General features: G+C 44.4%; 1 protein-coding gene across 1 annotated transcript; it reads left to right on the forward strand.

Annotated features, from left to right (window-relative positions):
* Positions 1–6,361: 6,361 nt before the first annotated feature.
* RP1L1 (RP1 like 1) lies at positions 6,362–35,497 on the forward strand. Its single transcript, XM_064448583.1, has 4 exons — positions 6,362–7,000; positions 26,344–26,509; positions 28,500–33,302; positions 34,380–35,497. The coding sequence occupies exons 1-4, from the start codon at positions 6,362–6,364 to the stop codon at positions 35,495–35,497; spliced, it is 6,726 nt and encodes a 2,241-aa protein (XP_064304653.1).
* Positions 35,498–72,089: the final 36,592 nt, after the last annotated feature.

The raw sequence follows: 72,089 nt of genomic DNA on the forward strand, positions 1-72,089 counted from the left end.
AGAGCTCTGCAAAGAACTGTTATGTTGTTGTTTTGAGTAAGAAAACTTCCAGATCACAGGCACCGACACCAATGTAAGAGCTTGGGTAAGTGCGTACTCTAAGAGGGGACTTGAGAGGAGGTAACAGTGCCTTTTTTTCTGCTTAGGACCCTGACTGCCCTTACCTGTAAGGAAGAGGATGTGTGCACAGTACAGGTGTAATAGAGGAGGAGATATCCATATGGTAGATTCCCAACTGAATCCCAGAAGAGAAGGAAAAGAAATAAATTATCTTAGATGTAACAAATCCAAAACCTTAGACAGATGTGCCCATGTTCCTCTGTGAGAATGGTAGAAGACAATGGCATAAGCTGTAGGTGCCGTCAAATCCAGGTTGGTTTTAGCACGGAAGACAGAGGCTTGCATTTCCAGCACGCCTTCTAGCTCACCGATCCAGCAGTGTGGTTCAAACGATGGTTTCAATGGCTGTGATTATTAATGCACTGTTCCCACCAAGATGTGGTTTTGCTTGTATGTAACATGAGATCCTGGGTGAAGATGGGCACTGTGTTTTACGGTCATTCAGCCGTAGAACAGAATGGCAGCGTCGGCTATCAGAAACCTTTTTTCCAGAAAATTAAAATCTTCAAGCCCTACACAGAGTTCGACAATCCTTTTCAAATAATTTTAAGTAACAAATACATTGAGAGAAAATATAAAATCTACCTGTTTTGTTTGCAGGGAGTTCTTATATAATCACAGGCAAATGGAGACGCTGCCTTCCAGTTCAATGCTTTTCTCTTTTATGAATCAAATGTGTCAACTTTTGTCATTCTCCGTACAATACTTTGGCTTGGACAGACCATAGTACTCGTTGTTAATAAGATCACTTTGGCATTTAAAAAATATTTTTCATTCTCAAAAAGAGCACAGAGCAAACTGAAATGATCCTTTTCAGAGAAACGTTGTTAGATCTTACAAAATGATGATTCATCTTTCTTGCCAGAAACTCCCACCTTTTCTGGGAAAAATTTCAAGTGTAATAATCTTGTTCATGATTTCCCTAGAACACACACCTGGATTTTTCCACCAGCCCCATTCCAAGTGTTAATGGTCACCTCTACATTTTTTCTTCTATCTGGAAGAAATCACTTTGTAAAAACGGATGATACAATTACTTGTATGAGGAAAGAAGCTTCCAGTAAATGTCTGCACATTAATTTATCAACAAAAGCCATACAAAAATTGACACTAGGCATATTCAAGCTAGAGAAAAAGCACAGATGTTTAGCACTAAGTGGGATTAACTGTCAGAACTGTTGCTGCTGGACAGGATAGACTCTTGATAATTTAAAGTGTTTAAGTCTGGATGCTCCTCATAAAGGCCTTCTCATCTCTCAGGTAATGGTTATAGACTGGGTGCTAAATCCTTTGAGTCAAATTCTCTGACAGCTCCCCTGCCTCAGTTCAGGCACTTGCTAGGGTGGTACCTGGATTATTCTTCTTCTATGTCCCCAGCAGAGAGAAGGCTGCAAAGAACCCTCAGAGATAACAAACTTAGAGTGAGGGACAGAAGGTGAAGGTTGATGTGATGTGCTGCAGATGTATTGGATTTTAGCTAAGATGTACTGGATTTTGGACTGCATTTTGAGTACTGTGTTCAGTTCTGGGCCCCCCAGTGCAAGAAGGGCAGGGAACTGCTGGAGCAAGGCCAGGGGAGAGCTGCCAAGGGGATCAGGGGCTGGAGCATCTCCCTCGTGAGGAAAGGCTGAGAGACCTGGGTCTGTTCAGCCTGGAGAAGAGAAGGCTGAGGGGGGATCTCATCAGTGCCTATAAATATCTGAAGGGCGGGTGTCAGGGGGATGGGGCCGGGCTCTTTTCAGTGGTGCCCAACGCCAGGCCAAGGGGCCACGGGCACAAGCTGGAACACGGGAAGCTCCACCTGAACATGAGGACAAACCCCTTCCCTGTGCGGGTGCCAGAGCAGGGGCACAGGCTGCCCAGAGAGGCTGTGGGGTCCCTTCCCTGGAGACATTCACCCCCCGCCTGGACGCGGCCCTGTGCCCCTGCTCTGGGGGTGCCTGCTCCAGCAGGGGGTGGGACGGGATGAGCTCCAGAGGTCCCTTCCAGCCCCCACCAGTCTGGGATTCTGTGATTCTAAGGGATCACATAAAGGATGCCCAACCATATGGTCACATAGCTTCCTCTGGGTGAAGTTGGACGGGAGGTTTGATAGGGTTTAGATGTGCATGACTTGCCTGCCTGCTATGATTTAGTCTTTTTGAGACATCATTTTGAACTGTGGTGGGAAATTGAAAAACAGTGGTCAGGCTGCCTGGCAGAGTCCTGATTGAGTAGAATGGCCCCCATGAGGGGTTCTATCTTTCCCATGGATAGACTCCCACAAGTTTTCCAGTAGAGCTGCTGACATCTTACAGTAAATGCAAGCCTACAGAGAGATGACCTTGTTCTTCTCAATCAAGGATCCCACAGGAATGGTCTCTGCACCGTGAAAGATGTGCTGCCAACAGATGGGAAAGTGATGCTGTATAAGGAGGACTGTGTAATGGCTCGAACACTTAACTTACATCTGGAAGATTCATGTTGAGGATCAGAGATGTAAAACTTGATGAACTTATTCTTGCAGGATCCCCAAATCCCTGCCCTTCCAGTAAAAGCCCTTTATGAGTCTGATCTCTGCAAGTCATTTCTTTCTACAAAAGAAGGTGCTTAGTGCTGTAAGTGACATTAGTGCACAGGTGCAATGGGTACTAAGTAATGAATAAATATTGTTAGAAGACAAGAATTCCAGTCCATACAAAAGTGAGGTTTCCCGCTGATTTTGTACCTGAGTCTAGCTGATCAATTTTTCTCTTTTGTGTTTTTTTCTTTGCAAAAAGGGAGTGTAAGTGAAAGCAGGAAGGCTCTCATAGGTGAACTATGAAAAAACAAGTAATTTCCCATCTTTTATCATTGACAGGTTGCTTGTCTGTCCTTATTTCATGCCCAAATCTCAGTGACCGAGCTGTTGAGCATTCATCTGAGAATCTGACTTTGTCCTTTGCCATGAACTTGAAAATATTTGGGTTAGGAGTCACCAGACTTTCCTGTTAAGGTATTTCGCTGAAAAATTGTTATGAATGTCAGCCATCTATGTCCTGAGTAAGTGACTATCAACCAGCTGAGAAGTAACAAACATACACAGAAAGCCTTAAAAGCTACCATCATCTTTACTCGAGCTCCATTGATTCCCCTAGAGTTACCCAACAGATAAATCTGATTCCAAATATAGTTGGTGAGTGGGTGGGTGGATGAGTTGGTGACTGGGGTGGCTCAAGAAAGTTAGCCAGATCTCCGCAGGCCTTTATGCAAGTGGAAGATATTACCTCTTTGGCCCTGAGTGCATTCTCACTGATACTGGTATGATTTGAGAGGAGTGTCACTGAGTCAGATTTATACCTGAGTTACGTGGGCACAAGCAAGAGGAGGATTGGGCAAACTGTGCTTAAAGCCCCAGTGGATTTGAGAGCCTTCTCCAGCAGCTTAGGTAGCTTTTCTTTCTATCCTTAGCAACACAGTCCTGATTAACCCTCCAAGCTGTGGTCAGTCATTTTGAGGACAGTTTGATTGACAGCATGCAACCTGCCAACGCTTTTCCCTGCATTGTCCAGTACATTAGAACCTGGAGGTGGTTGGTTGTGTTGGTTTTTTTTTAAAATTTATTATTATTTTGTTGATTTTTTTTAAATCTCTTGGATATTCTATGAGAAAAAGTCATCCTGAGCAAGAGGCATGAAGTATTTCAATGTAAGTACAAACAGATGCATTAAGACTCCTCCTTTATGTATCTGTAAAAATGTGTATTTGGGCAATATGACCATTTTTGTTGATTTGCCAGATATTCAGTGGAATCCCCTTCCCATTCTGAAACTTCAAATGGACAATACAAAACTTTTCCCTGTGGGAATTTCATGCAAGGTTTTTGAGGAATGTTGTTTCTTCACCAAATATAGTGCTTCATAAGAGCAGGTCTGACAGACCATCTAGGCTTGGGTGGGCAACCAACTCTATCACCCAAAACTTAAGGGACAATATTCCTTTATGTTGGTGATCCATTAAGAGTCTTGTGAAATTATTCCCAAAGAAAATCAGTATTGGGAAAGCATGTTATGATTTGTCCTATATTTTATACTTCTTTCGGTATAATTTAACAGCTTGAAAAAAGTAGAATAAATCCTTGGGAAGCAGTTAGATTTCTGGGATTGCAGCCAGCATATTGTGGACCACCACGGGTCCAGGGACTACAATTTGTCTGGATAATGGGTTTGTTTGGAAATTATGCTGCTGGTGTCTGAAAGCTCTAATGTGGCACTCATGGAGAAAAAGTTAGTTTCTGGAAGTTGTCAAAAAATAGAGAAATTAGGTGGGGTTTTTTTTTGTTTGTTTTTATTTTGGTTTGTTTTTGTGGAAGATAGGGTGATGGATTGAGCTTTAACTGGGAAATAAATAAGTGAATAATTGGTGAAATATGTACTTGGAAAGAATAAATCATACTGAAATCTTTGTCAGTGTACATGGATATATAAAAGCAGAGATTTTTCAAAATAATAAACTTTCAAATGTGCCTAATGTCTTTTCTCAGCTAGCCTAGGTTAAACTTCCATTTATTGCAGGAGTGAATTTGCTGTATTACAAAGTATATGTCACTTAAAAGTAGCATAGTAAGAACACAATGGTTTTAATCTAAAATGTGGAGAAAATAAGCATTTACAGCATTTTGAATGCTGCACCTCTGCAATCAGTGACAAAATTCCCATTAATTACAGTGGTCACCACACTGGTTCTCCAAAGAATAATTTGTGAATAGCGTGACTATTTTCTTGAAACTAGAACTTTATTCAGCTGCTGCAAAAAGTGTAACCAGGAGCATACTGAAGGAAACCTGCCATTAGAAATACATTCATTGTTTTCTAAGTCGTTTGTGAACATTAAAAAATTTCTCTCTTGTGAGAGATTTTTTTTTAAGTTGCCACAGAAAACTGCTATCAACTGAAAACATAATGTAGAAAGTAAATTGGAGGTAGGTGCTTTTAGCCAGAACCACCTTCTGCATGCTACAGGACAAGCTACTGTATTTCTTACTAACAATTCAAATGGTTTGCTGCCTATATGTGAGCAGTAACTTCTGATCAGAAGATGACATCTCTAAACGCCATTTTGAGAGACTCCATTTGAGTTACCAACTCAAGGTGAACTGGGAATCACTGTTCATATGCATGAAATAGACATTTGACATACTCATTACAGCCAATATTTTAGCAGCTGTAAATAGCGGGGTTTGGGTTTTTTCCATGTCAAAAATAAAGCAATGTCTTTTTTGGTATAGTAGTTTCGTTCCATGTGGGGTCTGAAGAGTGATTGACCTCTAAGACAATGCATTTGATAAGGGTAAGCAAGAAAGAGCACGGTCCAGTCTCTTTTCCATCTGTCTCCATCATGGTAAAGACATTAAAAGCACTTGGGTTCCAAAAGGCGGGTTTCAACCTCCAGACTTAAGCACTAAAGTCAGGTTAGCTTTTAAAAGTGAAGGACACCAGGTGCTCTGACACGAATTGGCCAGCTCATTCTCCTCACATCTGTGCTTACCAGGCGGAATTCAAATTTTTCCACTGTTTAGCAGAACTGACTTTCATAGTTCTGTTTGACATCTTGCGATATTTCTTACCATATTTGTTTCCATAACTGCCATAGATTTTCATCCAGCCACATGCAGCTGTTCTGAAACCAGGCGACTCTGCCCCTCTGTCCACTCAGGAGTGGTTGTGTGCTGCAAGGTGCAATCGCTACATGAACAAATTCAGTTTTGTTTTGGTTTTTGTTATGCTCCGGTTCACGGGGTTAAAGGGTTACATGAGAATTTCAGCCCTCTGCTTGTAAAAATAAAACCAAAGTAATCACTGGCTTTGATAGTTTCAGAGAAAACCTCAAAAAATATAAGCAGGGAAGACACAAAACTCAAAAGGACAGCAATACACAAATATCAGTTTTTGCGGGTTTTGCTTGGGGTCTGACTCATGCTTTTTTGTGCCTCAGGAGCGACTAACTGACTGAATTCCCATTGGCATCTGCAGGACAAGGATGGTTTAAATGTGAGGAGCTGGGTTATGGCTACTCTTCCTGCTGTGTTTCCTCCTATCTACCTGAGCCAGTGAGTTCATAACTCCATGTTGGTACAATCTGCTCTTGATCAAGTGTAGATAGTAAAACCGTTGTGAGAAAAAAGCAAACTTTGCTGCCATCCTACTCAGGCACCGATTCTGCGTGACTCAGACAAACCCTGCTCTGTTTTTGCTTCTCTTGTAGTTACCTTTAAGGAAGAGGGATGACTCAGGTGCCTGCTGACTACCTGTCAACCACCAACTCCTACAACTATGAGCAGCCCTTTCTCTCCGTGGCTCGGACAAGCACTGTCACCCAGGTACCCCCAGCCAAAAAAATAACCTTCTTCAAGAGTGGAGATCCTCAGTTTGCAGGAGTCAAGATGGCCATCAACCAGCGAAGCTTCAAGAGCTTCAATGCACTCATGGATGACCTCTCTCATAGGGTCCCACTGCCATTTGGGGTACGGACCATCACCACCCCACGAGGAATACATTGTATCAGTGAGCTGGACCAGCTGGAGGATGGAGGATGCTACCTTTGCTCTGACAAGAAATATGTCAAGCCTATTAGCATTACTTCTGGGGGACACAGGCCAGGCCCTCCACGAACTGGTCGTCCCTCCAGTACCTTGAGAAGAGCAGCTCAGGAGGGCAAGCTTGAAGATTATTCCACACCCTTCACTCAGCATGGCCCCAGAATACCCAAGAAAATCACTCTAGTTAAGAATGGAGAAAGTGGGTTTCGGCGCTCAATTATCTTGAACCGCAGAAATGCTAGGAGTTTCAAAACCCTCCTGGATGAGATTTCAGAGATCCTGCAATTCCCAGTGAGGAAGCTCTACACTGTTGATGGGAAGAAGGCAAGTATCTCTGGTACCTGTTGCTGGTCAGTTATTCTAACAGGTGTTACCACATCAACATTTACATTCCCTGTGATGCAAATCCTTTAGTTCATGGGGCCAATAGTTTACCCACATTACCTTAGTTCTTTGGGCCTGTGTAGTTACTGTCACATTAGTTACTTCCCCATTAATTACATGAAGGGTTGATGCAGAAACTTCTGGTAATGGACTTTCCCACCCTCTCCTGGGAGGTGTGTCCTTAAGATGGGAGGAGGCTTAACTTTTCTGTGTCTAATAACCAGGAATTCAACAAAATAAGACAGCCCTTAGGTAGCACCTTGTGGTTGCATAGTTCCTAACAGAAGACAGTACTCCTCATGATGTGGGATCCTCAGCATTGTCATAATATAACTAATAAATGCATAAATACTTAGGATATATGTGGGATCAGGAGTTGCATTTGTGCTGATGATTTGGTGAATGTGCCAATTGGGGTGGACCTTTATAATAAATTCAGGGCAATGCACTACTTTTTTCTTCTGTTCCCAGAGGAGTTCCCTGGCAAACCTGAGATTCTCCTGACTTCTTCTCCACCTCTTTGTAACATAGACTAACTTTTACTTCCATTTCTTCCGAAGAGGTCTCACATCAGCCTGTCTTGTCCCTGGCAACGCAGCCAGGTGGAGCAGTTACCCTGCTCCTTGCCACATTTTCCACCTTCACAGTGCCATGCACCAGCTCCCAGTGGTAATGTTACAACCATTTGTGGTGTCACTTTCTGAACTAGATGACTGACATGACTTGGGGTCCACTATCCAGGAGGGGGAGGGGAATGGAGGAATATTTTAATCCAGATCATTTTGACCTGACACAGGGACAGGAATATGCAGCCATGAAGGAGAGAGGGAGGGGATAATGGTGCCTTAAGCTAGCTTTCCTGGTGGAGGCAACATGTCATACCACAGTGCTTTCTGCTATGCCCACCACTCTGGAAAGAGCTTCCTGTTCTCAGCTGGAACATACAAGGAAAATGCCCTTCCCAAACGTCTTACTGCTACAGTTTCCCCAACCCTACTCACCTAGAAGCTAGAAGAGTGTCAGCCTGACTGCAGTGGGAAATGAGGCGAAACCCCAGGGAAAGGATGGTGCCGCTCCACATATGCCAGACAAGTGAAACTGCAATCTTGAAGAGAAACTGAGGGTCCTGCAGAAAACGGTGATTTATGAAAAAAGACCCAGGAGCAAGAGAGGAAACTTAGCTGTGGACAACCCCAACATGGCTTAGGATGAGCAAAATAGACAATTCATCTCTTCAAACTTTATGTCCTAAAGGGTCAGTTGTCTAAATCCAAGATGAGAAAGCTGGCCACCCTACTGCGGGACTCATGTTTTCTAACTGTGTCTACAGTCTGTGTTTCTCCTAATGGGAGAGCAGAACAAAATGGCCCACATGGAGGCAACTGCATGGTAGGCAAGACAGATCCCATGCCCTAGGGTATTTCAGCAGTCAATGGAAAGAAATAGGCTCTTCAGACATCAACTGTCCAAGTAACTCTCTAAATGACTGAGGATACGTGGAGCTGGATTCATTTCAGATTCAGTTACCTGAATGGCAGTGTTTAAATGTTTCTGTAAGTGAGGTAAATGGCTAAGCTCCCATGTTGCTGTTGAGACTAAGCTGACAGACCATTGTGCTTGGAGCTGGCCAAAGATAGGTGTCTAGAGGCCTTTAGAATTAGTTAGGTTCTTTTTTTCTAGCTTCCACCAATTTATTTGCAAGGTTAAGTTTGCTGCTACAACTATAGTACTAAATTTAAAAGTCTTAGAGTGCAATCTCATCCCTCTCTTCTCTGTTCTGCTAAATTCTTAACATTTTCCCTGGTTTGGTCTTGTCCCAGAGTAACAGTCTCCCAGCAGTTTAGAGTTAGGGTCTGGGACCATTCACTGTTTGGATGTGGCCAGCCTGTGTTTGAGCAGCCAGGCTGCTTCAGTTGACCTCCATTCTGAAGCACAGGGTCTGGCACTGTTTGCTTTACTACTACAAATGTAGCCAACTCAAATGACAAAAAAAAAAAAACCCCAAACCCACCCCTGCTGCCTGTGGTGCAGATGTGTTATAATCTATGGATAAGTATTTTATTTTGTCGCTGATTTCTCCAGTTTTCAAGACTTGGACTCCTGCTCAGTCCACATGGAGATAATAATCTTGCGTAGTGGTAGTAACTTCCTCTTCATTTCTTCCATTTTTGAGATTTTTCACCCATTTCTCTAAAGAAAAGATTTGCCTCCGACTTCTTAGTGCAGTCTTAATGTTCTCCTTGTGATTTTTAAATGAGTTTCCCACAATTTTCCCTCTAGTCATGATAAAGCCTTTTCTTCCTAGCCATTATATCCACCAATATTTTTGCTGGGATATACAATAAATACACATTCAGAAAGCACAGTATCTTCTCTATTATTCAACCTCCATCTTTTAATCTAAAGACATGCAGTTATCTTTTACATTCTCAGCTCTGCAGCAGTGATCATCCTGCCTAAAGGTCCCTATTCTTCCAGAGGTCGATCTCATCCCAATGCGCCAAGACATGGCTAGAATGACATGGGTACTAACTGACCAGAAGTGGTCACTGTGGAGTATCTGAAGCTGACAGCACCTATTAAATTTTGCATGCTAACAACTTTGCTGACAGTTTAAGTGACAAGCTATGTAGGTCTCTTCAGGAGACAGTGTCAACATCTTTATCACTTGTTTTGCATCCCCACCCCCAATTCAGCCTTTGTTTCTGGAAATGGTTCAGCCCAAGCTGCACATGAACATCACTTCAAAAGATATTGATGCTCTTTGTTGCAGCTAGATTATCTTCTTTGGCATGCAACAGAGTTTAAGATAATTCTTTATGTAGTGATAACGATATTTTCCACAATAAATCCCAGGGGTTCCTTCTCTTTTTTTCTCTCCATGTTTTCCATCTGTAGAAATGTGTGTGTGGACCAAACACCATCATGTAATCTCTCCACGGTCCCACGGGATTTATTTTTTTGGATGTGAAAATTTTCATTACCATCTTGTCAATAGGCAGTTCATCTTCTGCACCTTATTAATTTAATTTGCACTCCTTTTATTCATGTGTAGGATCTCGCACTGATAGGTGACTATGGGTCCAAGCTGATCAATGTTATCAGCTTACACATACCTAGGAAATATGTGATTATTAATAGCCTTTCTAGGGAATCTTTTAAAGTGATTTTTTGGCCATTCTTAATTTCAATCATTTACCTCTTGCCTTTTAACCGTTCATTACTGCTCGTTCCATGGTCATTCCTGTTAGGAATTCCTGGAGCTGTTACTCTAGTCTCAGGTGCAAAGCATTTAAACCACAGAAAGAGTCACTATGTCTTGGATTTTCCAATCTTTTCCTTTCATAAGGATTCTCTAAACCATTTCCCGCCTTATGGCTAAGTCTTCTTGTCATACCTCATCTTCAGGTTCTCTGTTCCCTGGACACAATTGATTGTGTGCCAGTTTTCACCAGATACTTTGAGGAAAATGGTGAAAATGGTGAATTTGTCTCACAGTTTGGGGGATTTCCTGAAATAACTTACTTCCACTGGTGCTGAAGATTAATTTTGACTGTACAACTTGCCTTTATACTGACATTTGCATTTTCTGTTAGAGACAATGAAAACATTGCCTCCATTTTCCATGACTCTTCAAAAGTGTCTGGATGTTTCATATATCTTGTTGCTTATTTCTCATATTATTCTCTTTGAATAATAATTCAAATTGTCTTTTAATAGTTCTGTTAACTTCTTTTATCACATATCTATACCTAGCCTTATTACAGAGGCCACTATTTCTTGGAAAGGAGGCTGGGAGTGGGAGGAACAGTAACTTTTGACATTCATTACCAAGATTTGAGAGATTAGCTGAATAACAGTAAGTTTCATTCCTAAGTAATCTGGACTACTGATTCATTGACTTTGTATTTGTCTAATTTAGAATTACATAATTCACAGCATTTAAAAGCAAGATCACAATGTCTCTTTTGCTGGCAGTTTTCCCTTTATCTCTTGAAAACTGAACACAAAAAATGGAAAAATCTCCTCTCCTACAAGTGAATTGATCTCTTCCATCAATGAAAGTGCTATTCATAGACCTGACAGTGTTACCTCTTCAATCTGTTTTTGTTTTCTTCTACTACTGTAGCTCTAGATCTAAACTCAAATATTTAACTTAAATCATCTCTGCACCATAATGTATGTTTGGCATATATTGTCCCAGTGCCTCTGTTTTAATTTCCTTACCATTTTGTTGAGTAAATCCAGAACGCTTCAACATTACAAGTCTTTGGTTTCCTATTATACCTTTATGTGGGTATAAACTTAGACACACATGGAACAGGGTTGTTTTCTTGTGATCCTTTCATGCAGTATTGATCTGAACAAGCAGAGAAAAGTGTTTTCTTCCTTTTGTAGTCCACCTAGTCCACAAATGTTTCCAGTAAACCTCTAAGTTTAATTGAATCATAACTCACAGGGAAATAAACTTTTTGGACTGCAAATTTCACTGGTTTTGCACATCAGAACGTTTTCTTCTCCAGATAAAACTTGTATTATTTATTTTTATAGCTCTTACTTTGTCTCATTCTTTTTTCAGATTGGCTTTAGCCTAAGGTTTTACCTGAAAAGGAAAAAATGTTAGTGATTTCATGAAGCTGATGAACTGAACATTTTACCTCTTTTTCATAGAACAAGGTCACGGGCAGCTATGCAGAATCCTAACACAGACAAAGTTCATAGTAAGGCCAAAGGTGGTGGTGTAGCATCAAGATCCATTGGAGGCCAGAAGAGCTCTTGCTTTTGTGATCACATGTATTTTACTGTTATTTTGCCTTTTCTTGCTCCCATTTGTCTGCTTATTTACCTCTCACATATCTTCAAAATTATACTTTATCAACTTCCTGGGAAAGGTCGGTCTATTTGCTGGTTGTTTCTTCTGCGGCCTGGGTTATGGGGCCTTCATTGCTCTTAGGTCAGAAAGTCTTTCAGTGCTATGAATTGAAAATTAGCCTGTAATAATTATGCAAAGCTCAGGTCAGTAAAAACAGTGATTGAATAATCCCGACTCCAACGTAAGTGTAAATCCAGAGTGGTTCTATTGGAATTTACACATCTGAATTTTCATTCTAACCCCTGACGCCTTGAATGAGGCGAAACCAGTATTTTTACTCTTAAGCATCAAGCAGACTGCCTACTAGGAAGGAAAAGCTAGTCCCACAGAAGTGAATAGATGTTGAACTATTTGGGCACTGATTTCAGCACCGTCAAGGGCCCCTTTTCTCAAACTAACCATGATTTTTGTTGTCAGTTTCTAAAACAAAGTAGTAATTTGATGACTATGGGACTAGGGAGGAATTTAATTTGATTTTAGCTTAGAAAAATCAGTTAAATTTTCAGCAAGTAAAAAGTGTAAATCACATAGTACTTTTCAGGTCAAGGCACTAGTTACTGGTTTCCAGGTGATTAACTGGAAATAGTGCCCAAACAGAGAAATTTGTTATTTAGATTAACATTGATATGTCATTAACTTGCCAGCGAAACTTTGTTTGTGCACTAAAAGATGGACTTTTAGACCATCTTCATCTAAATCTGATCAACTTATTAGGCACTTAGGATGGGGTCGTTTTGCCTGTCGGCCTCTCTTTATTGACTATAGAAGAACATCGGAAGACTGACTCAGACTAGTCACCTAAAATTAGGAGGAATGAACCCAGGCCCAAGGTTTCATACACTTGTTTTAAAGTACTACAGATATTTAAATATTAGCAAACATAAGACATGGGACTCTACATCTGAAGATCACTTGGCTGATAGTTGAAAATTGCAGCTTTCCTAGTTTTTACTAGGGACATCAGTTCTACATTAAAGAAGAAACAGGTGTGCTACTGAGAGCAGATATCACCATAAAAAAAAGGTAGAGTAAAATCTGTAGGTTTTCTTCTCCATCAGATGAATTTTTATCTTTGTTTTGGGATGTTCTTATACAACCCAGTGGATTTTCTTTCTTCATGGTCTAAACCACAGAAGGATGCACCTATGTGCAGATCCCCACCACCTGTCTCTGGAGAGGAAAGAATGCCTCTAGGGGCAAAGAGAGAGACAGAGATCATAGAAAGGCCAGAAAAACCTCACAGGCAATTAAACTATAAGAAGTGACGTGTAGGATTATGTGACAGCAACTGCACAGCAACAGAGGATTTCCCTTACAAATGGCAATTATCCAGGGTCTACCAGCTGAGCAGTCATTAAGACTTCTTTAAGTCACAGGAACGCAGCAACATGACTGTGTGTCTAGTCACAGATGTCCTGATTTCTGCACTGAGTCTTGAGTCACTAGGGCTTCCTTTTACTGACTACCTTAAATTAAAAACAAAAACATATTCTTCCTTAGAATCCAATACTCCTTGTATGGTGTTTGAAACCACATTGTGTTATGGCAAATAGTATACATAGTTTATGGCTACTGGTGGCAATTACCATGAGCTTCTCAAATGGGATTTATCAACCGTCAGAAGAGTTTTCCAAGGGATGTGGCTAGTTTTATGTTTGTTGGAGTCAGGCCAAGACTTAGATGTTTTTTTGCTTAGGCGCACTCAAGACTGACCGTAAATTGTTACATTTAATGAGTAAATCCGATCCAGTCTGTTATGTATAAAGGCAGAGTAGGTGACCAGAAAGACTCTCTTTTGCCTTAGATTCTACAAGTGAGAACGTTGCAGAATGAACACCCTATGCAACAAAATTTCCTTGAGGGATCAGAGAATTACTGTGCGAGTTAATCAGGGGAGCAATCATGAGTTAAGGAATGCTTCCTCAGGCACCACTAACTGGAAACTGTAAGGGATTAGTTATTAGAAACTCCTTGGGGTAAAGACCCTCATTTTTCTTCTGTGTTTATGTAGAGTTTGGAAAGAGACACTCTAGATGCTGTGGCAAGACTAACCATTCTGGGTCAAATCAAGCTATCTTTGGCAGTGGCTGATTGTAGCAGCCTTGGAGAAAGACAGAAAGGCACATATTAAGTGATGCTTTCCCCAGTGTACCTTCCCAGTCTCCAGCAACCTGTAGGCTAAGATCTTCCTCAGCCAGAAGTAGCACCATGAGGTACAGCTATTCTGGCAGACGGAACAGTATCAGGGCACATGCTCTGGCCCCAGCACCAAATGGCACTGCCTATAAATACTGTAGCCTCCAAAATAGGGTCTATTTCCTACAGCCTTTAAAATTGGGTGTCCCCATTCAACCTACTTCTTAGGCAAGGTCCCTGCCATGTGTTAACTCCCAGATCTGCCCAGGAATTGCTTTGGAGAGTGCCAGCAGATCCAGGATTATTTAAATGCACCGAAGGCCATTCTAACATTTTAACAATATAAAGGCAACTCTGTTCCAGTACCCTGGATCCAGAATTGTTTCATTCAGTAGTAAAGACAGAACTTTTATTTTTAGCTGTTATTAGTAAAGGTATTGGCCTAACTATTATTGCTAAATCATTCTTGATAATGACTGCATTTACAGCGACCTTAGGGTGCAAGGCCAGGAAACAGGTTTGTCTGACACATTTCCTCACTCAGATTTACACATCCATATAGCCATTTCTAGGACATCTGTACACTGCCCGTAGGCATCCTCTAGGCCACTCATGTTTGGGCTGTCTACCAAGTTCATCTGTCTTAATGACAGGCGTCATCAAGACCCTTGATGGAACTGTAAGAGGGAAATGAGATACATGGAGGCAAATGAGCTGGTTTAAAATGTGGTGAATATATAAACAATAAGAGGAGAAAGGTTATAATTTCCCTCCTTTGGATAGTTAATTTTTCTGGATCCATGTTGACATATTCACTGTGACACTTGGTTTCGTGCTGTGTTCAGGTATGAATAATTGCAACCAATTTCAGCCCCTCATCTGGTGCAAACCGTTGTTATCAAGTGAGCTGTACCACTTTCTACCCACCATGTGTGTGACTCACAGTCTAAAAACAAACCACAGGTTTCAGGTTCAATATTCTCTGATTCCATGCCAAAACCACAATGACTCCAATGAGATTTACACATGCGATCTGTAGACCTCAGCAAAACTTTCCATGAACCTGATCCATAAGAAGACTCATATCCAGGTGTGTTTGATGAGACTTTGAGATGCCCTGAAATCATTTGGCCCAGTGCCTTACGAGATGTAGTTAAATGGACCCCGTTTGCTAGCCACTTTCTTATCTAACATATACCAAATCTAATACTTTCTTATCTAACATATACCAAATGCAAATGATTCCCTTAGCCTGAGGAGATTTTGTTCTTTCAATAATAGTGTAGCGAAGTGTAATTACTTTCTAATTCTTTTGAATTTCATCCAGGGAAAAGACATTTCTAATCATATTATTGAGTATATGCAGTAATATTTGTGAACATGATGCTCCTGTTTATTCATTTACCTAGAGCAGAAAGAATAGCAGAATTCCACCCTCTCCTGGAAAAAATGTGAATTTTCTTTAAGTACTTTAAGTAGAAATCACTGTTTCTGCAAAGAATTATTGGAGGAGAGGCAGTGTTTTTTTATAGGGAAATTTGAATTTTCTAAACTCAGATTTTGGATTTTTTTACCAATAATAGGAGAGGAAAAGTTAGCATGTTTTGCATTTCCATCAATTTGCTGCTTCTTTTGGATCCTGATCAGAGAATTCAAAGGACTCTGCTGCAACTCTAAGCAAGGTCTGGTTCTCTTTTGACTCGTCTTCTCTGAGATAAATTCAGTTCACATCAGGGGAGCTACTTCTATTCTGTAGAAGTAAAGAGCTTGCCAGATTTCACGTTTGTACTACAGACTTTGCAAGTTGAGGGTGAAACCCTGGACTCAGTAACAAGAAAACTCCTATTCAAACCCCTAGGTTTCAGCTAGACGTGTTTCTCTTTATTTCCTGAGCTTCTGGAGTCCATAGGTTGTATCTATAGTGCTCAAAGAAGGGCAACGCACAAGTGTTTAAGCTAGGAGACACTTGGGATGGTAAGACCATGGAACAACGCTATATGGATCTATAAGCTTGATCTAGAAATAGTAGGGTTTATATACTCAGTCCCAGCTCCTACAGCTAGTTGGAACACATCTATGTTGTGCTTCTGTCCTTTCCCCCACAACTTCCAGCTGGAGTAACTTTTCATCCATGGTGTAGATATTGCCCATATAAAAAGAGTAAATTTTGAGAACTTCTGGTCATGGGGAAAAGCCTGAAGTCATGAACCATATCCTTCCCACTGACTCAGTCACCACCAGGCGAATCGCAAGAGCCAAGCATTTAGCATTTTTCAGGGCTCGTCAATTTTTAAGCTAATCCTGCCCTCAGAGAGGATAAGGGCAGGTGCTTGGGGTGGGGTCGATGCTGGTCTGACTCATGATTTTCAAATGCTGATATTGGATGGGCCAGATCTAATGTGCCCAGTGCCAAAGGAGCAGGTGGTAGACTCTGATTTTAGTGAGGAATTGCAGCGTGTCAGAAGGTGGAAAATATCTGCAGCAAAACCTTTCTAAGAAATGCCTTCCTCTCTTCTATGTTGAAATTTGTACCCTTACCAGCAATTTTCTGTTTCTTTGGCTGATTTGCAACTAGAACAGTCTCAGACCTCATTTTGACTGACAGGATCATGGGTGGGTAGGGAAAAGGCCATCCAAAGCTTGCAAATGAAGTCAGTGTGATGTGCAGACCTGCCCAACTCAATCCAGCGCTCGGTTGAAGTCCTCAGGAAGACACCCATAGTCTTCATCAGGAACCAGCTCATCCTCCACAGATGCAGTATCTGTGGCAGCCCTCATGATTCTAGCAGCCTGTCTTCCAAATTGCACCGAGCTGTAAATCAGTTTTCTTCCCCTTTTTGTCCTGTTCACTTGTTTCTCAAAAACTTTTCTGCTTTTTTAATACTTTTTTTTTCAGTCTTTCTTCTTCCTTCCCCTTTTTCCATGCAAGGTTTCTCTTCTGCTGCTACCCAAACAATTTCCAGTGGCCACTGAACTTCTGATTGCAGGATTTGTTCTGATCTGCTGAAAGGCATGTTCATCTATCACATCTATCTAGACTATTTCCAGGGCCAAACCCAGAAGATTTTCTTTATGCATGTGCAAAGTGTCACACACAGGGAAAAGGCATCTGTGAGTACTCCAGGAAAAGCTGCCAGCAGTGCAATAGCTAAACATGATCTTTGCCTGTGGTTGACTGAGAAAGCGGTGCAGTGCATTATTCCTCTATCTTTCACATATTTTACTTGGCTGTTTTGAGTGCTTCATGGCGTGATTTCCAGATCACAATCCCCAAAGCTATCATTTTTCATGCAGCTTTACACAGTGGTCAAAACAGAAAAATAGACAGCTCATGTCTGAGAAGTTCTAGAAGATGCTAATATTTTAGAAGCGTTGGTATGACAAATCATCTTATATTGGTGTATTTCAGCATTTGAAGCAATGGACTGGGCCATATTCCCATAATATAAGCATCAGATAAAGGTAGCAGCATGTAATTTCTGTTTAGTGAGTTACCTGCTATTGCAGGAACCTAGGACACTGGCATCTGTCCTGCTTTCTGCATGTGGATTTTGACACCTGAGGTTTGATGTGGTATGTAGGGACCATGTGAGTTTTGGTGTGCTGTGGGAGAGGAAGGCATGCTGCGTACTTGCTTCTGGACTAATCGTTTGGGTGCTACAGTTTGCAGATGATTAGGTCCATTTCTATGCAGTAGTTCCCTACTTTAAGTTCTTGTTCTGCATTCCTTCTGATGTGGCAGGGAGAGCCCTCTGGCTGCTCATCAAATACACACCCATGCCACGTCCACCAGCCTCTCCGCAGATGGGAAAAGGGGTGTTCCACTGTGGTAGGCCATGGGCGAGGTTGCCCATGATGATGTTAGAGAAAGTGAGGTCAAGTAATGCACTTTCCTATACCTTCCACCGTCTTTTCTTCCACTAATTTGCTAATATGTATGTGGGCAGGGAGTGGCAACACCCCGTGATTCACCTCCTGACCAACAGATTAGCATAGCTTTAAAAACCACTCCCCAGAAGAACCACTCTTTAATTCCTCCAGTGCAAAGTCTGGAGGAGGGAAGAGAAAATGGGTTCTTTGCATGAACAAAATACAAAATTCATTATTGTTAAACCAAGATCATTATTATTAAACCCCAGTTCAAAGCCTGGATCCCCCTGGACTGAATGAAGTACAACTACAAAACAAAAGGGCTGGTCGCACTCCAATAAGCCTGAACGAAAGACGAAAGGGAGCAGATGAAAGAGCACAAGGAAACAAGGCAATGAGTCAGCATGATAGGCAATGAACTCAGCCCGTTAGCCTTTTCTTGAACATGCCTGTTACAAGCTTTTCCTGTTTCTCCCTTGCATCTCTGCCCTCCTTTGGAAGGTGGATTAGCTTATGGACTTGTGATCTCAATCACGCCTTGCGTTATTTCCCTATTCTGTCTTTCTCTCCCTGACTCTTTCAAATGCCTTTGGTTGGCCTGTAGCCAGCAGAGGGAAAACAAAGGGTATTTCCTACATTTTACCTTCATCAGAAACTGGTATTTATATTCAGCTTCTGAGGTGAGTAAGGTTTACAAAGGTTCCTTCTTCTCTGGGAAGAGCCAGAGGATATCATGCTCTCCACAACAACCAGCAGAGTTCAGTATGATAGGGGTGTTATGGTTGTCTGTCTTCTGTTCAGGTATTGATGACATTTTATTATTAATTGTGTTGCAGTAGCACCTAGAGGTCCTTGCTGAGATCACAGCCCCTTTGTGGTGGGTACTGTACAGTAACATTCATGGAGACAATCCATCCTCCAATGGTTAGCACCCAAACTGAAAAGAAAAGAAAGACATAGCTCAGAAGAGAGGATGTTCTTTCATTTCCACCTCACACATGGTGGCCTCCCCAGTGGGCCTTAGAGTAACGCCTATGAAATATTCTTACTGGAAAGAACATTTAGCTTTTTTTGAACCAACACATACATGACACATCCCACCATGACAGGGAGTTCCTGTGGTATGAGACGATGAAGTAAGCAAGTAAGCAAAAGTCTTACCGCTTTGAAAAATCACAGCTTCATTGTCAGAAGTACAAAGACTTCAAGGAAACCTAAAGACACAGCTGACATTTCCTTGGAAGAGTCTGTGCAAAGGTTCAAAGCACAGCAAATTGCATTTTTTTTTTTTCACAAGGCAGCACCTGATCTTTTAGACACCACAGTGGTTTGTGGGCCAGAAGTTGATTGATAGGAGCAAAAATATGTCAACAGAGGCAAGTATTGGCAACAAGTTTTCTGCTTTCTGGTCCAGAACTTCACTTACAGCCTCCATAATTCTCTTGGTTTCTGACCCAGAGTCCGTACAGGTCAACAAAGTTCTTTCCATTGTTACAGTGGGATTTGGATCAGGTCTTACAGTAAGATGGAGAAACTTAATTTCGTTTTCAAAGATTATGCAATAAAACTTTTAACAGGTGTCTATTTCAGCCCACTAAGTGCAAACTGCTAGAGGTTGTTCCCTGTACATTTTGCCTAGTGGATTTTGTCTCTGAATTTCAAGCACCTTAGCTGTGAGCAACCCTTCCCCTAAGCTCATATGATAGGGTCATTATACTGAGGGAACTCAAAGAAGGGCTTGAATAGGGCCTGAGTGATCCAAAGGAACTCTTTCCTAACTCATCAAAGATCTTTATCATAAACCGTTCATTTTCCTCCATTTTATTCTTAACTGTTCACTTATCATAGATTAAAATATCCTCGAAGTTATGTTTTGAGGTTCAGCTTGCAAATGAAAACAACTTTCTAACAGTCTCTATATGAATATGCTAGACGTTTCCTCCTCAGCTTTCAGGTGATAGTCTGGTGGGGCACAGTCTTGTACCCTGTCTACCATCCTCATGCACATATTACATACCCTAGAACATCTCAAATTGCTCTAGGCATGTATATTTAGACAACTGCATTGAGAGGACTGACTTTCTCTCTAGTTGGTGAAAGAGGAGGCATGTCCAATGAGGGATTTAGCACCTGTATCAGGTGGCTTTCCTGGGGTGAAGTAACCTGTCCCACAGAAATATTGTCCTCCACCAGTTTGCAAGAGGTCTAGATTGTAAAAGATGATTTACAATCAAGTGAGGTGAGTTAAAGGAGAAATAATAGGGTAGGATATTCCCCTCTCCACCAGGACTCCTTCAAGGGATCCCTGGATTTTAAGTATTCACAATCAGTTGCCTTTGGTTTTTGTGGCTAAATTGGACTGGGATATGATACTGTTTTCTTGTAATATGGTATCCTGGCATGGGTACTCAAGAATCTTGCTGTGGCAGCCAGAGGGAAGTGGGGAATCTGTTTACCAGAAGGATTTCCTTACAGGCTACTGCTCGGAAAAGATAATGGCGTCTCTGAGCAAACAAAGAAAACTTTAATGTCGGAAAAAATCTGCGCTGACCAACCAGTAGCCACCATTTTATTTCACTGGCTCATTTTATGATCTACCCCCTGCCTTAAAAGAAACCACCAAATATCTAAGGTTTTATTGCTATTTTAGAACAAAATGTATCCCACCCTACAGGCATTTATTTTTCTCCACTGGTTGTGACAGCTCAGGCAGATAAGAAAATCTACCTTCTACTCTTTGAGTTGCACCATGCTTTTCCTCAGGCTGCTCTCTATGAAAATTACAACCACCACTCCTAAAATAAATCATGGAATCACATTATTGCTGAGGTTGCAAGAGGCCTCTGAAGATCATTTCATCCAACCCCCGCCTTTTCAAAGCACAGTCGACTAGAGCAGGTAGCTCAGGTGTCCAGCTGGGTTTTGACTATCTCCAGGGTTAGAGACTCCACAACTTGCCTGCACATCCTGTTCCAGTGTTTGACCACCCGCACAATTAAAAAGGTTTTTTCTTATGTTTAAATAGAATTTCCTGTATAAATAAATAGATAAATAATCCAACACAATAAAGGTCAGACAACAATGAAGTCCTGCGTTTTCACTGACTGCAAGGAATTGAAAGGGCCTATTTTATATTTAATATATACATTTGTATTATATATAAAATAGATATTATATAATATACTGTTCATATATAATATATGTAATAAATTTATACTTAAAATAAGAATAATAAAGTATATATCATATAATATAAATACATATTGCATTTATAATAATTATAAATAAATAAATTATACATATATAAATATTAACATATTTTTTAAAATTTAATTTTTACTGTAGTGATAGACTCCTTGCTTCAGGCCAGACCTATAATGTTTGGCCAAACATGCTCTATTACTGATTGTACTTACATAGGATTATGAGATATGTGATATTGAACAGCTGAAGTTAATGACAACTGTATTCCTAAAATAGCAATTAATAGCAGCAAATCATTGAAATAATATGGCCTTCAAGAAGGAGCACAGGCCTTAGACTCTGAGACTGATATTCAATATTCTGCTCAGACGATGCAGCCTGATAACTCTTGAGTAGTCATGGTGGCTGGAGTTAATCTGCCTTAGTTTAGATGTTGTCGTGGTTCAGCCCCAGTCAGCAACTAAGCACCACGCAGCCACTCACTCACTCCCCCCACCCCTTGGGATGGGGGGGAGAATCGGAAAAGCAAAAGCAAAAGCAAAAAACTTGTGGGTTGAGATAAGTTTAATAATTAAGTTTAATAATTTAAATAAAACAATAATAATAATAATGGTAATTATAATAATTATTGATAATAATAATGATAATATAATGAAAAGAAAAATAACGAGAGGCAAAAATGAAATCTGGGGGAAGAAAGAAAAAAAAAACAAAACCCAACCAAAACCAAACACAAGCGATGCAACCACTCACCAACTGACGCCACTCGGCCAACTCCCCCCAGTTAGTGTACTGGGCATGACGTGATGTGATATGGGTTATCCCTTTGGCCAGTTTGAATCTGCTCTCTTAGCTGTGCCCCCTCCCCTCCCGGCTTCTTGTGTACCCAGCAGAGCATGACAGGCTAGAAAAATCCTTGACTACTATAAGCACTACCCAGTGACAACCAAAACATTGGTGTGTTATCAACATTATCCACATACTAAGTCCAAAACACAGCACTGTACCAGCTACAGTGAAGAAAACTAACTCTATCCCAGCTAAAACCATGACAGATATCTACATCTCTCCTAATCATTCCAAGGTACTCTTATAAGAGCAAGGTAGAAAGAGGCACCTCCAGAGCATTATTTGTCTCACAGTAGGAGAAATGTCCAACCCAGAGTACAGAAATTGCCCTTTCTACATGGACTCTACAGCCTTGGCTGACTAGCTCAGTCCTACACACCTAACTTTTAGATGTCCAAAATCTGAAGCAAAACCTAGTTATTATCTTCCTGTACTTTGTTTTCAACATTTACAGAAGGGTGCCTGTTACTTGTTTGTCTCAACTTATCCAAGGGAGGTGATGACAGTATGTTCCCTTATAGAAGTCACTTATAAAATTTCTTCACCAAAATGGTTGTCAGGCATTGGAAGAGGCTGCCCAGGGAGGTGGTTGAGTCCCCATCCCTGGAGGTATTTAAAAGACATGTAGACGTGGCACTTGGGGACATGGTTTAGTGGTGGACTTGGCAGTGTTAGGTTTATGGTTGGACTCAATGATCTTAAAGGTCTTTTCCAACCTAAATGATTCTGTGATTCTATAAAAGCACTGTACAAATCCTAGGTCGCAGAACAAATAATTGTACAGTAAGATAACTGCTGAGAGACTAGGACTGTGCTTGGGGAGGCCTTGAAGGCCTTGAACAACATCCCCTATGCTGGAATCCACAGTGTCCTCTCTGCAAGAACATTCCCACCTCTTACCCATCCTGAACAGCACTTCAACATCAGATTATTTTCTCATCATTTAATCAGATCTAATATTTAATCTCTTTCTCTGGGGCTCCCGTGCTTCTGAAATATGAAGAGTTACTGTGTCTGTTTTTCACCACGGTGCTATTGCCACATCTTGCAGTCTGAGCTCCAAAGCCACTTCACCAATTTTCTGTTTGATGTCCTGTTTCCTCCTTCAGCATGAAAATCAATGGCAGAAAGTACGTGGAAAATACAGTTTCACAAGTCATAATAACTCTTTGGTCTTTGTTACATCCAAGTGGAAGAGCAGAATCACTTTTCTTGCAGGACAGCAAAAGAAAGCTCCCTGGTTTTGCCTTGTTTCCTAGTTGTAAGCAATGTGATGCAGACTCCAGAAAAGCCAGAGGAAATTCTGCCGCTGGTTGAAATTGGGTCAATATTTCACTCGGCACATTCAGGAGCAAGAGTAGATATTGACATGCCTGCAGGTTCGGGATGTGATCCCTTCACATTAGAAGTAATTTTTATATATTCCTTAAAAAGAAGCAAATCTGAGAAGCAATGCATGGACCTCATCCTGGGGCAGGCTGAGCGAGCTGAGAGGGGACATAATGTTTAGAGATAATTTAGCACTTGTGAAAAATGCCATATTGATTGCCCCGAAGACAGTTGTCCTCTGTATAGCCCAGACAGTGACATGTTGTTGAGAGGATGGGATTCATGCAGCAGTGTGGGAAAGGTCTGTGCTGAGCAAACTGAGATGAACTGTTTTCCCAGCTCCACAGTCCTGTACTGCCCTGACGGAATGGATATTGCATTAAACAAAATCAATGTGAGAAAAATTATTTATCTAACTCTCAGGAAACTTTCCGTTGCCTTTACAACTACCAGAATGTTTTTAAAAATGAAGCAGTACAAAGTTCTTATTTCTCAAATTTAAATGAATTTCTACAATTATTATTTCAAAGAGATTAAGCTTACAAGGTATTAGGAAGAAAGGCTATGCTGTATGTATAAACACTGCTAAAGCGCTGATGATGCCAGAAATACTACATGACAGACCCTTTATTTTAAGTCACATTACAAGTGTATTCCATATGAAAGGATTTGGCTGGTGCAGTATATATAAATTAAATAACTCAGCTGGCTCAGCTCCATTGATTCCTGAAGCTGTGTCACTGGCACCATCTATTTTCTGCACACACAACACAGCGGTGATGAGTGTGATTGAAGTATCTATATGCAGACACAGTACCATGTGAGGAAATGTCCTGGGCAAAAAATAGCTTTCGCTGAAAATATGTCCTTTACAAATAGGAATAGTTCCTAAACTTTGCGGGGTTTTAAAGGCAGATTGTTTTACATTAGGGTCAGAAGAGATTTCATGTCTATCTTCCCCACTTTCTCTCGCTTTTTCCTTTCTCTTCCTCCTTTTTTACACTCATCTTTTTTCTACTTGTATGAGGACACAGAAAAAGTTCTCACTAAAGGAATAAAGAAAAGAAAAAAGAACAGGAAAGTAAAGAAGGAAAAGAAATACACAGGCAGCAAAATGCTACTCAAAATATTGTCATTTATTAAATTATAGGCTTTCTATACACTTTTTGAGTGAGCTAGAAAGATGATTCCTTTAGAAATACATGGGCCAGAGTGGATTTATTGACAAATGGCAAGCAGTAGACATATATAGACTGAAATCTGTGGGCTATTTTCTGTTTCCGTTTCATGGTACTCATCACATAGACTCAGCAGTTCTGTTGCTTTACACACAGTGGTGTTTCATATAAGGTTTAGAGAGCAGAGCCTCTCTTACTGTGGGTTTTATAGCAACAAACTCTATGGGTCTCAGGTCTCAAGTGTTGTTATAGTGCAAACAGTAAATAAAAATAATGGAAAGACAATGGGATTTTAGTATATTCCCACTAAAAAGTTGATGCCATATGCTTTACCATAAGGAAAATTACCAGAAGTGTTTAACTGGGTCTTGAGTGTGATTTTATCTGTCTCTGTCTTGTTATTTCATCCACCACACATTCACTCTCCTCTTATTTGCAGAAGATCCAGCGCTATTTTCTTAGTACCTCTCGAATCCCTAATCTCAGAAAACCCCAGAGGCATTGCACAAACTAAGGGCTTGGGCTCTGAAGGGGGCCTGATTCTTCATTCCGTTGCTGTAGGAATGTCTAGAGAGTGAGGGCCTTTCTTCACGGTCTGTTATGTCAGGCACGTGTGACAACTGCAGAGCTGTCATCACAGCTCCTCTGAGATTTGCTCTCTTCCATACTCAGTTGCCAATTAAAGGGCTGATGATTAAATGACACAGTGAGGTCAAGGTGCATCTAACAGGCAAGATAGTGCTCAGCCCACCATGGGTGCTAGCCAACATCTTGGTAGCCTACTGCATGGTCACTTATTGATGAGTCCCCATAGGGTCTAGAGATGTTCCCTTGATGTCTGAGGAGGAAGGAACTGTATTGTGGAGACCCCTGACAGCACAAAGCTGGCAGATATTGGCCACCCTAAGGCTCTCTCAGACAGCAAGACAACCCTCTCATCCTTTTAGAAGCCAACAACTGGTTTACCTGGGAGCTTAACTTCGGTCTTACAAATAAGGGATTGCAGAAGCAAGATAGAAGAGAGAGCCAGGCTTTGTCTAGACAGTGCTCATCACAAGACTGATTCCTGCTCCTTTAGATCCTAGATAAATGTTGTATTTGGAGAAAAGTGACTTTCTACCATGCCTAGCCCTGCTCCCTATTACTAGCTGCAGCTGACATGAAGGGCTTGGTGTGTAATCCAGAAACAAGTCATGCGGTGAAGATGAAGAGGCAGTGTGTAAGCCTGGGTTCTCGTGGAGGAATGGAGAGTCTTTCACAGACACTTCCCACACTGAGGGGCAATGTCCTACATTGTCCAGTATTGCGGCAATTCTTGAAGTAATGTTTGAGACAGTACTTGAGGTAATATCAGGGGAAGTCATAGTTTTTGTCCTTTCCTGAGCAGAGGAAGGAAGAAAAGTTATGGTCTATCTGGAATAAAGCATTTGCCAGGTATTAATTGCTGCCCCATACAGGAATTAGAAGAATTACAAGGTAAAATTCTCTGTAAGGGGAACTGAAAAGCCTCCAGTTCCAACCCCTTCCTCACTACCACGTTGATTATGCCTGAATCTTTCCCAGAAGATGTAAAACCTTGCAATAAATGAGATATTTCTCCCTTTGGCAATCTCTACCACCCCTTCCCTACCTTAGGCAATCTGATTAAAACATGGCAGAGCTTCTCTTTCAATGGAAGAACACTGCAACAGAGCCTGCCAACAGGCTTCTGTAGGCCCTGAGGTTCTCCAGAACCACCTTTATTTTATTTTAGATGACAACTAAATGTCAGTTGATTCTAGGCCTGGAAGAACCTAGCTCTGCTCTATCAACTCATGGTGATCCACTTGCTCTTCTCTTTCTAGATTGACAGCATGCAGGCTCTGCTTCACTGCCCCAGCATGCTGGTGTGTGTCGGCCGGGAGCCATTTAAACCTATATCGATGGAGAATTTGAGGAAACACTCGGTGGAGAAGCTGCCCGACCTGACTCCCCGTTCCAATGGCAACAGTGTCAATGAAAACAATGAAAGTAAGAAAAACTCTGGGTCATATTGCAGTCATCCCCAGGCCTGTGTCCCACAACATGGAGCTTACAGGCACCTATTGTACTGCCCCACTGAGTAGATTTCATGTGCAAAAGGTGCTTCCCTCTCTCTGCTTCCCAGGCCTTTCCATCCTCCCCTTCTTTTTCTCTGGTTTCCTTCTAGGATTTCCTCCCTACACCCTTCAGTCTTTCTTTTACATGGTCCCTGTGTCTGGCTGACTTCCCTTTCTCTTTCATATCTCTGTGTCTCCTTTTCCTTCCAGAACTCCCTCCTTTCCTGTGTCTGCCTCAGAGACTCCCCAAACCCTTGAGATTTCCCATGAATCCTCTATCCCCTTGTCCATCTGTCATATAATGCCTGCACTTCTGCGTTTGCCTGCATCAGAGGATGCGCTGTTTTTGTCAGCAGGAGACTCGGTTTCTCCCGCAGGTTACAGCTGCAGTGTAGCCCTTTGGGAAAAAAAAGCGTGTTTTTATGGAAAGGTTGTGTTCAGGAAGGAGTGGTTATTCAGGATTGTATTTCTTAGGCACTTCATCATGTGTTATCTAAGGTCGCAGGTAATTAAATCAGCTGCCCTCGGTAGCCTATGGAGAGAAACTTCCCATTTCCAGAGGGTAGCTCATCTCACCTAGATCAAGTATTTGTTTTAGGGTGAAATGAAGTGTGCTCTGGAGGTGCACCTGTTTCTCTCCATTCTCAATACCAGGAGCCAGGAAAGAGTCATTCACGTGTTGACAATTAAGGATGACAAATAAGGACAGAGGCATCCCACCCTCACTGCCTGAGACATAAGCAAATGGAGGAAGCGGTGGGAATAAGCTGAACCTTTGTCCATTAAAAGGCTGAGAAATATGTCAGTTCAGATGCATAAGGATGGTTAGACAGAAGGTATTTCATGTTATTGATCTTGGCTGGTGTGCTGCCTTTTCAACACTTCCCTCCTAAAATGCCCTCCGTTCAGCTGCATATCCACACACCTACAGAGGCATGTGGTTGTCTAGGTATATAAAAGTAAGCTTTGACATACATATGTATTACAAACAAGATAGATGCATATCTTGCAAGACAGCATGATAGCAATACACTCCGCTTGAAATGAAGGGTCTAGGACCTCAATAAATCTATGCAGATCACTGCACTGAGCCATAGAGATGTGCTTCAGATTACAATTCTTAAAATTCGCTTACTATCACTGAAACACGCTATCCTCTATAAACACTGCTATTTCTTTTTGTAACTATCACCAGCTTACAGTCCCTTTTCCATTTGCTTTTTGTGTTTTAATAAGCATTATAATTATTCATAGTGGCACATCCCTGCAGGGACTCAACGCTGCTCTGGTCTACACAGCCACACCTGTGTTTCCTTGCACGTGAGTGGAGAAGTGGATGATGCACAATAAATGTATGACACTCGACCTCTAACTAAGGAAGAGGGTCACTTCTCCATGTACTTTTCCCCAACTGATTAAGAAGGATGAAAACTTGCACACTTAAATAAAAGGATATTTGCAATGTGATAAAATACAGAAACTTTGAGGCTAAATTGCTTTGTTTATATATTTTTTTCCTTCCTGGCATGCCCATAATACAATAAAAAAGTGCTTTTATTTCAATTTATATTTAGAAAAATGATAAAGTTAAGATATAGACAATTTTAATACAGTTTATTCATTCAGAACTTAACATTTATGGACATCACTTAGCAAAGACAAATTTTCAAGTGATGTAAACCAGCATAGGCTAAGGTTTATACACTAGTTTGAGGGTTTTTTCTATATATTTTGTGGCACCTTTATATGAGTTAACATTTCTCTCCATCTTTCTTTTCTTTACCTATTTCAAATTCCAGTGAATTTTGGACTGAAAGCCAAAAAAAGTGTTATCCATCCACGGTCATCATCAAGCAATAGATCAATGAGATTTTCTTTATCATCAGAAAAGTCATATCCTAATGGTCTCGCTGCCTCACCAGATAACGGCGCACCTTTCTTAAACAGTTGCTCGCACCCAAAACCTAGGGACCTCGTCCATTCCTTGGTCAATGACGACATAGAGAAACGGGTACATGTGAACAAGGATGGTAGCCTGTCTGTTGAGATGAAAGTCCGCTTCCGCTTGCTAAACGATGAGACTTTACAATGGTCCACCCAGATCAAAAAGTCCAATCTGATGAGCCAGATGCCTTGTGAAGAGTCAGGCGTAGAGGAGGACAGTGGAATAGACCCCATACAGAAAATGAACCCCGAAGCCAGCTCAGAGGCAGAAGAGTCATTATATCCCTGTGATATTGATTCTTACATGTCAAAACTTGAGGAATCGGAATGTGATGAGATTCATTGTCATCGCTGTGGCAAGAAACACCAGGACTATGACATTTGGAAAAATCCCATACACACATCCCAGAGGGAAGAGCCCAGTGTACGAAGAACCTGGCACACACGGTCATCGTGCTCCAGCACGTCTTCCCGGAGGAGAGTAGTCCACAAAAAAATGGCTTCCGTGGATAGCCTCCACACCACATCCAGTGAGGAATTCTCTGAGCACATTGTGCATGAGTCCTCATCCTACTCAGAGACTACAGAGAACAGAGTGACATATCGATCTATTAAAAAGTGTACATGTCGAAGTGATTTGTCTACAGGTGCTTCCAATGGAGAAGACCAGCAGGAATACACTCGGACAAGCACGAGCAACAGTCAGAGACCTTCATCCTTGGGCTTGATGTCACATTCAAGCTGTGAAAACAACCTGGATACTCAAGATACCCCTGAAGACCATGAGGCCAGCAAAAGCAATTCACAAAATGAAGATGAAAATTGTTCTGAGGTTTCCTCTGTGAAGTGCTTAAAGGATGATGTGGAAGATGTTGAAAGCAGCAGAGTAGGGAGTGCCATGTCAAGGTCATCTCTGCAGTCCAGACCAAGCAAGAAGAATGTATGTGAGGAAAAAGGTAGCGTGGGTAGGAGCATGTCCTCCTCCAGCCTTCAGAAGGCAAATCAAGAAGATAGCACTGGGTGCTCCACTCCTGCCAACAGTGTCCACAGCAAGTCTAGTAACTGTACTACATCAAGAGCAAAGAGTGAACAGGATGACCACTCTGACAACAATGCAGTGGTGTCTTCCTTCTCCAGTGAGTCCTGCCCTAAGAAAGAGGCTGAAGAGGTTGAAGTAGAACAAGAAGAAAATGAAATCAATGAAGTCAGCTCAGTGTCAGCCAAAACAAAGCCCAGCCGATCAAATAGAGATGAGAGCAGTGAAGGTGAACGGTGTTCTACACAAGGAACCCCCCATTCCAGAGCTAGTGACAGAAACAGCAGAAGTGACAGTGATGAGATCGTTCTGTGCAATGCCTCTGGCTCTTCCAGAGGATCCAAAAAGAGCAAACACAGCCATATTCATTTGGATGCACAGTCTGAAATGTCTGTGTCTTCACTTGAATCCACTCCAAATAAAAAGAAAAATTCCCTACATGCAGATGATCTGAGATCATGCAGCAGGGCATCTAATTACTCCAAAAGCTCATGTGACATCAAGAAAAAATCTATTGGAGACCCCATGTCTCATAACTCAGGATCTTTTCACTCAAACCTTTCATCTACTAGTGAAGCAGAGGCAATTGCAGGTTTTACTGAGGAGAAAAGCTTGAAAAGTACCACCAATGGCTACAGTGAATCCTCAAATGGCTCAAAGAAGAGAAGCCATAAGGAAGAAAGCAGCAAGCCATCATCCCTCTGCTCAAGTGTTTCAAGCCCTAACGGAAAACCTGGAAAGGGTCATTCCAAGAGGAATTCAGAGGCCCCTTCTTCAAGACATGGAAGTATGAGTGAGAGTGTATGTTCAAAAGGTGACCTCTCAACTGAGGTTGGGATTAGGAATGGAAATGTTGCAAGTGTCTCTTCAAGAGTGTCTTCAAAGTCAGAAGTAAAAGATAAATGTTTGTTGACACAGATATCCCAGGAAAGCGATGATAGGTGTTCACAGTCAAACGTATCTCAATCTTCAAAATCAAGGCAGATGAAAACCAGAAATCTTCATGTGAAGATGTCAAACTCCAGCCAAACATCACTGTCTGAGTCTTTGTCTATATATAGTATGCATTGCCCTGCCCCGCCAAAAGCGAAGCCAACCAGCAAAAAGATACGGTCAACCATGTTGAAGAATTCCTCCGTTAGCATAGGTACGGAGTCAGTGCTGACCACAGGAAAAGAGCAGAAAGAAATAGATTCCTCCAAAGCAACTTCCTATGGGTCTAAATCAGCTGCAACTGAAGTAAATGATCAGAAGAAGAAAGAGACTGATGACTCTTGCAACAGAAAAGTGGAGGAAGAGTTAGAAGGCACAGGCATGCAGGAGGAAGGGAGTGATTTAATGCCATCTACTCTACCAAATACATCTCCAGAAGAAGTTGTGCAAGAATGGCTAAGTAAGATCCCTTCAGAAACACTGCTTATGAAATATGAAATGGAGGATGATGCAGAAGAGGAATGTATAGAGGCAACCACTGAGCTATCATACTGTACAAATGCCGGGGAAACCTCAGAGGACGAAAAAACTGAGAAAAAGAATGTGGAGGAGGCTGAAAATGAGGCAACAGATGAAGTGGGAAAAGAGGCAGCAGAAGGCACTGCTATGAATGAAGAGGCTGAAGAATGCTTGAACCAGGAACAAATCTCTGAGGTTGTGTCCGAAGCTGCGAAGGCCGACCAGGCAGAATGCAGCCAGTCAGTTACATCCAGCCAAAATAACAACAGAAGAGACCTGCCAACCTCTGTCCAGACTTCAGTCCAGATCATGAAGGCCTTGCTCAGTTCAAAACATGAAACAAAATTTGACCGATCAAACAGTTTGCCTGAGGTGTCCCCCACAATGGGGAGAAAACTGAGTAACTCTGCCAACATTTTGATTACTTGTCTTGCCAGTCTCCAGCTCCTTGATGAAGAGTCAGAAGATCCATCAGATAAACCAACACGTTTGAATAAGCCAAGGTATATAGAGCTGCTAAATATTTTTCAAGCCCTGTGGTTTGGATGCACAGCTGAAAAAAGTGGTCCGAGTTCAGGTCAAGAGGAAAGTGAGCAGGCAAAGACGGCCTCTGGATTTAAAGCCCCCAAATCTGTAGATTATGACTTCACTCCCATGTCCTCCTCTGGGGTCGATGTCAGCAGTGGTTCTGATGGCTCAGGAGAAGATAGTACAGCTGGTGCCAGGGACTGCACTTTAATGGCACAGAAAACTGCTGAAGTCAAACCAGCTGAACAAGTGGAAAATGCAGAGACTGGAGCTGAACTGACTGAGGCTGAGGAGCAAAGTAAAGAGGAAGAGCAGTCATCCCGACCCTCGACAGCCTGCTCAAAACCAAAAGGTGAGGAAAAAGCACAGTCTATTAGAGAGGACTCTCCAAATCAGGAGGCAGAAGGGAATCAGGAGGATCAGTCCAGTAACTGTGAAAATGGTCAGGAGGAAGGGAGAGTAAATGAAGAAGAAGAAAACAGCAAATTAGCTGAAGATAGAGAAGGAGAAGAAGAAGATGAAAATTATGAACTCCCAAAAGAAAATCTTGAAGAGAAAGCCGATCAGCTAGCCACTACTGATGATACAAACGTCAATGATGTTGATTGTGGCACAGAACTGAAAGCTGATTTGGAAGAGCGGCTTGAAAAAGAGTCTCCGAATGACCCGAAGTCCAAAGCTGATACGGCCACCAGTGTGGGCACATCCCTTGTCCAGCAAAACTCAGTGCATCCGGATCCAGTCTGGGTCCTGAGACTGCTCAAGAAAATCGAGAAGGAGTTCATGGCTCACTATGTCAGTGCCATGAATGAGTTCAAAGTCAGGTGGAACCTGCAGAACAACCAGCAGACGGATGAAATGATACTGGAGCTGAAGGAGGAAGTGAGTAAAAGGATACAAAAAAGCATAGAGAAGGAGATGAGGAAGATCAAAGCCAGAGCAGGGAAGAGGACACCAAGACCTCCGAATGAAGCACTCACGCGTGAGTTAACACTCCAAACTGAGCTGCGGAGACGACGATTGCAGACTATGCGTAAAAAGTCATTCTTCAGTGACAAGAATGGAACCTGGAGTAGGCTGGAGGACACATCAGACTTAACTTTTGATGTAGATGAAAATATAGCATTTAGCACAGCTTTTGAGACCAGTATTAGTAAACAAACAAGTGAGGAGGAATACTGCCCATGTGACACATGTGCGAGGAAAAAAATGGCTTCCAAGCCCACAAGAAACCCAGTGGTGGCTGCCAATGCCCCAGTCATGAAAGCATTTGATTTACAGCAAATCCTGAAGTTGAAGAAAAATGATAATGAGGAAGCCTGTGTCTCAGAAGCAACCTGGGACATTAAAACAATTCCCAGCAGTTCTGTGAGAGAAGCAGCAGAAAACAGCAATTCAAATGTGGAGAATGATGAGGGTGGACCTCAGCCGAGTGAAATGGAAGTGGAGGGCAATGAAGAAAAGGAGTTAGAATTAGATGAAGTGGGCAGCTCAACGCTGAATGGAGATGGAGAAGGACCTGAAATATCAGAGAGTCAACACTGTGAGATGGAGGATGAGGTTAAAGAGGAAGAAACAAAAGAAGAAGAAAAAGAAGAAGCAGAAGAAGTGGGAGAAGAGGTGAAAGAGAAAGAAGAAGAGGAAGAAAAAGAGGAAGAAGAAGAGAAAGAGGAAGAAGAAGAGAAAGAGGAAGAAGAAATTACCAAGGCAGAAGACGAGGAGAAAACAAAAGAGGAGGCAGAGGGAGAAACAAAAGAGAAAGAAGGTGAGGAAGTAAAAGCAGAAGCAGCAGAAGAAACAAAGGAGGAAGAGGACATGAAAGAGGATGAAGAGAAGAAGGAGGAGAAAGAGGAAGTGGAGGAGGAGGAGGAAGACACAAAAGAGGAGGAGGAAGACATGAAGGAGGAGGAAGGAGTAAAAGAGAAGGAAGAAGAAGTGAAGGAGGAAGAAGAAGAAACAAAAGAGGAAGAGGAGGAGAAAGGGAGGGAGGAGGAGGAAGAAACAAAAGAAGAGGAAGACATGGAGGAAGAAGAAAAAGAGGAGGAAGAAGTGAAAGAGGAAGAGGAAGAAATGAAAGAGGAAGAGAAGGAAGAAGAAGTTAAGGAGGAGGAAGAAACAAAAGAAGAGGAAGGTGTGAAGGAGGAGGAAGACACAAAAGAGGAAGAGGAAGACATGAATGAGGAGGAACAAAAAGAGGAGGAAGAAGAAGTGAAGGAGGAAGAGGAAGAAACAAAGGAGGAAGAGGAGGAGAAAGGGAATGAGGAGGAGGAAGAAACAAAAGAGGAAGAGGAAGACATGAATGAGGAGGAAGAAAAAGAGGAGGAGGAAGAAATGAAGGAGGAAGAGGAGGAGAAAGGGAATGAGGAGGAGGAAGAAACAAAAGAAGAAGAGGAAGACATGAAGGAGGAGGAAGAAAAAGAGGAGGAAGAAGTGAAGGAGGAAGAGGAAGAAACAAAAGAGGAAGAGGAGGAAGAAGAAGTTAAGAAAGAGGAAGAAATAAAAGAAGAAGAGGAAGGTGTGAAGGAGAAGGAAGAAAAAGAGGAGGAAGAAGAAGTGAAGGAGGAAGAGGAGGAGAAAGAGAAGGAGGAGGAGGAAGAAACAAAAGATGATGATGAGGAAGTTAAGGAAGAGGAAGAAACAAAAGAAGAGGAAGATGTGAAGGATGAGGAAGAAAAAGAGGAGGACAAAGAAGTGAAGGAGGAAGAGGAAGAAACAAAGGAAGAAGAGGAGGAGAAAGGGAATGAGGAGGAGGAAGAAACAAAAGAAGAAGAGGAAGACATGAAGGAGGAGGAAGAGAAAGAGGAGGAAGAAGTGAAAGAGGAAGAGGAAGAAACAAAAGAAGAAGAGGAGGAGAAAGGGAATGAGGAGGAGGAAGAAATAAAAGAAGAGGGGGAAGAAGTGAACGAGGAGGAAGAAACGAAAGAAGAAGAGGAAGATGTGAAGGATGAGGAAGATAAAGAGGAGGAAGAAGAAGTGAAGGAGGAAGAGGAAGTAACAAAAGAGGATGAGGAATTGCAAGAAGAGGAAGAAGTAACAAAGGAGGATGAGGAACCAAAAGAAGATGAGGAAGAAACAAAACAGGAGGAGCAGCAAGTGGAAGAAGAGAGAGAAAGACCAAAAGAGGAGGAGGAAGGAAATGAGGAAGAGGAAGAACAAGAAGAAACTCAAAATGAAGAGCCAGAAGCTGAAGAGAAGTCCAAAGCTGAAGATGAAGCTGACAATGAAGCTGAAGAAGCAGAAAAGCCGGAGGATGAGAACACTGGGGCTGACGATGAGGCAGAGACATCCGAATGCAGAGGAGATGCTGATGGCTCTGGAACTGACAACAGTTCTGGAGAAGATGCTGCAGAAGGAAGTGAGAAAGCTGAGCAGGATGAATCTGAGGCAGTGGAAGATGCAAATGCAGAGTCAGAAGATGAGGCATGTTCAGCAGAGGAGAAAAACAACATTGAAGGAGATGACAAATATGGTGAGAATTATGAGGAACCTACCAGTGATGACCCTGACAAGGCACATGAAAAAGAGGAAGACAAAGGCAACAACAGGATCTCTGAGAAAGCCTCAAAGGCCAAATGCAAAAAAACCAGCAAACTGTTAATGACTCTGAACAAAGCCACTGCCTTTTCTTGTTACTCTTCCATGGGAAACTTCTCACAGCAATCCCAGAAGGGGTCTGAAGATGAAGGTGAAGAGGAATGCGAAGACGACAACAACCTCATGAACAACCACCCCAATGGAGAGATTCAAACTGATGAGAGCAGCAAGCCATCACAGATGTATCCTGACAGCGAGGAAGAAGAAGAGGACAAAGCATCTTCAGGCACTGATCCTTTAGGAGATGAGGACCAGGCAGATACTGAAGGTGCAAATCCAAAGGAGGTTGAACATGCTGATGAAGTTCAGGCTTCTAAAAAGAAAGATGACTCTGATGAGATTGACCAGGATGACCTGGACTTCTAGAACTGCTTATCAAAAACTGCTTTTTTTTTTCTTTTTTCCTTTCTTGCTTTTTTTAAAGTATATTTTCATTACATATTACAGTATTTCTGGTAAGTTGAGCCATTATAATTGGCTTTTCTTCTGAGTTAAATGTGGTAAACTTGATCTTGAATCCTGTGAGTAACATTGCGATTACCTGCCCTCATTTCTAGAGGGCTAGTAAACTCATTAAGATTTAGTGGTTTCAATAGAAAAGTGGTTTGGGGAAAGGGAAGGCTGTTTTGTTTGTGATACCTTCTTGTTCCCACTCTTTAAGCCATGCTGTTTGCTGCTTGAGTGATCTGTGGCTCTGCTGGGCGTCATCTCTGAGTGACTTCAGGATGCCTTTCATCTGTTGCATGCCATTTCTCCGGAAAGACTGCCAATCCACAGAAACATGACAAAATCTGGATTCATTGCCAAAGTCTTGTCAGAGCCCACAGAGATGTACATTCATTTTCCACCCTACCCTATCCTGCTCTGCCCTGCCCTACTCTGCCCAGCCCTACTCTGCCCTGCCCTACCTTCTCTGTACCCAGAAAAGGGGTCTGAGATACCAAAGTGTTTCCCCACTTTCTCTGTTTTCCTTTAGTAGAGGTTGAGATCATTCCTCACTTCACCGAAAATCCTCAACACCCAGGAAGGTCATTCCAGTAGATGTCTCCTCTTCCAGACCACCAATCTGTTTGTACTGTGCCCATCGCTATAGTACGTAGTGATGTAGCAGTAGATAACAAAGAAGAGTTAATTCACCTGTCAGGTATCTGGGAAGTGGTTGAATGCAATATTGACCAAATTAGAAATGAGTAAAGTTCAATTCCTTGTGATTACCTTTACTATGCCAATGATGGTATCTAAGCACTTTACAATCATCTGGGATCCCTCAGACAATTTTGTACGAGATCCTGTTCCAAAGCTAATAGGATTTGCAATTGCTCAGTGCCTCAGCCTTGCAGACAACCAGTAATATTTAAAGTAGCTTTACCTTTACTATGGAAAAGATTTGGGCTTTTGTGCTGCAGCAAACAACTAGAAGAGGCTCAAGCATTCACTGGAGAGGTTGGGGTTTACAAATCGTGATAGAACTGCAAACTTCATTTAACAACTCTTTTCTACCAGATTACATCTTTTTTTTTTTTCCCCCTGGGGCAATATATATATTTCTGAATAAATGCCCAACTAATGCCAGGAGAAGTCTGACCATGCTTCAGCTACATTCTTGTGTACACCGCTTTGGGAAACAGTCCATTTTATCAATAGCTTGCAGGGAGAATAAAACAGCAAAAAACTAAGAGAGGGCGAAAACAAAATGCCTTAAATTGTATGGTGAAAAAGTCTGTGTGTAGTATTGTCCCAGGTTTGTGAGGGTGCATGCAGACATGTTGAAATAATCAATATTCAAAACCAAATAATGAATATTGTCATCATTTTAACGATTGATTTCTTAAACTCATAGCCAGTTAATTGATTTCCAGAGATAGGGTTCATTTCACTCAAATTAAGAATTGGGTTCAACTCCAGATGTGCATACTTTATTTTAGGCATTTGAGAAGTAGGGGTCTATGTGGAATGGTCAGTCGAGAGCTAGATCTCAGCTGAGCTGCCCTCACAAAGGCTTACAATGCCACCTGAGAGGCTCCAGGGAGTCCAGGACAACCACACTGTCCTCAAGACACAGAACAAGATCTGGGCCTTCCTAAAAAGAAGGGCAGCCCTATCTGTTAGCCTCATGTGGACGTCTTGGCTTTCCTAGGACATCTCAGGTGGGATTACATCTTTTTCTAGATGCAACGCACTTGAACCCTGAACCTATCTCAAAGTTTGATATCTTGTCTCATCTGGTAGCTTCAGTTCTACATTTTCTCTGTAGACATTTCCAGACCTAAGACGACTAGCTTTCAAACAGCTTAGGGTCTAAGTAGTTGTTTAAACGCAGAAGTTAAGTGAACGTTGAGAGGACCTAGGAGATCCAGTATCATTCCCCAGTGTTGGCCTGAAGGGGTGCAGATCTCCTGTAGGTCCAGAGTCATATCACAAGCTCCTTGTAAATGTCAGGGGTGCTCCAGGGCATCTTATACTGCATTAGTCAGGGATGTAAATAAAACTGAATCATAGAATCCACCCCTAAAATTGTGTAAACAAATCCTACCACAAGAAAACAAGTACAAGATTAAAACTAAATATTAAAACTCATTTGGCTTTGAAGCACAGGAAAAAGAAAACTTATTCTCCTCTGACTCTGACACAACAATACTTACACATTTTCTAGTATCTCAGTATTGCACTAACAGGTTAATTCCCACATCTAGAGTAGGTGATTAACACAATACCTGCTCCAAAGGCCAGTCCTGAGGCTTCCGTACTATTAAAGCTCCCTTTAAGGTTCTATTTGAAGGTTCAAGCACAAACTGTTGTGCATGAGCTCAGTGCTGGGCTTTGCACATAAATGAACACTGCTTGTATGAGCTGGATTTGATTGCAAATGCCTTCAAGCGCCCATTATTCACAACAGACTTGTTAGCCCTACTGAATCCTCCTTGTCTAAACCTATACTTGTGGTTAAAGACAGAACCCACACAGCATCAGTATCCCTCTGGCATTTACCATCTGGGCGAGAAAGAAACAGGGCTGCTGCAGGGCAGTTTTCACTTTCTGTAGTGATGTCTCATGATATCAATATTCTGACTTCGTATTAAACCTTTCCAAGGTTTCCACGAGCCAATTCAAAATCACTTTCTAAGGTGTCCAGAGTGAGAAATGTCAAAAATACAGCTACAGACGCTGATTTATTATTCAGGGAAAGGCACCAAAGAGAAAGTTACAGCCAGACTGGATTCATACAGCTAACTAGGCATGTGCATCAGGTGTTTTGCCCTGGGTTCTCCAGGCAATCTGAAGAGACAAGGTCTCCCAGCAATTATTCAGTATGACACAGGACTGTCATCTGGAGAGGTGAAGCCCATGGACCATAGGATCCTAGTCCAGCACTTTGAGCAAATATTTCAATTCAAGCTGTCAACTACCCCCGCAACTTGGAAGCTGGCCAGGTACCACCAGGCTGCTTGGTTCAAAACCCAGCCTAGGGGCATTGGGTGAAGGCTGCTGCATCTTTGTTCACTGATGCCTGCAAAGGAGCTATTCCAGATGGCAGGGAAGAGGTGTTTGCTGCCAAAAGAAGCCTGTTATTCAGTGCTTGTCAGCCGCTGCAGGAGAAAGGCTGGCCCAGCAAGGCTGCTCGGTGGCCCTGCAGCGTGTGCCTCTCCATGTCAGCAGCGACTGTCAGGAACAGAGTTGTGTGTAAAAGCATTTTTGTTTCGTAGGGAGCAAAGTGAAATGTCTGCTTTCTGATGCATCAATTCTTGCAGAATTCAGAAATGCACTGAGCCGGGTAGTCATAGCTCAGGCTTTGGCACAAGACACACACTGGAAGTGGTACACATTGACTTTAAACATTTCTGGTGAAGATGGCTCCCTCTGAGCCCATCATCCAGACTCCCATTATAACCAGCAGGGAGAAAGAGGCAAAGATGATCGTGATTCATCTGCTGTAGACAACTCTGTTAGCAGATGAATTGTACTCTCAGCAGGCCTGTTTCTCTCTGCTGAGTGCAAAGAGATTCTAGGCAAGTTGCTCAGATGGAGATGTCTCATATGGGGAATCTGAGCCCAGTGTAGCTACCCGAAAGCATCTTAGAGTGCTTATGGTGGTGACCTGCAGACTCTGCCAGGCAGCAGCTCAAACCAGTCATTCCATGGAAGTTTTAAAGATGTTTGTTGGCTCCAAGATCACCCTTCTCTGCTATTGCTAAAAGCCACTGCTGGAACTTAATGGATTAGTGAAAGGGCAAATATTTCCAGGGATTTCTCCTCCATCTGTTGACTTTGCTCATGTTAAAGCCACTTGTGCCATAGTCAACATCACACTCCATCCATGTTTAGTCAGTAAATTCCCCACCTGCAGCACCAGCAAGGAGAAAGACATCAAATAAAATACAAAAATGCAATCATCAAACCAGAATCACCAGAGTTTCCCCCACCATGAGACCTGTCCCAGTCACGTCTATGTTTGTCACCTTCTGTGTTTGGGCAGTGCTTCACGTGTGTGCCTGCCCTCGCCGGGGCAGCGTGGGCTGTGCACCCATAGAGGCTGGTCACAAAAAGCCCCATTCAGGGGGGCTGAGGAGCAGTCGCAATGTTAGTCCAGGATACAGATGTTACTGAAGGAGGTGTTTCTTTCCTCCATCAGTCTCTCCCAGGATAGCCCAGAGCATCCGTGAACGAAGCACGCAGCTGAAAAGGAACCCTCATAATTACATCTCTCACACTTGCACTGCTTCCAAAGTTTACATTTCCCTTTGGCTGGTATGACTCATGCGCGTGTTCAGTCTTGCAGCTTCCCTCTCCCTCTTACAGCACGGGAACACGTGTTACCAGCCAGCTCCGGAGCTGTCACGTTTATACCGGCTGGAAAGATAACGCTTGTCACCACCTGGAGGGGATTACAGCTGCTGTCTTTCAGCAGAGCTGAGGAGGAGGGGGGAGAGGCAATGCGAGACTTGCACAGCTGTATGGCGTGTTTGGTTGTGCATAGCTGTATGGCATGTTTTGCTGTGCATCTCTATTTCTTTTTTGGGTTGTTGGTTTGGTTTTTTTTTTCACCAGGCAGGCAAATTTCTTCTTAATGTATGTTGGTTTTGTTTGGTTGTTTGTTTTTTAAATACGAAATGTTCAGTGAAAGATGATGAAGAGCATGGAGAAAATGAAAGTGTAAACCACTGAAATAAAAGAAATGTGCTTTCTACAGCTGAGGTCTTCACAGTTCTGTGCAAGCAGACACTCCTTTCACTAATGGAGAGCAATAATCCCCCCTTCCTGGTGGGTCCTTGCTGACCTAGCACCATATTTAGCTCCAGCCACTTGAAATCCCAGCTCCTTACAGGAAGGTGTGGTTTGTTGTTATTTCTGGACCTCATTCTCCTCCAGTAGGCTTTGTTCTGGAGGCAGGGAGAGTTTCCAAGCTGGCTCTGTGTGTGCCCTTGACGCTCGCTCTTTTCTTTAGTCAGAAGGTGGAGAACTTGCACTATGGGGCTTCGTGGCTCCTTGGCAAGTGGCAGGAGTAAGTGCTCCTCCTAACACAGGGTTAGGAATGAGATGGGAAAACTCAGATCTATGCACAAATCTATGCTCCCAAATCAGACACTCAGGAGTTAGAATCATAGAATCATTAAGGTTGGAAAAGACCTCTAGGATCATCAAGTCCAACTCCCAACCCAACACCCCCAGGCCTCCTAAACCATGGCCCCAAGTGCCACGGCTGCACATCTTTTAAACACCTCCAGGGATGGGGACTCCCCCACCTCTCTGGGCAGCCTGTGCCAGGGCCTGACAACACTTTCAGTGAAGAAATTTTCCTTAATATCCAATCTAAACCTGCCTTGACGCAGCTTGAAGCTGTTTCCTCTCGTCCTGTCCCTGGTGACTTGGGAGCAGAGACCAGCCCCCCCCTCACTCCAGCCCCTCTCAGGCAGCTGCAGAGAGCGAGAAGGGCTCCCCTCAGCCCCCTCTTCTCCAGGCTAAACCCCCCCAGCCCCCTCAGCCGCCCCCCAGCACACTTGTGCTCCAGACCCTGACCCAGCCCCGCTGCCCTTCTCTGGACACGCTCCAGCCCCTCAAGGCCCTTCTTGTCCCGAGGGGCCCAAACCTGAGCCCAGCATTCGAGGTGGGGCCTCCCCAGGGCCGAGCACAGGGGCCCCATCCCTGCCCGGCTCCTGCTGGCCACACCAGCGCTGACACAAGCCCGGGGGCTGGTGGCCTCCTTGGCCCCCTGGGCACTGCTGGCTCATGTTTTGCCCCAGAAGTGCAACACTACTTTTCTGCAGCAAGGCAGACCTTGGGGGTTGAGCCCGTCAGTCCCATTACACTTACAGAAAGATTCATCCTCTTGGATGCAGGAGGACTGGGCTGTGGTTAGGACATGGGATAAGGACTACACAACAGTGATTTAAACTGTTGCAGTGGGTGTTTCAAATGACAACACATTAAATCCTTGGCAGTAGGCAGTCCCTGCAATTTGCCGTCCTCCAAGTTAGATACCTTGAGTACATGGAAGATAAACAACTGGGGAAGGGTATCTCAGGTCTGCAACAGACACAGGCTGTTTGGGGCTGTGGATCTCTCTCTCCATCTGTTCTGTTGGAGCTGTCCCACTTCTGGTGAATATATATTTCCAGGGTGGGAAAGAGAGGCAGGACATACTCAGCAGAGAAGGGGGCTCAGGTTCTGCATTTCTGAATGGTGAATTATTGTCTTTGATATCGCAGAAAAGTGCCAGACACCAAGACATCTTCTGTACTGTGTCAACCAATGCAGCCTTTCCATCAGCTTGGCTGGAGTTTCCTTAATTATTTCAGTCCCTATTAGTTGACTACGGGCAGCTAAGTGCATGCACATTCTCTATATGCTAGGGAAAGAGAGGGATTATTTAGGGAGGCATTGCTGATGTCTGAGACAGAAGGGGTGGCATTTTCTGTGATCCTCTAGAACATACTCAGGCTGGAAAGTCTATTTTCTCATGCCCGAAGCCACAGACCCCATCACCATGTCAGGCTGGAGGAACAATCTCTGTAACCCTATAGCTGTTTCTAATTTTAACTCCGCGCCCTCTGAGCTGAGCACCAGGGTTTGTGCAGCTCCAACAGGAAGCACCCCTGCTGACCTTTCTAATTTCAGGAGCTTGATGCTTGCTTATCGCTGCAAGCCACAGGAAAAAACCCTACCGAAGAGCAACCTGCACAGTTTGCATTGCATTGCAATGAGTTGCATTTTGCTTTTGCTGCAACTGAGAGGACACAGCTCTGCTCAGAGAAGGATATATTTATTCTAAGCCCTCTGGTGTGAAAGTGGGGTTCAAAGGGCAGGCTGTGGCAGGCTTCTGTTTCTTTTTCCTCAGTAAGAAGGGCTGGCTCCTCCTTAGCCTATTGCAGAGACCCGGCCAACAAGTGTGACATGTATTAACCTATCAGCTCTTGCATAAAGGATGGCGTTCGGGCTCCTTTTCCAGTTTTAAAAGAGCTGAGCGAGGCTCTTTCAGTCCTGTGACAGAGCGGGAGTAGGCGTAGGAGCAAGGTCAGGACAGTGCTTCCTAAGCGGATGGAAATGCTTCTCCATGGTGCCTAATTAATCTGTTACAGTACAGAAATCCTCCTCCTTCACCAGTCCCCAGTCTGGAAGTTCTCCATGGTCCCAGGTGGCAGGACTGCCTTAGGGCAATGGCTGTTTTGGCTCCTGTTCTGGCACTCCTGATCTCTTGGGCTGAGGTGCAGAGGCTTACAGCTCTAGGACCCAGACTCAATAAACATCACCTCTTCACTTCCCACTGCAATGCTGTCTTGAGGCAATGCCTTTCTGGTCCACGACAGCAACCTCAACCACTCAAGGCTAATTCCATGTTAAATTTCATGAATGCCTGAGCAAGCCTCTGGAATATACAAAAATCTCTTTGTGATGCACTAAAATATTTGAAGAATAATTTGTTTTGTTGTTAGACATGCAAATCTTCTGTATTTGTCTTTCAAGCATAATTTTTTTCCCCAGGCCATCCAAAGCAAGAGCTTTACTGAGATATAAGGGACCAATCCCTGATCTTGCGAGTGTCCCTGGGCAGCAGGATTCACCCATGTTACAGTCTGCTTTCAGGAGAGGCAAGGGATGCAGCCAGATCTGGCTTTCACTTGTCTCTGTCCTATGCTGTGGTCTTTTCCTTGCCATGCCTCCATGTGTCAGGCGCATGAGTCACCAAACGTCTATGTCAGGCATCACGGAGGGCAGCCACAGCCCAGTGCTGCAAACCCTGCAGGGTTCCATGCACCGAGGTGGCCTGGGGAAGGACACACACCCCGGCTGCTGTCTCGCTTCGTGGGTTCCACGATGCTCACTGACCCCATGCACCAACCAAGCTGTGCACTGGGGAGCGTCAAGGCTTCCCCTTTTCTTTAGGGTGGCATTACACATGCGGGACCAGTTGGAGCTGCTAAACCTTAAAGCCAGTCAGATGATGGAGCAGTCAAAAGAAGAGGGATTCCACATTAAAATCTTCAATGATTTGAAGAAAGGGGGTTCTCCTGTTAATAAAAGTATCCCTATGCTTCTAAAAAGCCCATATTACACTTCAAGGCAGAAGTCTTGATCTCTTCCCCAGTCTCCCACTTTGCCCCAAACCTAACCTTGAAAGCAGATGCCCATCAGTCCTATCATGCTGTATTTTGCTTGGCTTCCTGAAAAACCTGGAAAGTAAAAGCAGGACACTAAGGGGTACTCTGTGGACAGAGCCATAATACTTGCCCCAGAGGTGAGGAAAGCTTCATTCAGACTTGGCACCGTATTGCACACCTGAGAAACCCATCCCAAGAAGACAAGTCCACAGCAAAGGAGAAACATGTTGGAAGTTACTCATGGAGTAACTTAATTTTCTGAGCCACAGTCCTGGTGATGCATTTAATAAATATGGGAACTACAGGGATGAGACCAAGCTAGTGAGGGCAGCAATTCCTGGCAAAATCGGTCCACAACAGCAATACATGCCAGGAGTGAAGGAGAGCATAGGGAGTGAAGTGCACCCACTCTGTGAGATCATTATTATCTCCCACAGCTGTAGCCTAAACTGAACTGAAGGGTTTATTTACCTCAGATGTCTTTTGGAGCTGCCAGCCAGTGGCAGCGAGGTACCTCATCTAATCTCATCAGGTTTCACCTTCCTGTGACATCCCTTGAGTAAGGAAAGGGGATTGTGCATCTCTAGCCACACCCTAGGTTCACATCACGTGTGGGAGTGCTGCTACTGGAGAGGAAGGACAGAAGATGGGAAAAAGCTGAGCTCCCTCTGCCCCCCCTTTTCCCTCACTTTCCTGTTGCTCCTCCCTATCTCTTCCTTTCTGGTGATCCAGGCAGAGGCTGTCCGTTTCCCAGCAGGATAACAGGAACCCAACGTCCCTCTTGGGCTTAGGGCTATTCCCTGCGAGGATAGCAGGGAGGGCACCAAGGGGAGCTGGGAGACCTGATGTCCCATGGCCACCGAGGAAAAGAGGAGGAACAGAGCGTCCACCCCCAAGTGGGGTTCTGGATACAAGTACAGGTGTCTCTTTTCCAAATCAAGACTGGTTCAGACAATTCTGCTTTTGGTTTTTGCCATGTCGGAGCAGATTCACTTGTGGAAAATGAACAAGAAGGATTTGGATTAGTGTCATTAATAATCAAGAATTAGAATTCAGGTCTATACTAATTACATCTGCAGATGACGCTAAGATGGGAAGACATTTTACAGTGTCATGACCCTCAGGACCTTAAGAGACAACTCCATGACTTGGGTCTCATAATAACTTCTTATTGTTTTATGTGGATCATCCATAGAGAGAGGAAGACCCATTTTCCACTAGCATGGGTTGTACAAACCCATAGAGGAAGTTTGAAATAACCACGCTGCCTTCTCAGCCAACGACATTTAGAGATGGTACTTAAACGACAGCTCTTCCCTTAGCACTGACAGCTGCCTAGCTAACTCTGCAGGTACCTGTCCTTCTGCTATTGATCACGCACAATCACCCAAATCCTGGTCATGCTGAGAAATACATGTCTACAAGCTGGTATTTCTCCACCCATCATACTCATTGGCTTTGATCTCGTCAGTGTTCTCAGAACAGCCTATGACACACACAGCAAAAATAGACACAGAAATGCTTTCTCAAGTCCCACCAGTGTCTTTCACTCAGGGGCATTAATAGGGAACTAAAATCTTGAGTGGTCTCAAGATCTCCCATCTGGAAGCTGTTTTGTTTTGCATAACATATCAATGGTGAGAACATTCTCTTTCAGGGCAATGCACTTACTGCTGAACTATGCCATCATTGCTATACACTGTTGGGTAGCTTTAGTGGAAGAGAAACAGTAAGGAGTATCAGAGTACCTATGGATTAGTGCCCTTTCCTATAACATGAGAAAGGTAGGTTCAAGCTCCATCCAGAGTTACTTGAACAAGAGCCTCCTGAAAGTTAGGAGAGAGGGTCTAACCGCTAAACAGGCAAGAGGTTACTTCTGCCTGCTCTGCTGCAATTTATGCAACGAACAGGTTGGCATCTTCTGAATACACCCACTGGATCAACCCCCAAAGCTAAGCAGGTAAGGACATGCCAAGCTGGTGAATCCCAACAGGGTTTAGATGTGAGTAAGCTCCTCACTGATCATCACTGCTGAGACTTAGGCAGCTCTAGACATGCCCAGAAATTTATATGCTGTGAGGAGTGGACTGATGGGAATAAAGAGCATCTGAGAGTGCATCCAGGGAGAGGGGGCCACAATCTGAGTGTTTGGAGGATCAGAAATGAAATGCATAAAGTTCAAGGGCAGAAGGTGGACTCGTAAATGACAACATAGCAAAACAAATAAATACATTAAAAAAAAAAAAAAAGAATGACACTTAGGTATGAACAGATTTAAATTTTTATTTAAGTAATGGTTTTCAGCCTTTTTTGTGCTTTTTACCAGTGTGAGGCCAAAAGTTATCTAGGTTTCTTATTGATGAGTCAATATGAGAAATACTGATTGGGGCACCCAAATCTTTGTCCTTATTTATCCCTCTTGGCTGCTACTGTGTCCTTTGACTTACACCACCATGAGTTCAGTATTGGGTGGGCTCAAGCTGCATCAAGCAATGTAGCTTGAATATTGGAGTGAAAATTGTCCTAAGGAAATTGGTGAGGTTGTAAAAGAGTTTCCAGAGAAGGCACTATCGTTTGGGCGTTAAAATTCACCACCCAAGACATAAGCTTGTGAAATACTATTAGGAGCAGGTGGAACAGACAATTGATATGATCTCTGCTTGAAGCTTTTTCATATCTTTAAATCCCTTTTCTGGACACAGAAAAAAATTCTGTTAGTTGCTGAGAGATATTAGGAGACAAGAGTATTACAGAAATTAGTTTGATCTGGGATTTTTTCAGTGCTAGCAGAAAGAAAAATACCATTTCCATCTGAATTATAACCAGTATCATGCTGGCACCAGTGGAACGTTCACATGTAGCACGAGTTTTTGCCAGGATCTCCCAACTCAATGAAGACATGGTAAGACTTTTTCTGCAACCTGTGCTACAAAACCAGGCTACTCATCACAACTGAAAACGGGTTGTTCAGGCAGACGCCCCCCAAAGAAGATGTGCCGGTGGTTTCCAAGCTAGTTGTGATCATGGGTAGGTACAGCAGCTATAAGTGGGAACAGTGAATCAGATGGGCATTCAATCACAGGAGCGAGTTCCTCCACAATAGTAAGATGAAGCATCCAGAAACAGGGAAACATTTTGGTGCTACTGTTCCTGGCACTCCCATATACATCTCCATATGATTTTCAAAATCTCCATTACGAGGTCTTCCTAGCACATAGCTCTTGCTTTTGAAAATTAACTACTCTAAAGGTTTGCAGTACCATGAAAGCCTGAGATGGATAGCACAGAGACCTTGCTAAGCTCAGGGAATCCAGAACACCATTTTTTTTGAAGGGCTGGACCCACTAATTCTCTTCATCTCTGATGCAGAAGCAACTTGCTTAGCAGAACTAGGCAGGAGTCAGATTTTTGTGGTGGAAGTGCTATCTTTGCTTCCTGCACCTCTTTCTTGTTACTGTGGATAGCCATCAAGTAGAATATGATAGGTGTTAGCCCAGTGGAAACTGCATTTGTAAGTTTATTAAGTTCTTTGAGACAACTCTCGTGCTGAGCATCAGTGGTGGCTTTCCACTGAAAATAAAGGGGTTATCTGAAATAACAAGCCTTTCCCTGGCCAGGTAGCTCTACAGCTACATTCAGAAACACATACAAGAGCCTAAGTAACACAGAAGTTAGTAGGACTTGGGACACTACCTATTTTTCTGAACACAGGTACCTTATCTAAATTTTTCATGACCTTCTCAGATGGCCACAGAATTACTAGAGCAAGTTCCCAAGAGTGCCATGGAATTTAGTGGATCATACTTACCTGTGGCAATGAAACACTGAAGAAGCAGACATAAGGGCCACTGCAAAGGCAACCGAAGTCTCATGTGAAAGCTAAGAAATTGCTTCCCAGTTTGGGGAATGCTATGTGCAAGGTTGATTGGTGCTGAACTAAAGCTTGACCGTGCCTTGTTGGAGACCCACACTGTCACCCTGCTGGAATCACACATCCACACCTGCACACAGTAAGGAAAGAGCAAGACTGTACATATCCCTGCAGTTTAGCTCCTTTGAGAGCTGCAGCAGCATTTCTTCATTGCCTCGCACCCAAGCAACCCTCCCATTTCACTTCCAGCCTAGGCTCCTGCTCAGCACCAAAGCTGCAATGGCTTGTATTGGAGACAAATGAGTTTGACTTAACCTGGTGTCTCATTAGCGACATGATGCAGAGCAGAAATTCTCATGATAGGGACAGGATCTGATTTCAGTGCCATGAACCACCTCTTGGTCTCTGACGTACCCACACAGGACTGGCAGATAGGATTCAGGACCTCTGCAAGACATTCTCCTGTTGAGCAGGAGGTAGGAGCCAGAGAGGCTTAACTGGGACATTTCAGATGGCAGAGGGCATTTCAGGGACATTTCAGTTACAGATCGTGGGTATCTAAATGCAGGTGTCTCTGTGGGAATGAGATGACATTATAGTCAAAGGAGATTTAGTCAGTGCAGACAGCAGAACGTGGAGAGCTGCTGAGCTCAACCTAAAGCAAACATTGACAATTCCTCTCCTGAATATTTGTCTAAACTCCATTGACTGGATCACGTTTGCCAGCTGCGTGTGGGTCGTTCAGACACCCAAGAGCATCTCAAGTGGCGCTAGACACCTATGCATGAGCAACTGATTGAGCCACCACTCCTTGCTCTCTGTAACAGGCGTTCAGGCAGACAGTGCATGTGGGGACACCTGCAGGTGTCCTAACTTCAGGTGCCCACAAACTGAAGATATCTGTAAAGTGAAATGAGGTGAATCCTGCCCTCTAAGCATTAGGGAGAGAAGTCAGGTACTCACATAGTGAGAATTTTTACCTTTTCTGTGCTAGTGCATCCCAGGGCACTGGCAGAGAATCATATTGTGTCAGGAATGGTGTAACAGTTGCGGTAGCTCTCAAATCTATAAAAAAATAAATATCCAAGCATAGAAAATGAAGTTTGGCCACTTGGGTGAGTTCCCTGCTGTTCTTGCCTTCTCCAGGTAACAGGTGATTCATTTTGATCTGGCATCTACTGGTGTGTCTTCAGAAGGGGGAATCCAGCAGAGGACCACCCTGCCTCTGTGTTTGCGGTCCCTTCCTCTTCTGTGAGACCTATGTGACCAGTCTCCCCTCAATGCCTAAAAAGAGGTAACATAAAACCACACATCATGGGACAGAAGAGCAATCAGGCAGCTGGGATGAGGCATCACTGGAGGAATCCCTGTTATCAAATTCATTATATTTAATAATAGCAATATGCAGAAATACTAATTATGATAACCCCAAGAACCATAGGATCATAGAATCATAGAATGGTTTGGGTTGGAAGGGACCTTTAGAGGTCATCTAGTCCACCTGCCCTAAAGAAGTCCAGCAACTTGGAAGAACTCAGCTATACTAAGCATGAGCAAGTAAAGATTAATGACAGATCATATCTCACCCCTTCCGAAATGGACTCACTGAAAGACAGAGACAGTAAAACAGGTTAAGTGGATTAAACAAAAAGCAAAAAAGAGAGGGTGACAAGACAACAAAAATTGTGCAGAGTGAAAGGCTCCACCATTACAGACAGCAGCATAAACAAACCATGTGTGCCAGAAATAAATGAGACTACCATATGATCACGCAGTTCCATTCCCTACCTGAAAAACAGTTTCTGCCAGTCTTTTCTTGTCTGGGCAGGTTTTAAACCTCCTGAGCAAATGAGTTTAAACAGTGTCATGTGTGTTTTCTTGGGTTATTCATACCTGTATTCAGTGAATAGCAGAAACAAATGCAGATGGACAAAGCACAGAAATATGGTAGCAGGGAAAACAGGAAGAAAGAGCAACGCAAAGGGAGGTAAAAATGTACACAGCGATGCGAAGAGGCAGCTGGAAACAGCTGGGGATTGTCTGTAAGAGGAAGGCTTCAGTTTGATATATGGTGCCAGAGACATTATTAATGATTTGCTGGTTTTCACCTTTAAAAACTTTGGGTGGATTATTTATTATGTCACCACAGTACTCGTATGATCTATGAAAGGGGCAATAATATGTATCTGTTCCTGGCCTCTTGGATTCACTGTGTTGTTACAGCCTTTAATTAGGATTTAATTCTGCACTCTCAAAATAGAGAAAGAGTATGTGGCATGCTTAAAGCAAAAGGCAAAGAAGAAAAACACTCCCCCCCTTACTTAAATATCCTCTATGCCTTTCTACCATGGATGAACAGTTCTGCTGATAGTCACTGCAGCATTTTCACAGGTTAAAGGATTTATTTTCCCTTGAAAATAATGAATAATCCAGGGGAACCCAATTGGACTAGAAATCCTGCTAGAGCCCTGGATTTAGCATCCTTCCATGAAGTTAGCTGGTGGCTGAGCAGGGATCTCTGCGGTAGGTGGGTCTTATCCCTTTGCGGGAAACTGCCTGTGATTTGGACACAGACTCATCATTTAGGGCTGGGGGAAGGCAGAATGAGCTATGTATTATAGAATCATAGAATCATAAAGGTTGGAAAAGACCTCTACAATCATCAAGTCCAACCGACTTGAGCAGACTCAGCCAACATCCTCTTTGGCCATGAAAGGGCAGAGCTGCAGATCCCCCACTATTATTGGTGTCCTTAATGCATCTTAGTGTCTTCCCTTGGGAATCCCTCCTCTTTTCACCTGCTGGGATCTGTGCTTGGCTGCAGCCAAGAGTCAGTGCCAAGGTGGGAAACAGTGGCCTTTGAGATGCCTATATCTCTTGACTCCTGGACTCCTGTCCTTTGATAGAAAAGATTGGATTCTTCTTAGACTGGATATTAGGAAAAAAATTCCTCACCAACAGAGTGGTCAGGCCCTGGCACAGGCTGCCCAGAGAGGTGGGGGAGTCACCGTCCCTGGGGGGGTTCAAACACCGTGCAGCCGTGGCACCTGGAGCCATGGTTTAGGAGGCCTGGGGGTGTTGGGTTGGCGGTTGGACTTGATGATCCTAGAGGTCTTTTCCAATCTTAGTGATTCTGTGATTCTATAAAAACTCTGCACTCACACGAGAGACCACACACATATTCTCTCAAGAAAGCCAGAGATTTTACTGGCCATGGCATAACCTGGGAGTGAGTCCACCCAAAAAGACAAGGAAAGAGAGGAAAGCTGATGAGTGGCAAGAAATGGGGTGAGTGAATTGTCAGAGAAGGGCAACTCAGCCCTGGCACACCCAAGGGAGAGCTGCTTTTGATGAAGGTCAATGCAGAGAAGGTGACTGTGAAGTGCTTCTCCCAGAGCTTTGGGTGGGGTGTGCCTGGATCACTCCAGCTCTGGCTAGAACTGGGATCTGGGGTGATTTTTGAAGCTGCCTGATTGAAAAACACAGATCTGCTGGCTCCCTTGCAAGCTGGGACATAGGAAGCACCCCGTGGTTCTCTGCATGAACTGAGAAATCCCATTACCACTGAATCAGGCTGAACTTGCCCTTTGGGCAGGAGAAGGCTCAAAATTTTCAGGTCGAATGTTGCCATGGTGTTGAGGAAATGGAGACCTCAGAGGTTGTATTATTATGTTACTGTTCTCCTCCATGAGCAGAGCATCTATTCCTGGTGGTTTGGTGAAGGACAATAATAAAACAAGTAGAATAAATATTCTGAATAGTGGGAAAATGCACTTTTAACCTGCTCTGTAAATACACCTCCTGGTCTGATTCTTCCCCTCTTCAATGCTTTGCTGTGTGCTTTTGTTTGTCAATAGTTTTAATGCGGATGTGGGTGTTCATTCAATACCTAGTGCAGTTCCAAGGGGCATGTTTCTGCCTAGCAGCACCTGGGCTCCTTAATTCTAGTTGCTTTGGGTTTGGGTGGGCTGGGAGATGGGTGCTGGTGAGTTGAGGAGGTGAGTTACATGGGGATTTCTTCATGGCGATGACGACAAGTTTCTAAAAGAGGTAGAAGACCATTGTTGTCTTGTCCGACTTTCTAGATTTACTTCTCAGGACATTGGTTGTGCTAATTATTCCTGCACCTGTGGATGAGATCTGCAAATCCTCACCTTAGACTAACCCAGCATGAGGCTATGAAGAAAGAGGAAAAAGGATGGCCCATAGCAGGCGTCCTGTACTCATCCAAGGTGATGCTTTAGCAGAAAAGTGGAGCTGCAGACACCAAAATAAGGCCCAGGACAGAGCTGACATGAGCTGTGGAATGAGCAGAGCCACAGGAAGACAGTGGCACATAAGGGGAAAGATCAGCACATGGGATTATGTATTAATGATGCCCACAGCAAACTTCATCTTGGGGAAAAAATAGAAAACAGCAACCACTGCAAACCAGGAATGGACATGTTTTATCAAATAGTAATGAAAACTGCATGAGGAACCATTTTTTACAGGGTCTGACCAGAGGCCCTTCTAGCCCTTACCATGTATGTGCAATGTTTAGCAATTTATAGGAAGAGCATATAAGTGAGCAGTGTACAGGACACCCCCCAGTAAACCCAGATGCAAGAAGCTAGAGCTCATGGCCTTGTTGACCCATTGCTGTAGCTTTGTGTTTAACCCCCAGCTGCTATAAGGTTCTTTAAACAATAACTAGAGATCTTTAATATTCTTTTTGTTAGGCTGCAAGGAGGCACTAAGGAATTGTGGGTGCAAAGTGACTTTCCCAAAACAGCCCCAGGGAGAAACCAATTCCTGTATTCCAAGTTGGCACCTACAATTTCCCATCCCATCTGCAAGTAAAGCCTCATATCAGCACAAAACCCCAGCTGCCTCCAGCAGAAAAAAAAATTTAAAAAGAAAAAATAATTTAAAACATTAAAGAAAAAAAAAAGAAAAAAGAGAAAGGACTCTTTGGAAAATCCAATGGTCCTTGAACAAAGCAAGAACTCACCATTCCCAGGTGGAAAGACTTTAACATCAACCAAAAATTATGTCAAAACAGACAAATAAGGCTTAGACCTGACTTGCTTTAAAATAAACATTTGCCGTTTAATCATGCATTGGTTACTAATACTCCTCAGATAAGCATAAACCAGGAGCTGCCTGAATTCACTTCAGTTGCTCTCGTTGGACCATTTACCCAAGCCGAGAGATTCTGAAGCTCATTTTTCAGTTTCAGTCCGCGGTGCCTGGCTAGGTATGATATAATTCTCTCCATAACCTCTCTGTCCTGGAAGAAGCCACGCTCAGTCAATACCCCATCAGGGTGACAGGTCCCAAATCCCATTGCAAGCCGTGATGGATTGTCTCGGGGTGAGATTTCATATATCTCTGCTTTCAGAGGGGAGCTGACACAAATAATTGGTGTCACTTTTGCTGGGCTGGTGCCAAATGCTGACAAAACAGTTCCTAATCAGAAGTGCCGGTGATTTGCGCTGGGATTCGCGTGCTGGACAACAGGAAAGTGTCATCGTGGCAGCGAGCTCGAGCGGCCTCAGCTTGCTGAGACTCAGTGGCCTCTTGGACAGTGCAGGAGGTCAGTGTTGTCAGGAGGGTTGGTGGCACAGCCAGCTCTGCAAGAGCTGGGTGCAGGCCTGGAAATGTGTCTAAAGGCTCACCCTGAACCCTGGAGAGCTCATAAGCCAAGGATAAAGGTCCTTATTCTTCTGTAAATCAACCCTTAATATTCTGTTCAAAGATTTGCAGGATGCTGCCGTGTAACAACATCTAGGGTGGTGACAAATTCCTTGCATGCGTGGCTGGGTGCTATATGGTGCTATATCACTGTTTCAACCCTAAACCCTCACTGTTTCAACCTACCATGGTTTCAACCCTAAAAATCTGACTATTTCTGAAGTCATTCAGGAGTGAAGAGGGACTAGTGACTTTCTCAATATCATAAAGTGAGTCTGGAGCCAGGGCCTGACCCCAGATCTCCTACATCCTAGGTCTGCTTTTCCGACAGTGCTCTCCTACCCCAAGCCCCCCACCTCTTTGTTGCTGTCACTTTATCCCCCTGCCTTTCACTGAGCAGCAGGCCAAGACCCCAAACCTAACTCTGCCCCCAGCGCTACCAAAACATAGCAGGGATATGGAAGATGATCCATCTTGACATCCTCCAGGGATGAAACACATTTAACTCCACCAAGCCAGTGGGGTGAATGGTGCTGCAATACAGACCAGGTCTCGCCAGAAGCTTTCAGGCCATAAGAGAGATTCACCTAGTAACGACACCCGCGTTTCTATACTTAAGAACTTGGACTTGGTGACACATGAATAGAGGGAGGGTATGTTACATGTCCCCAGGGCTTTCAAAAGCTGCTTAATTGTCCTCCTCCTCTCCCACTTTTCCTTTGCTGTATTGTTAGCGTTATCAACAATTCCCATGCACTATACCACCATGCAGGAAAATAATTCAACACCTGGCACTGGACTTGTATCCTGTCTGCAGGGGCCACAGGGTGAACAATTAGGTCTGCGTCCATCGTATGGCACCGCACACAGCGAGCGGGGAAGGAAACCTGGGGCAACTGCACAATTGACGGGGAAGCATCAGCCGCGCTCGGAGGAATAGTTGGCCATTAGCGGATTTCTGTTCCAACTCTGTACTGGGGTTGAGACACACGTGTGCATTTGACGCCCTCTGCTGACTATATGATATATAGGACTATATCATATTTCTCTTCAATGCTCTAATTCAAAGCCAGACATAACGTTGCTGGGTCTTTCCAGCTCTGTTCTTACATCAGCATGAAATAATAAATATATGGGATGGAAGGCACTTCTAGGCCCTGCCCTACCCTGAAAAAAGAAAAACCATTTTGCTTGGATTCTGACTGCCATAATCGAGTCCATCTTCTTCTTAAAATTTCTTTTCAAAGATACATTTTTCCCTGCTCTATTCTGGCATTTGCCGTACCTCTGTCAGTTTAGCATCACGGTCAGTTGACTTCCAGCATTTGCATCCTGGCGATACAGATGCAGCTGAGTTGGCTCTGAGGTCCTCAGGAGGAAAGCGGAAGGTGTGAGGTCCCCACCACCTTTGGCCTGATGCCTTGTGGAGTTTCTGAAGCCCTGAAGAGTCTGGCCCAGCTTTGGCTCCGGGGACCATTAGTTCCCCCATCCCTCCATGGCACAGCTAAAGTTCAGGAAGCAGACGGACCTCTCAGGCTGAATCTTCTTCCAAAAATTCTCAAAATCCAAACAAATCTATTCTTTCCAAGCACAGATTTGGCAGCTTCGTCCTTCGAGAGCTACAGCTTTTTCCTCTGAGACAGAATGTATCTTTTCCCCGCAGAAGAGCAGTGCGAGGGAACCAGCAGCATGGGCCGTGTTGCAGAGTGACCAGCTGGTTGCTCACAGACCTTTGAATTAGAAACCAGTCATGGTGACTCGCCCACCTTTTCTGCCAACATCTCCTGCACTGGCCTGGCAACCTCATGAGGTTACCTGGTCCCTGAGGAGGGGGAAGATGCTCTTTAAAAGGTTTATTTTGCTTTGTGCAAAGGCTTAGAATTACCTGAGCTAATAATTCTGCTTATACTACTGAGCAGAGGGGGATTTTATCCAGGCTGAAGGATGAGTATGCTGACCACAAGGGATATATGCAGATACAGAAATCATGCTGTATTTTCTATTGGTATCAATATTCTTTAATTTACAGGGACTTTTAAGAAATCCCTTTGCTAGTTCATTATCTCTTGCTCTCTGTCTGTGCCATAATCCTACAGCCCAGGCAGCAATCTGAGAGAGCACGTGTTACTGAGAGACAGCCTTGTGGGGTCTCACGGGAAGACACACATCTTGTGGGCTGAATTCTGGAGACCTGGAGTCAGAAACTGCAGCCAGGTTGTGCTCTGACCAACTTTTGAAAGCACACCTACCCTGATTCAATACCGTGTTATCTGGCGTCTGAAAAGAAAACCCCTGGGGAGTGCAGACCCCATGTACAAAGTTTAGATGCTACCTCTGTCTTCCTATGAGCTAATTCCCTCTTGTAGAAAAACCTTATCCCCACCTTTGTCCATTGATTAAAGCAGCCAGAGGGATTAGGGAAGACACAAGTTCAAATTCAGACCAACATCTCTTAATTGCACTAAGGTATAGCGTACCTTAGGGCAAGTCAGGCTGTGGTCAAAGGCACTTTACTTTGCACACAATGCTTGCGTGCTTTTTGGACCGTTCAGAGTGACAACCGCTTGGAGGGTGCTTGTGAAGGATCTTGGCTAGTGCATTACTCCAACAAACTCTGGTTGAGGTGCCTACAACCAGCAGGCTGTTCAGGACTCTGAACAAATAGAATCATAGAATCACAGAATCATTAAGGTTGGAAAAGACCTCTAGGATCATCAAGTCAACCCAACACTCCCAGTCTTCCTAAACCATGTCCCCAGGTGCCACATCTACATGGTTGTTGAACCCCCCCAGGGACGGTGACTCCCCCACCTCTCTGGGCAGCCTGTGCCAGGGGTGACCGCTCTGGCAGGGAAGACATTTTCCCTCATACCCAACCTAAACCTGCCCTGACGCAGCTTGAGGCTGTTTCCTCTCATTCTATCGCTAGTAACTTGGGAGAAGAGACCAACACCCACCTCGTTACTTAGGACTTCCTCTCCCCCAAATTGCAATACCCTGAGCCCAACCTGACCAAGTGAGATGTGTCCACCCTGCAAAGGGTGTCCTCTGGATTGCATTCTCAGCCAGCTCACATGGGTTACTTACAGCTCCCAGCCTCAGTCATTGCAATTTTGATGTTCAGGAAAGCCAGGACATATTTAGGCCACTTGTTTTCCAAGTGAGGAGAGGCAGGCGCAGTTTTCTAGTAAGAAACCTGAATTAGCCATCTCCTCTCCGCACTGCTCTGGGGAAGCCGGATGCCTAACTTCAGCTCGCAGGGATGAAGGCACTTAAAAGCTGGGTCCCGCAGTGCTTGGTGTTGCAATGACTAACCCACTCTTGTACTGCTCTCTCCCACGTCCCACCTGCACCCGAACATGGCAGCTCTCCAGGCTCCCAAGCGCTGATGAAAGTGTCGAGATTTAGCTTTAGCGTTGGGAAATATTTCATCTTGACAAAACAACAGCCATATTTCCTGTATCTTTACACAAAAGAAATAACAGGCATATGTGTATCAAGTGTATTTATCTATACAGGATTTTGCCTTACAAGGAACAATAGAAACTTGAATCCGTGCAGTTACCCAACCACAGCAGAGTGTTTAGATTTTTTTTTTTTTGTTTTGGAAAATATTGTGCATACGGGAGTTCCTTAACACAGCAAGACAGCAGGCAGCTTCCTGTTATGAAAACAGTCAACAACCTGACATTCAGCAATCTGACATTCCCCGCACCCAACGTGATAAACAGGGCCGATAAAGATCTGCTACAATAGGTACAATAGCACCCCCCCAAAAAGGAATAGGACGTGGAAGGAGCCTCAATACACAAATATCCCAAGCCATCTCTTCCAGCTTCTTTTATACAGTAGATAATCTCATCCTGCTTTCCATATTTTCCCAACATTGATTCATTTCCCCTCAGGCAGGGGTCAAAGTAGGAGCTGGGTGTTTGATACCACTTTCTCGCAGGTCTTTGTAGTTCAGAGTCTGTTGAGATCTGAACACTGTTTACTGGGTTTCTCTTCCTCCTACCATTTATGATCCCTGCATTTCAATGCCACAGCTGCTGAACTCATCGAGTTTGTCCCCAAATTCACCTCCTTGATCTGAATTAAATTCCAGAAGCAAAACAGAAAATAGTGAGAACCTCTTCCCCCTTCCTTGACCTTGGTGATGGATGCTGGAGCTGCCTCTTTTCCTCCCTGACTCCATACAGCACCCACCACAGTGGGGCTCTAAGCCCCTCTGCTAAGGGTGCAGGAGAAATATCAGATAATATTAACTATTCAGATAATATTAATTATTGCCCACCACCACCGTCCCACCAAACAAGTGCGGGGTGCAGACTTCTCTCTCATCTGAAAAGTGACTGCAAAATAAAAGAAGGGGATCTCCTTCTTTGCTACTCAGCTCCTCTATTTTATAAGGGCTTCAGACATTTTCCCAGTGAGCTTCAGTAGAGCATCTCCCAGCTTTGCCTCATGGGCTGCGCTTCCTTTTCTGCATCCTACAGGAAAGTAGCAAAGACTCAGTTGCTGTGTCCTAACAGCCTTTTGGATATCTCCCAGGCAGGGAGGAGGGAGACAGGAGGGAGACAGCCTAATATTCTTCTTTTAGCCCTACAAGAAATGACAAGCTCTCCCTGGCTGGCAGAAGTCTTTGTGGAGAGGAGGATACGCTCTGTAGCATGGAAAATTTTGAAGCACTCCTTGGAGTCACAACGCAGTCCCTTTAGCCCTTGCCTCCGCTCCTCGCTCACAAAGAACCATCCTTTGAAGCTTCCTTTGAAACCAGCATCCCTGTCCCAGCAGCACAGCTCAAACCCTGCTCTAAGAGGAGATGTGAAGGAAGGTGGACATTGTCCCACCCAAAATGGGCACAAGAAGGTTGCCTCTCACATGCAACACCTGACCAGAGGTAGCATTTATTATTTAATATAGCATTTATTGTTTTTGAAGGTATTTGAGTTCTTTCTGTCATGCCTTGATAGAACAACATATCACAGAATCCTAGAATAGCTTATGTTGGAAGGGATCTTTAAAGGCCATCTAGTCCAAGCCCCTGCCATGAGCAGGGACATCTTCAACTAGATCAGGTTGCTCAGACTGGACTTTATGGTAGCTGGGGTACACAAGGCCAGCAGCCGGGAGCAAGGCCATCAGCAACATCAAGGCAAGAGCTTGTGGCCCCAGAGAGGTGAGGAGTGCATATGCGATGGGGATGAGCAGCCGACAGTTCCCACGTGTGGTGGTGCCTGTGTCTCCTAAGGGAAGCAAGGACCACCGTTTTCTTTGAAAGCACAGCTGGAGGCGGCACTTGTTCAGCAGGTAACTTGTGTGCCACGAGGACGTTGAAGCACCTTTTGCACTTCACCGCGAGGCCACAGCCTGGGGAGCTGGGCTCTGATATCAGGGCACTTTTCCCTGATGCTTATACTGTGCTGCTTTGCCTGGACTGACAACAAACCCCTGTTGCAGGGGGGCTGCTGGGCACGTGGTCAGGCTAAGGCATGGATGGGGAGATACGTGGGTCTCGATCTCCATTTGGCAAAAAGGTGTACAAAGCTCATCAATGCCAGCTGTTTTATGCTCTGCCCTTTCCCTTTTAGAAATAAGATTATACTGCAGTAGGCCTGTCTGGTTGTAAAATGAAGATCTCTCATCTTTTATTTTCCCCACACCCAAAGTCCTACTGTCATTAATATATACGGGATGTAAAAATGGACAAGAAACAGAGGAGCTATGTATAAAGTTGCACAGCTGCTCCATACCATCACATTTTGACTTTTTGATTAATAGGATGGCGGGATGGAGGGGAACTGTGTCTGTGGGTGGGACTCAGATCCAGATTAGAGGAAAGGCTCAGTTACCTTAACATAATATTTAGTGTCATTTGGGTCTGATGTCTGAATTCGATGGCCCACCGCTGCTGTTCCAGTGACACGTACCTCCCTTTTAAGTACCTGTTCTGTGCAGATCCCTGGAGTGTCTCTGACAGCTCTCAGGGCCCGTCTTTAGGCGACTGAAGTCATATCAATTTTAGTGTTTGCAAGCAGGTATCTATGAGTGACTTCACCTAAACTCTCATTATAGCCAGTGGAGATGAAAAACAAGACAGTTATTTACACAAAAGCGCCCAGTGCTATATGACACCCCTGAGGATGTCCAGCTCATCTCCACAGGTCTAGCAGACCACCAATGGCACTGGGTGTCTGCATGTGGGGAACTGAACTGGGTCCCCTATATGATAATCCTGAGACAAGGAGCTGAAGGAGCAAAGTGCAAGGTGACTAATACACATTTTCTTGCTACAAAACAGGAGTTGGACTCGATGACCCTTGTGGGTCCCTTCCAGCTCAGGACATCCTATGATTCTCTGAAAATTAATCCCATACTGGCTATTCTCTCTTCCAGACCAAGACCTCAAACCATCAAACAGTTTTAGTGTGGGAGTGCAGTGGGAGTATAGAGTTCCTGGAGAGTGGGAATGGGAGTAACCATGTTTCGCAAAGAGATTTTATTTCAGGATGTGTTTTGAGGCCACTGTTTCAGGCCCCACACCAGGTGGGATAGGTGGGCATTGTCTCACTGGCAAGGCTTGCCAGGATGGTGATGGCTGTGGATACACCCAGATACAGAAACCAAGCACTAGAGGAATGGTCCTGGAGAAATTTTGAGTACCTCAGGGACTAGGTGGGGAGAGACTGATGACTGCTGCTTTTGACTTATAGATCCAGGGTAGGAAATGGAGACAGACTGGACTGAAAACTATTTATTGGAGTATCTTTCCTCTTGGAACATAGTTCTTCCCAGCAACACCTCTCCTAGGTTATACTTCTCCCACTCTGACTTACCTGACTACTAGCCCAGTTTCTAGCTCAATGGGCAGGTACTAGCTTTTCCACCTGCACACATGGCTCTAATTCCTGTTTGCACCATCCCATCCATGAAACAAGGACAGGTGCTGGTCAAACAACGGCACAGGATCACATCTGCTGACTCCAGCAACATCCTGCATCACCACTGATGTTCCTGAGCAGCCAGTTTAGATGGAGAAAACCCTAAAGGTCTGAAGGATGGAGGTCCTTTTTGACAATGGTGTGTGGCAAGGAGACAAGACAGTTACAATGTGAGCCAGGAAGGACCCCGACCCCCTGTGCTGCAAGGAGAAGTGCAATCATTGACCGTCCAAGTCCAGGCTGCCCACAAATGGAAACATTAATGCAAGGTATCAGGTCAGAAGCAACCCAGATTTCAACCTCTTCTCCAGCCTGGCCAGCCAAGATGCAAGTTAGACATTGGCTTTAGTTCTTACATTTCGTATTATTTCATAAAACAGCATAGCTGCCTTATGGTAGTCAGTGTAGAAAATAAGCCATTATTTAACTATGTTCGATACCTATGTTGCAAAGTATTAGGTGACATCTGGAAGTATTCTTGCCATCTAATAAGATCAAACAAGAACACTCAGAAAACCATCCTAGAAGCCAAAGAGAGAAAGAGAAAAATTAAACCCATCTGAACAGAGAAGCCCCAGTTGTGCTAACGTCCTGCAGTGAGGACTTTCAGGACTAATCCACTCATTAAAAATGGGCCCATGCTTATTAAAAATGGGCTGCATCTCTACTAACTAGTGCCAGGACTTGCTGCCTGGCCATGCCCTTGCGGCGATTGCCCTCAAACCCTTCAGACAAGGGTCCCACACAAAACGCCCAGCTGATCGCTGGCCTTTGCTAACGCCTGAGCTGTTCCTGGGGTCAGTGTCGCTGGCCTGGGCCAAAACCATGTCAAGAAAAGCTCAAACAATTTAGCAGTGCGGATGAAGGAATTCCTGTCTGTGGTAATTTACTGGTATGATGCAGCCCTTGAGTCCTCAGTGACCTCATCTGGTCACAGTTTCTGATTTATGCCACTGTTAATTGCTATAATTTGCTATTTCCGCTGCAGTAGCAACAAGGAGCCTCAGGCCGAAGAAGAAATACTTGTGCTGGTTACTGCTTAAAAGCAGAGTGGGCCGTGTCCTCTCTTAAAAAGGGCTCCTGATCAAAAAATAACCTGTGAGAGGGAGAACCAGCACCCAGAGGGGCAAGGGAAGGTGGCAGCAATGAGAAGCCATGCTCAGGGCTGTGACCTCCTGATGGTGTGGAGGCAGGGGGATGGACAAGGGCATTTAAAACCAAGAAGGAGATTTTTAAGGACAGATCAGAACTAAACTGAGAAAAGGCTTTGTGACTATGTGCAGCAAGCTCCTTGCACTCACGAGGAACAGTGTATTTGCTACACAGAGGGCCCAGTGCTGCCTCTTAGGCACCCACGCCAGTGCAGAAGGGTGCAAAACCTTCCCAGGCTACCCAGGGATCAGGTCACATCCTTTTTGCACAGGTGCAAAATGACCTGCTAAAGCAAACATATCGGTTCACAAGAGGCTCATGCGTTACACTCGGGTTGTTTGCAAGCCCTCCAGCTTTTATGTACTCTGTACCCGGAATACGTTAAGCTAAGCAGCTGTGTTTGATAAGCAAACTCCCCAGTGACTCCTCAGTACCTCATCACTGGCTCACATAGTCTCAGGATCAAACCCAAAAGTTGCTCTTTACACGGCCTTCGGCAGCCAAAAGGGGATTTCTCTCTCTTTGTGCTGTGCAGCTACCACACGTTAGAAACTGAAAAACTGCCACTGGCTTCTGCATGCACCAGAGTGGTCAATGCATCGTTGATAGGAGGCCTTCTAACACTTGGCTGGTTTAAGAGGAATTGCATTAATATTTTCCATTTGTTCCCCGTAGCTGAGCTCCATCGAGAGCCTCGCTCACCTCCTTTGCTCCTCATTCCTTGAGAGGCACGTTTTGTTAACACAGAGCAGGCAGGATTTGCCCTTGTGTCCCGTCCAAGAAAAAGAGAGAAAAATAACCCCAAACAATTGCAAAGCTTTCATTTGAGAAATTAATTCGCAAGGGAGTAAGGTTAAAAATAAAATTCTTTGGCCAGTGCCTTTATAAGCTCCAGCTATATTCTCTGGAATATAATTCATAAGCACAATATGTTTTTTGTTGTGAATGAGTGTGAAGTACCAGAAAAGGAAAGAGGAAACCCCTAATGTAGTCCTGAATAGACCTGTGAAAAAGGATAATAAAACTTGTCCTGGATTTCCTTTAGCAGCAGGTGCTTCCTTCGGGGTTTCTATTCATTCAGACTTTGGACAGACACAGCCTGCCAAAATTTTTTTTCTTTGTAAACCCTGAGTTCAGTTGATCTGAGTGAAGGTGAACTTGTCTCCTTGACCACTGTCAAGCTCATGGTCCCACAAGGTGAACAGCAAAGCTTCGCCAAGCTTTTGTGGTGGATTCCCTTCCAAATCTGACAGGTAGAAAGGTGCTACCACACCACTCACGTCAGTGAAGCATCCAAGGCTTGGAGGCCCTAAATTTTCATTTTAAATAGATCACCCACCCTTCTTAGTTAGTCACTGCTGAGACACCCGCTCTTGCCCATCCACAAAGTTCCAGCAAGATGCTAGCTGCAACTGGGGGGATACAGCTACTCAGTCTCCCAAGGCAGGGCTCATCTCTCTGGAAAGAGCGGGCAATATTAAGCACTGATTGATGTCTGGAAAATCATTACCCAGAGGATTAAATTGCTGTGTGTTCCTTACTCACAATATGCAAAGGTCTACACTATCCAGAGGGTCAGAGACCCTTCAGCTCTCTGGATAACACCAGGAAAAAACAACTCCCTGTCAGACCCAACCTGCCTTCGCTTCCAAGCCCTTTCCCCATCCAAAGCCAGCACTGCCAACCTCCACCAATCCTCTTCACCCCCATTCCTACATCTTATTGCAGAACACAGCTGCAACATGTTATATTCCCTCCAGTCTACCATCAACAGCTCCTATGCTGGCTCCTGTAACCCCTCATTCTTCCAGCCTTGACCATGCACTACACGCGTCTCCCATCCTTTTTGCTCAGACGACGTTGGCCTTTCTTAGAAGACCTCTCTGTTTTCCACCGCTTCAAGTTCAAATTTATCATCCTTGCCTTCAGAACCCTGCACGACGCTGCCCCTTTCCTGCTCATTCTTCCTTCTTCCTTCCTTACATACAAGTGGTAAATGCCCTCTCTGAGCACAGAGCTGCTGACAACGTCGTTTTTGAGGGAAAGAGGCGACAAGTCTAGGAAACAACCACCAGCCTCTGCAGGCCTCTCAAGTACAATTTGGACAGTAGCGTTGGCTTGAGTAAGAGCTAAGCAAAAAATATGTTTATTTGTCCCATTGTTCGCAGGAATTATTAAACACACAACATGGAACGAAGCGAATCCCTGGGCAAATGCAGTCACCAACAGGTGTTCAATGCCATTGTTACCAGTGCTGGTATAAATCTGTGCCAGATTTGGAGTGTTAAATATAGGCAATTGGATGAGCTGTTAATGTTTGCTTCAGTAGGACTGAGTTGAAGCAGGCAGTAAGAAGTCTGGCAGGATGAAGCAACTGCTGAAAAAATAAGTATTTGTTAAAGCTGCCTGACAAACAGCAGTTTCGGTGGTGTTTTTGTATTCTTCCTTCCACCCATTAAGATGGGTAATAAGATTTGTGGCGTGTTTGGTACCTCGTGTGTGTCAAATGTTTCAGTAATATCATGCAAGGTGCATGCAGATTTTAAGCTCCTTGGAGCAGACTGCCTTTTTGCTGTCTTTATACATAGCCCTTGACATAACAGTCTTGATAGGGGTGACAGGGAAATTATGGCACAAGTAATAGTACAGAGCAAGGTGCGTCATGGAAAGTATGTCTGGAATTAACCCCTGCTCAGCCCTAAGCAAGACTTGCAGTCCAGATCCTGAATGAGTTCATGGATACTTTTCCTCCCAGAAATGTAGTGCCTTGGCCCAGTCTAGCCTCCTCACCCCAGCACAGCGCCCACCTCCCCAGACCACACAACTCCCTCCAAACATCCTTTCCCATCCCTGTACCAGCCACTATCCCCAGAGCAGGACCCCAAACCTACCTGTCACCCTTGCCCTCCCTTGTGTCTCCTGTCCCCATGGCCCCATTGCTGCCCGAACAGTGCCAGGTCTCTGGTCACGGCTGCTCTGAGACTCAGCAAACCCCACACATCAGCCACACCACGAGAATACGCCACATGCAGGTTTTATCTCAGCAAAGGTCATCGTCTGAACTCGCTCAACCCTCTTTAAATAGCAGAAGAGCCAGCTGTACTCAAACACTTTGTGCAGCAAGGTTGGTTACAGGTAATGTGGTGGGACAACCCAGCCCTGCTGGACCCCCAAAATCAGTGTCTTTCACTTAACATAGGCTGCTAAAGGCCATTCCTGCATGAAAAAAAAAAAAAGTCTTTTTAGGTCATCTATTCCCAGGGTTCAGCAAGGGTTTGTTTCCTACAGCCCAACCTTGTTACAGATATGATTCACACGATGATATTTCAATCACTTCCTCTGGGAGACTCTTTCCAACAATGCGGATTTCTTGGCTGTAGAAGAATTCCCAGGGACTGAGCTGAAGTTTTCCTTCACCCTTGCAATGCATCCCCTCAAACAGCTTCAAACCGGGAACTTCCCTCCCTTCTCATTGCCCCATTGAGGGGCCACATTGTTCCCCAAGGGCAGGTGCCAAGCCCATGGAAAATCTGGGCTGCAAATCTTAAAACGATGGACCTATAGTGATACTATTGTAGCTCAAAGAAGCCCACTGGAGAAAAGAAGTAGTATGTTTTGTCCTTTTCATTATTTCCCAGCTCAAGGGTACATTTTTGGTACTGATACAGCTAGAGTGAGACCGGGAAAACCCCAGTGACACACCACGACTGTCCCACTGCCTGGGTGTTCTGTATATGCGCCCCAGATGCTTTGCTGTTCAGGAAGGCTTCTGCTAATCAAACAGTCTTCTGCTGTTTGATAGGATGAAACTTTACCATGTTGAACTTCAAGTAAGTGGTGCTCTCTGAAGCTGAAATACACCTGTGTGGTGTGAATTCAGAAATGCTAAATGCTAAATTTCCTCTTTTTTTTTTTTCCTGCCCAAGACATCTCACTTCTCTGTTCAGGGACATCACCAGCAACTTCTGCAGAATGCTGGTCCCTTGGTCCCTGCCAGACAGGTCTTCCCCATTTCTTCAGAGCAGTCATGGACATGCAGTCGTGGATCTACTTGTAGAAAGAACAGACGAAGCTGCTGCAGGCTGCTCAGTGACCTAAATTGGATGTCCTTCTGGATGGGGCCTGTCGGTGAGGACTCCAATGCACCTGCCAATGTTTTACCAGATGAAAAGAGAAATTTCTATAGTGTGTGTGAGCAGGTGTGTGTGAGAGAGGGAGGAAGAGAGGCATTTTCCTTGCCTAAAAGACCTATTTATGTCACGCGGGTGATAACTGAAGCAGAAGAGTTCATTGTCATTAGCTGGGTTTTCTTGCGGTACATTTACCCGATGGCTCGGCCTGCAGTTTTCCTCCCTCTCGCAGCTCAGCCTCTCACAGTTTGTATTTTGGAGAATTCTCTCTCCTAGGATATACAGGAAAATAAAGTGGGATCCAGCGGACAAACAAAAAGTAAAAATGCAGCCAGATTCGTGATGTTGTGAATACTGAATTGCAAAAAACAAGGTTTTTATTAGAATTATTTGTTATTTGCCATCACTTGAGCATCTCTGAAAATAGTCTTCCTCCCTCGAGAAAGAACAACTCATTCCTTTTTATTATTTTTATTATTATTACGGAGCTCAAGACACCATTGTGAAAGCCTGTGGTATTAGATAAATTGTAAAAGATGAGCTGTTTTCCATTGCACTAAGTGATGCAGAAATATCATGAGACGATATCATTGCAACAATCATGTTGCAAATTTATAAGTAAAGTGAGTAGTTGAACACTGAGAAAAAAAAAGTAGGAAACTGAGGCACAGGAAGAGTAGATGCATTGCCCTAGTATTATTTCAGTGTTTTCAAGTAGGAAACTAAGGTGCTCCTGAGGATTTGGGCTGTTTTAGGTGACACAGAGAAGTTTTATGGTGGACTCAAGAGAGCAAAAGCTGAGCCAGCCTTCCCAGTGCTTAAATCCAGCCGCGTATCCATGTTGCTGAGACACGGAGAGCAAAAATGTGTCTGTTAGGAGAATTACTGTTAATTTCTATCTGCCTTGACCAAAGCAGGAAATGCAGTCTTCTACGTGCCATGTGCATGCTGCAATCTCCCTTCCTGCATCCCACCATCCCCTGCAGACCCTGGAGCCACTGCAAGACACTGGAGGGAAACCCAAGGGTAAGGGGAGCTTCTGGTGAACAACTATGATGCAAGGTATCCCTACATTTGGGGCAGAAACCCACAGGCAGGACCCCTAAGTGTCATCCCAAGCGTGTGTAGGTGGCAGGGGAGAACAGCAGGCTGGATGTGCCAGATGTGCATACATCCCCAGGTGTGGGGGACATTGGCTCTACATCCACTTAATCGTCTGTAGGAATTATTTTGAGCAAGGTGTAAGGTGGAGAAGGTCTAAGAGCTTCCCAAGCCTGCCTTCTGGCATGAACCCACCCTGAACTCACCTTAACCAGGAGAAGGAGTTTAAGCCACCTGCCTTCAGAGGGCTCAGACCCACCAAAAGAATCCTTACTCTACATGTCCCATCCTGTACCATGCTACAACCCAATCACCTACAACATACAGCCATCCAACTCAATCTCCAGCCTTTAGGAATGGATATACAGAAACATCCCTAGAAACACCTGATAACCCAGGCAACTGTGCCCCAGGCTGCATCCCCAGCAGCGCGGGCAGCCGGGCCAGGGAGGGGGCTCTGCCCCTCTGCCCCGCTCTGTGAGACCCCCCTGCAGCGCCGCCTCCAGCTCAGGGCTCCTCAGCACGGGACAGACACGGGGCTGTGGGAGCGGGGCCAGAGGGGGCACAGAAATGCTCCGAGGGCTGGAGCCCCCCTGCTGCGAGGCCGGGCTGGGAGAGCTGGGGTTGTGCAGCCGGGGAAGGGGAGGCTGCGGGGAGACCTTATTGCGGCCTCTCAGGGCTTGAAGGGGGGCTGTAGGAAGGGTGGGGGCAGCCTCTTTAGCAAGGCCTGTTGTGACAGGACAGGGGGTGACGGTTTTAAACTAAAGGAGGGCAGATTCAGACTAGAGAGAGGAAGAAATTTTTTATGACGAGTGTGGTGAGACACTGGAAGAGGTTGCCCAGAGAAGCTGTGGATGACCCATCCCTGGAAACATTCAAAATCAGGCTGGACGGGGCTCTGAGCAACCTGATGCAGTGGAAGATGTCCCTGCCTATGGCAGCGGGGTTGGACTAGATGGTCTCTAAAGGTCTCTTCCAACACAAACCATTCTATGATTCCATGATTCTGTGAACCCTCCTCGCCTCCCCTGCCTAGCTTATGCACCCCCAGACCCCATCCTAGGCTTGACCCTTCTACAGGGCTCCTTGCACAACCCGTCGCCTTCCCAACGCGTGCACACACACACACACAGACCTATTCTTCCATTGGCCACACAGATACCAGAGGAGCCTGTGAAAAAAGGAAGCTGAGCACAAGCTTTTGGGATCTGCTGCCCTTGGGCTGGGGAGGGGGATGTGAATACCTTTATTGCTGGGTCAGGTTTGCTTTATTTTTTTGTTTTGTTTTGTTTTCTCTTTTCTCTCTCTGGATCAAGAGCCTGCGATGAGGCAGTGCTGCTGTCGGCATGAGAAAGCGGGGCTGTCCGCGCAGATGTTGCCCAGGGAAGCCGAGGTTCCCACACCAAGTAGGAAGCGGGGCCTCACGGAGCCGGGACGGGGACTGCGGAAGTGGCAGCAGGGCTGGACGCCCGTGGCCGCTGATCCAGGGATGATGGGAGAGGAGAAGCAAAGGGGGGGGGGGGCCGGCATGGGGGGAGCATCTATTCTTGGAGAAAAAGGGGGGCCCTGGTGGGGGGATTTTATTGTAAGGCTTTGTTTACACCCCAAGCCAAATGAATCAAATGACCTTGTTTATTGTCGGTCTCCTGAATGGACGGCAGAGGGAGAGGGAGGAGGGATGGGGAGGGGGCTTATATTATTGTTAATTCTGCCATTCACAACTTCTTCGTCTTCTTTTTTTTTTTTTCCCACCACACATTGTTGCCAAGATAAAAGAATAAAAGGTGAAACTCTATTCCTTCCTTTCTCCATCTCCGCAGTATTCTCCAAATCCCCAGACAGGCGGCTGTTGGGATGAAAGTGCCAAACCACGGAGCCATGTACGAGATGCAGGGCCTGATCCTGCTCCTGCTGACCCCGTGCCTTGCCAAACTCTTTTTTCCATGGCAGGGTGAGGGAGCTGAGACCCCCCCCCCAACACCAGGGTTTGGACGGTCCCTCTCCAGGGAGGACACAAGGACACAAACCAGTCACTTGCCATCACCATGGGATGAACATCTCTTTGCCCCTGGATCAAGGCAGCAGCATGGACACAGAGCTCACACATTGGGCCATTATTCTCAGGAAATAACAACATCCAGGCAAAGATCGTTTATGTGGCTGCAATTTTTGGGAGTTGAACTGATGTCCTCTTCAAAGGACCTGGCTTTTCAGCTAAAAACCTGCTCTTTTTGATGCCAGTTGCACAGAGGTATTTCGGTGCAAGTCCCGATTAGGGTTTCTTTCACCTTTTACTTGGCCCCTGGTGATCCCCACTGCTGCTTGATAACATCCCAGCCAAGAATTGAACAGTTTTCAGGGTATTTTACTTTACAGAGCTATGAAGGTCCCTGCTTGAGGTATCACGGGGTTGCTGAGAGCGTGAAATGGTCGTTTTGGTCTGAGCATCACCAAGCTGCGACAACCCTCAGAGACAATGACACAGGATTACATTAGTTTCCAAATGACATTTTTTTGCCCCCTGTCACCCTTTATAAAGCTCTTTACATGCTCCAGGATGGAGGAAAAAAGTGCAACACTTCCCAAGCTCCGCAGCCCCCCCAGGGGTACCCCTCTCCGTCCCTCGGGGTGTCCTTGGCTCCCCGTGGAAGCCAGCTCTCGCACTAGGACTGGCTGTATTCATGGGTGATGCCCTCTATCCCTTCACCTCACTTCTCTTTCCCTTCAGCTCAAGGCACTTTTATTTCTTAATGGGATTTGAAATTTATTAGCACAATGTCAAAGATTCTTACTCGGGACAAGGCAAAGCCTCATCCAGGTGGCTTATTCGCTCTGCCACGCAACTTGCACATGTTGGTGGAGTTTTCCTTACCCAGAGACATCAGTGCAACACGGAAAGCATTCACATACTTCAGTGCAAGAATCTTGGATTAAACAGCCGTCCAGGGATGCGATTTGGTTCTGCCAAAATCCCTCTTTCCCTCAGCAGAAACGATTGCAGTGGAAGTGCCAAACCTAGCTCACCTTCCTGCTGAATTGCAAAATGTGTCTGGCTTTTTTAAAATCTCCTTATATTGTCGTCTTTTAACGTGATCACCGTTTCAGCCAGAGCAAGACAGAAGTGGATGCAGAGACATAAGAAAGTATGTATGGTGGCCGTATAACTCATCATCCAAGTCCTCCCTGTCCACTGATTAGCTAAGTGAGAGACAGAGAGAGAAAGAGCATCAGCAGAAGAGGCTGAGTATGTCCCAGCTCACTCCCCTTTTGTGGCTCCAGTGTTTGTATGCAATATCACAACAGGGAATTCAACCCGCACCTCCCACACAAGCATCCGAGATAGTTCATTTAACCAATCTGCTGGGGACCCATTATTGGAAATGTGATTTCTCAGTTCAGGTCGTCTCTAACTACTGACCCCGTGTGAGATGCCCAAGCCTGTCCCATCTCACCTCCAGGTGCTAGCCCAGAGGACAAAGATCTCCCATGTCATACCTGCCAGGGGATGCAGATGCCTCCAACACTGCAGGACCTCTCAAGTGGCACTAGGTGCCTGCGTGTGGGCAGCTGAATCAAGCACCTCATGTTTATGGCATAGACAACTACATCTGAGGTAGGTGTTTAGCCTCCCATTAACGTCAGTAGAAACCCAGCCAGCAGTCAATGAAGTGAGTCATCGGACCACAAGTAGGTCTCTGATTTAGGGTGAGGTGAATCACTGGCTGGGATCATTCGCTAGGGCTTTATAGATACCAGTAGGGGACTAAAGAACTAATCAGATATAAAAGCATGTGCCATAAGTATCTAAAGGAAGGTCAGATGAGCAGCACCACAACTGTGACTGGGCTGTAGCCCTTTCCTTTCTCCCCCAGCGACCAGAGGGCACCTTCTTGCAGCACAACACACGGAGGGGCCATGTGAATCCATGAGAGCCCAAAGCACTCATACTCTGGGGGCTGTAACACCCCGGGGTATCTACACGGCATCCCAGGACAGGTCCCAGGGACATCCTGCCTTTGTGCTGGAGCTGGGCTTAGCTGAAGCGAGCCGCTTCGTCTCAATGTACGTGCTTCACCATGCTGGCTCATGGAGAAGTAGAGAGTCGTGCATGAAACTCAAGAGCTGGGCCTACAGAGAAGCTCAGATAACATGATTATAATGGTACTTTCTGGCCACCAAAACAATGGATTTATTGGTATTACAAGGTTCAGGAGGAAGAAATAGGCCAGCCTTCAAAATGGCATTTGGTAGCCCTGACCATGCTCACCTGCTCAGCCACTGGTAGAGACTGGATGGATCCATCACCTGAAACTGTTTGGCTGTTCTTACACTCGTTCATTATACTCTGCCTTATAAGCTTTCCCACTGTTATTTATTCTCCTGCCCAGCCCTTGCTTGGACATAGACTTCTCACTAGTTAGTACCAAGGATTATCCCAGGGCCTTTAGTCAATGCTCAGCTGCAGTCAAGGTTTTGGTCCTTGGCTTCATGTGCTCCAGTTTACTGGCAGAATAAAACTATTGCCTCATATCCCTCAGATTTACCCATCTCTCCCGTGACCGCACGCAGGAGGTCTTGGTAACGAGCTGTGAGTGTAGGACATGCTCCTGAAGGGTGTGAAGTGCCCACAAACCTTGAAACTTTACGTCAATGTTAGAAGAGCATAATATTGGCCAAGGTCCAGAACAGAGAAGGGAAAAGAGAATTAAACATATAAAGAGGGAGAAATAGGTGAAGAAAAGTCCTGCCTGTTACCCAAAGCCAGAAGACAAGGTGTATTTTGGTCCTGATACCATGGGAAGGCAGTTACACAAAAGCCTGTTTCACTCTAAGTGGCCCAGTCCGTCGTCCTCTGCTTGCAGTAACATGCGAGCACCTTGCCTGCAGACCAGACCCTCAGTTCCCAGCCTATGCAGTCCCTCGCTTCAGAGGTGAGCGTGTGAAACCATAAATTTCAGTGAAATAAGGTGTGAGGCTATAAGTGTGAGGCAGCAGCAGTGGTCCTCGGATGAAGAGGATGGCCCAAGTAGGAGGAATGAATCACCCGTCTCACTCCATAGATAGCAAAAACCAACTAAGTGACCCCTTTAGACTAAATATGGAGCTTTTAGCTACGGAATTAATTTTTACCCCCCAAACCAGTCTCTTTCCTAATAGATACATCAGCTAAACTGTACAAACAATTCTGCAATGCCCCCATCACCTCTCCACCTCGTGCTGCACCGTGCATCCAAATAATCCAGATCTTCAGATGTTTAGGCACTCAGCTCATCCTGATTTCACTCAGACTTACACTAAATGACCGGCCACCAAAAGGCAATTGGACCTGCCTGACTAGGAGGACAGTTGCAGTATGGATATGGTTTGCAGTATAAGAAGTGTAAAGCAAATTCGGTGTGGCTTGGATAAGGCTGAATAAATCTGTATATTATACTAAAACTTGGGTTTATGGCACCCTGTGCTGGGATTTAAAAAACAAAAAAAAAAGTCCAA

Source organism: Phalacrocorax carbo, chromosome 3 (genome assembly GCF_963921805.1).
Source record: "Phalacrocorax carbo chromosome 3, bPhaCar2.1, whole genome shotgun sequence".
In the NCBI taxonomy this organism is placed as follows: Eukaryota; Metazoa; Chordata; class Aves; order Suliformes; family Phalacrocoracidae; genus Phalacrocorax; species Phalacrocorax carbo.

What these genes read in the sequence shown, in the direction of transcription:
- RP1L1 (XM_064448583.1), top strand. Translation starts at nt 6,362, where the DNA reads ATGACTCAGGTGCCTGCTGACTACCTGTCAACCACCAACTCCTACAAC. An exon ending in ACACTGTTGATGGGAAGAAG is followed by an intron (nt 7,001 to 26,343) that starts GCAAGTATCTCT and finishes TTCTCTTTCTAG; the next exon opens with ATTGACAGCATGCAGGCTCT. An exon ending in TGTCAATGAAAACAATGAAA is followed by an intron (nt 26,510 to 28,499) that starts GTAAGAAAAACT and finishes CTGCCTCACCAG; the next exon opens with ATAACGGCGCACCTTTCTTA.